Source organism: Oryctolagus cuniculus, chromosome 1 (genome assembly GCF_964237555.1).
Source record: "Oryctolagus cuniculus chromosome 1, mOryCun1.1, whole genome shotgun sequence".
Taxonomy (NCBI): Eukaryota; Metazoa; Chordata; class Mammalia; order Lagomorpha; family Leporidae; genus Oryctolagus; species Oryctolagus cuniculus.
The window spans coordinates 36,780,850-36,852,938 of NC_091432.1; the positions used below are offsets into that span (position 1 = coordinate 36,780,850).

At 39.6% G+C, this 72,089-nt stretch overlaps 1 long non-coding RNA gene across 1 annotated transcript; it reads left to right on the forward strand.

Annotated features, from left to right (window-relative positions):
- The first annotated feature begins 9,222 nt into the window (after window positions 1-9,222).
- Window positions 9,223-45,258, forward strand: LOC127492405 (uncharacterized). The gene is made up of 5 exons (XR_007921846.2): window positions 9,223-9,353; window positions 14,550-14,654; window positions 25,485-25,533; window positions 40,570-40,648; window positions 40,820-45,258. It is a non-coding gene; the product is annotated as an uncharacterized lncRNA (long non-coding RNA).
- The last annotated feature ends 26,831 nt before the right edge of the window (window positions 45,259-72,089 follow it).

Genomic DNA, 72,089 nt, shown 5'->3' on the forward strand with positions numbered 1-72,089 from the left:
TTCAGAAATCTGAACGTGGCTGAAAATTGAATAGAATCACACACATGCACATACAAATAAATGCAGGCTAAGTGGTGAAAAATTGAATAAGGTCTAGTAAAATTAATATGTCAATGTCAATTTTCTGATTTGATATATTCTGCTACAGTTATGGAAATTGTTGTCATTGGGGGAAGCTGAATAAAGACTATATTTGTAACTTGCTGTGGTCTATAATTATATTGAATAATAAGTGTTCTAAAGATAATGCAGAAACAGTACAATAAAACTGCAGGCCAATACATTAGACCATTTAATTAAGTAGACAAATTCCTTGAAAAACACTAACTACCAAAATTCATTTAAAAGAAAAATAGATAAATTAAATCATCTTATATCTATTTAAGAAATTGATTTTGTATTTAAATCTGCATCATGGCCAATTGGAGGTTATATGAAGATTGCAACACTAATGTAGCTGTCAAATATCAATGCATATAATTATAATTCACCATATTAAAAAATTAAATGAGGAAAGTGTAGGTTATTTTCCAAAGGTGCAAAAAAAGTCTTCAATAAAATTTAACATTTATTCTTATTTTGCAAACTTGTAGCAAAGTTGTCACAGAAAACAGCTTCCTTGACTTGATAAAGGGCATCTACCAAAAACCTATAGCTAGTCTTATGTGTAACATTAATAAGGTAAGTTATATCCCTCTAGGTTTGTAATGAAACAAGATCTCTCACTACTTTAAAAAAAAACACTGTTTATAAATTTGAGTGGCAGAAAGAAAGAGGAAGACAGAGGCAGAGAAGATCAGAGAGAGAGAGAAAAAAAGAAAGAACCCATCCTCTGACTTACCTCTCCAATGCCCCCAGTGGCTAGCAGAGAGGGCTAGGTCAAACTGGAAGCCAAAAATCCAATCCAAGTCTCCTACATGTGAGATCTGAATACAATAACTGGAGCCATCACAACTGCCTCCCACAATCTGCATTAGGAGACAGCTGAGTCAGGAGAGGTTCCAGTTATTGAACCCAGGCACTCTGATAAGGGGTACTCTCTCACCACTGTTATTCATCATTACACTAGAAGACCTAGTCAGAGTAATGAGGTAAAATAAGAAAATAAAAATATCCACACTACACAAAAAAAAAAAAACCTTTTATTTCAAGATCTTAGGTGAAATAAATTTTAGTGAAACCTATAGTAAACTCACTAAAATTGATTTAGCAAGAGTATAGGATACAAGACTTTTTTGAGAAATTAATAATATTTCTATGTACTAGCAATAAAGCATAAAAATAATATCAGGTACAATAACACCCTCAAAAAAAGAAACTCTAAAGGATAAATATGGCAAAAGATAAACTTAAAACTTGTAGACGGGGGCGAGGAGCGGTGGAGGATTTCAAAATGGTGGATTAGGGAGCCACATGCTTCGCTGGGCTAAAGATAAACAGTGAAGAGAAAAGTGTAAGATGTGCACTCTCAGGGGAGAATTAGAGGCAAAAAACACACTGGAATTACCATGGGAGGAAGTGAAACAGCGTGGACCTGTGTGAGGGGTGTGGATGTGTAGCAAGAATACAAGCACAGTTGTAGCAGCAGAGAGCCGGGGCAGGCAGCAGTTTGGAGATGGAGGTAAGACTGGACTGCAGCAACCCATGGTGATAGAGCTGGAGGGAGCATGTGGAGTGGAACTAGACTGGAGCCCTGGGGGCTGGCGGTTGCTGGCGGTTGCCTGTGGACCCAGTGGAAGTGGAGGAGGATGTTTGTTTCCCTGCAACTTCTCCTAAACAGTACCGGCTGCCCAGCTGAGAGAGGGTAGGCACCATCTGGGGTAGCTACAGAAAGTGGTAGCTCCAGAAGCCTTTGTGCACACATGGCAGCTAATTGAGAAGGGATACCTAATTGGCAGTGCCGGCAGTAGTGTGTGCAGGCAGCGACGTTTGGCCAGTGGCTCTTGTGTGCACATGTGATCCAGAGATTCTAGTGGAAGGAATGGCCCACAGTCCCTACTGACTTTGAGCCTGGCTGGGAGGGGGCAGGACAGCCACATGGGGCTGTGTGGCACCTGCAGTCTCCCAGGCTCAACATGCCAAGGCGGAGCTGGCTTAGGGAAAATCTGGCTCTCTGTTAACTGGACAGGCAGGCAGGGCAGAGTGAAACCTCTGGACCCGGTGACCGTGGGAGCCTTATGTGCTGAGACCATGGGTACTCGGTGGTGACATGAAAAGGTGCAGGGTGCTGCTAGGTATTGAGATCTACCATGACCAAATCAAGTGTTACCCAGGAAACTCGCCCCACCTTGGAGCATCGACCAGAGCTCCCTGACCACACCTCACAACATACCTGCTGGTATTCACTGAAAGCGTAGACATTCCACAAAGCCACAGAGACATAGCTCAAAGATAAAAGCCATCAGAGAAAAAATAAATAAAAATCAATTCCACAAATGCCTAAAATCAAACACACAAATTCAAGAAACAAGAATAAGGAAGACACTGTGAGCACCCCATAAGGAACACAACATTTCAATACTAGAATGGGAAGATGAAGAGATTGAGGAAATACCAGAAATGGAATTCAAAAAATTAATCATAGGATTATTCAAAAGCAATCAGAAGCAAATCCATGAACTAAAGAAACCCATACATGATATGAATAAAAAATTTTCTCATGAAATTGAGATTTTAAAGAGAAATCAAAATGAAATATTAGAAATAAGTAAGTCAATAGATCAAATACAAAATGTGGTAGAAAGCCTCAACAGCAGACTTGGCGAGGCAGAAGAAAGAATATCCTAACTAGAAGACAAATCTTTAGAAATCTTACAATCAGACCAAAAAAGGAGGTGAAAGAGAAGGAAAAGAAGTTCTTCCCAGTCATTATTCTGTTTTACATTTCAGACCAACTATCCTTTTTCATTTATAACTTTCTATTATGTCTTAACCACATGCTCATTTTCCCTGTGCAGAGTTTAAAATGGTCACAGAAGAGTTAAGAATCTCAAGATACAGAATATTTACTAATTTATAAATTTAAAAGCATTTACAGAAAAAATAAAAAAGATAAGTTTATATTAGGGCAAAGAATTTTTTAAATTCATGCATAGCTTTTTTATATTATGTATTTGCCATCAACTTTTTGAATACCCCTTGTATATGTTATTTTTAGGAGAGAGAAATTATTTTATTGAGCAGGGCGCATGAAGTTTGTGAGCAGAAGTAGGCTGATTTTGACTTTTTTCATATTTGCATTTGATTCAATATGAAAGATGTGAATATGAGCATGTGAGATATATATATATATATGTAACTGGAAATTTGTTCATAATATTAGTAAGCTGAGACTGCTCTGGTCTCTAGATTTTATGAATGTTTTACCTTTGAATGTTTTACCTTTAAGCAGCTTTTGAAATGGATGGTAAATTCTTAGATTTAAAATGTGTATATGCAGTTACTTGTTTCCTGTTTTTTAATTCTGTTTTTTCACTTGTTATTGGTTGACCGGATATTAGTCATTTAGCAACATATATTGAGCAGACTGAGGTGCTAACTAAGGAGAACTTGGCTTCAGAGAACTCCCAGCAACAAAGAGAAATAGCTATTTCTAAATACAGTCTATTCTTTTGAGTAAACAAGTGAAGATCACTCAAGAGCACTCAAGAGTGGAGGGTGGTGGAGAACAGTGTTACTGTAAAAGATTATTCTAATTCTTATTTTTTCCTATATCCTGTATTGTGCGCTTCAAAATATGACTAAGGTTGTTGTTTAGTTAGTTTTCACTTTGAGCCATTAGACACTTCATAAATTCCTATTGTCTTTTCTTTTTCAGCAGTAATTACTATCAAATAGGAACTAAAGTACCAGTTCCTTTCCTATGTGTAGTTTCTGTGGTATAGAAATAAAAGCAAGCACAAGAGGGAGAGGGAAGCTGGCACCGTGGCTCACTAGGCTAATCCTCTGCCTTGCGGCGCCAGCACACGGGGTTCTAGTCCCGGTTGGGGCGCCGGATTCTGTCCCGGTTGCCCCTCTTCCAGGCCAGCTCTCTGCTGTGGCCAGGGAGTGCAGTGGAGGATGGCCCAAGTCCTTGGGCCCTGCACCAGCATGGGAGACCAGGAGAAGCACCTGGCTCCTGCCTTCGGATCAGCGCGGTGCGCAGGCCGCAGCGCGCCAGCCGCGGTGGCCATTGGAGGGTGAACCAATGGCAAAAGAAAGACCTCTCTCTCTCTCTCTCTCTCACTGTCCACTCTGCCTGTAAAAAAAAAAAAAAAAAAAAAAAAAAAAAAAGAGGGAAGGGAGAGCCAATACAAGAAACTTCCTGGATATCAACTCCATGCTTTTTTTCTGAACAGCGCAGTGACCTTGGAAGATGTATATTGTGGACAACTGAGCCAGCAAATGGAAAGAAACTTTTTCTCTAAGTAATCTCCTGGTAGACACATCTTTTCATAGGGAACTTGATATAATGTAGACTTTCATTTGTATTAATCCAGGGAGATTTGGAGAGCACATCTGTTACATCCGTTGGCACTGCAGGTGCTAGTGCACAGTTGTGAGTTCTCGCAGGGAGCAAATACCACTAAAGCAGATTCCCCCTCTATGCACTTTGTGGTGTGTCATTCTGACACTTGCTTAATGTAGACCCTTTCTAAACAAGACTAGTCTGGAAAAGAGAATGTTTTGTTGTCAGAAATAACTGAAATTTTTAAAATAGCTTTTTTATGATTTCTTAAAATAATAAAACTCTCTCTCTGAATACCTGTAGACTGTAAGAAAACTGCCACCTTCAAAAAGTCAGACGATCATGAAATCACACTGCCCCTGATGGGTTCCTGAAGCTACATCCTACAGGTCCAAGCTTCCCAGGAAAGGGCTCAACAGTGATTCTGCAGCCAGAAGAGATTAAAAAAAATACTTCATGGAAGTATTTTTATACATTTATTAAGGTCAGAGTCTTATCATTATCAAATCAATACCATAAAAAGATAAAAAAAATTGTATTTTCTATCCTCCAAGAATATTTGTGAACTGCTGTCAATGAACAACATTTTGGAAACTGAGTACAACTACTTTATTCCACGTAGCAGGGGAGTTAGAGAATGTAATTTCATACATTGAATGGCCAAGTAATCCCTAGAATCCTGACCTCTGCTTTTTACTTCACTGATATTAACATTTCAGACTGTTCTCTGGTGTCCTTTGTAAACTATTGTCATTTTTGACATCATAATGTTAATAATCCCATTTCCTACTTGATATCTGGATTATGAGTTAGTAATGATTTTGAACCAGTAAGTGGCATGATCGGGATTCTAGTGTCCTCAAAACTAACATACTCCTTGGGGCTGGTGCTATGGTCCAGCGGATTTAGCTGCTGTTTGCTGCACAGGCATCCTATATCAGGGTGCCAGTTTGACTCCTGACTGCTCTGCTTCTGATCCAGCTCACTGCTAAAGCACCTAGGAAAGCAGGGGATGATGGCTCAAGTACTTGGGCCCCTGTCATCTATGTGGGAGACCCAGGTGGAGTTCCATGTTCCAGGATTCAATTAGCCCAGACTCAGCCCTTGAGGTCACTTGGGGAAAGAACTAACAGATGGAAGATCCCTCTCTCTCTCTCAATTTTGGCCTTTTAAATAAATAAATAAATAAATCTTCTCCAATGTTTCTTCTTCCTTTAAAGATCTGTTAAACAATGGAATGAGAGCTGGCGCTGTGGCTCAATAGGCTAATCCTCCGCTTTGCAGAGCCAGCACACCGGGTTCTAGTCCCGGTCGGGGCGCCGGATTCTGTCCCGGTTGCCCCTCTTCCAGGCCAGCTCTCTGCTGTGGCCCGGGAGTGCAGTGGAGGATGGCCCAAGTACTTGGGCCCTGCACCCCATGGGAGACCAGGATAAGTACCTGGCTCCTGCCATCGGATCAGCGCAGTGCGCTGGCTGCAGCACACCGGCCGCGGCGGCCATTGGAGGGTGAACCAACAGCAAAAAAAAAGGAAGACCTTTCTCTGTCTCTCTCTCACTGTCCACTCTGCCTGTCAAAAAAAAAAAAAAAAAAAAAAAAAAAAAAAAAAACCACGCACACACACAATGGAATGAGTCAACAAAACTCATAGTCATTTCTTTGAAAGGATTCTCAAAAGTTGACAAAATGTTAACTAAACTAAGGAAAAACTGTAGAAAAAATACACTAACTAAAATACTAAATGAAAGGGCATTGCTACTAGCCATATAGAAATTAAAGGAATTATAGATTATAGTAGAGTGATAAAAACTGATGTATGTCATCAAATTAGACAGAACAGATTAAAATGAAAAGTTGTTAGAAACATAAAAATTACAAGAACTAACTCTAGAAAAAAAAAAAAGAGCATCTGAACATACTTTATAAGAAAAGAAGAATCTGAGTCTATGAGCAAATCCTCCCAACACAGGCAAGTTTAGAACCAAATGGCTTTACTGGTGAATTCCACCAAAATTTAAAGTAACACAACTCATTCACAAGATGTAAAAGGAAGAACCACTTTTTAACACATTCTTTGAGGTCAGCATTATCCTGCCACCTACACAGAAAGAAATTATAGATGGATGTCCTTATTAACATAGGCAGCAAATTTTCAACAAATCCTGGCCAATAAAATGTATAAATACCTGAAAAAGATTAAATAATATTCCAGTAATATGAGGGTTTTTCAACATGGGGTAGCCAATCTGTACAGTAAGCCATATTAAAAATAAAGAGAAAATTTATAATCAATTCAATACATGCAGAAAAAGTATGTTATTCAAATTCAACACTGTTTTATGATTAAAAAACACTCAGAAAATAACTAGAGATAAAATATCTTAACATAATAAGGAAAATTTGTCCAAAACCCACATATAACATCATATTTGGTGTTGAAAGACTGAAATGAATTCTTCTGAGATCTCAAGGAAATTAAAATCAAGACCCATAGAAGAAAAGTGTCTTATTCAAGTTCATGAAGTATAGCAATGTAACTGAGCTAGAATACCATCCTCACACTATTGACTTTAGACAAGTGCTTTTTCCTCCAAAACTTCACCATTATCCAGTAACTGAGATACGCTAGCTGCATTGAGTAGTGATGGACTCTGGCATGACTTTATTTCCCAGCTTGCTCATAGATGTTTGCTGAGACTGTGACAATCATGGTGCCATGTTCAGTGCTGTCTCCCTAAAATTACAGACCTTCTTGTGTATGTCACTTTGCCCTAGGAGCTTCGCTAAAACCAAAAGAAATAATAGAAGCAAAGGCTAAATACTCTAATTTCATCTTACTGTTCTTGAAAATGAAACAAAGAAATGTCTGTTGTGAGACCAAACATTTCAAAATAAAAGATTTGTGAGGGAGATGGCTGTCTCCTTCAAGGCAGGTTGTAAACATGGATCTGTATTTACTCTTAAAAACTATTATTTCAGAAAGAATTAGAAATTAAGATCAACCACTGTGGGTGATCCTGTGAGACTGCCTGCCCTTCCTAGGCAGGAGGTTGAGAGCGCATGGCGCACCATGCCTCCCGGGAGGGACCCCGCAGCCTGGCTATTGGCAGGCAGCAGGAGCCCCAGGCACATCTTCCCCAGCCCCCCAACTCCCAACACCCTCCCCACCCACCAATCAGTTAAACTGCTCCTGGGTGTGGCACAGGCCCATCAGGAAAGCCATGGTAGCCTATGTGACCTTCAAGCTGATTGGAGAAGCATAGCAGCACCAATATTCGTTCTATCCTATAGAATTAGTGCTGCCCTGAATTAGTTACACCCCTCCTGCCTGTACTTTAAAAAGCGTGTCTTGTCATTAACAAAGCGGACATGTTCACTGAAACCTGTCTCCAGTGATTCTTGTCCAAGAGCACCGTTGCCCCACCCATGCTGACAGCACACAAGCCTCAAGGGATGAGCCCGCAATCCGCCCAGGATATTCTCATCAACTTGGACCCTGCCTAGAGGAACGAGTTAATTTCAGTGTTCTGTGTCATGTAGGGTTTATGTGATTAAATTAGATGATGTGAGTTAGGCATTGGAACATCACATGGCATTCAATTAGCTGTCAATAAATATTAGGTAAAATGGTAATAATGATGAGATAATGATGGTGTGGCCATTAAAGTAGTTATAAAAAGAGTCATGTGGACTGGCGCTGTGGCATAGCTGGTAAAGCCACTACCTGCAGTGCCGGCACCCCATATGAGTGCCAGTTTGAGTCCGAACTGCTCTACCTCCCATTTAGCTCTCTGCTATGGCCTGGGAAAGCAGTGGAAGATGGCCCAAATCGTTGGGCTCCTGCACCACTGTGGGAAACCTGGAAGAATCTCCTGGCTCCTGGCTTCAGATGGCCCATCTCCAGCCATTGTGGACATTTAGAGAGTGAACCATCAGATGGAAGACCTCTCTCTCTGGCTGCCTCTGCCTCTGCTTCTTTGTGATTCTGCCTTTCAAGTAAATAAATAAATTTTTAAAAAGAAAGACAGAAAGACAGAAGGAGGGAAGGAAGGAAGGAAGGAAGGAAGGAAGGAAGGAAGGGTATAGAAGAAGTAGAAGAAATAATTGTGGAGTTACTCGTTGACCGTTGTATCTGTTACATTAACAAATTAATTAATATTTTGAGCCATCTAAAGATTTTATTTAATTTATGAATAGAACTTAATAGAAATTTAATAGGAAATCTAGCAACTTGCTTCCTCTAGACATAGATATAGATGATAGATATAAATACAGATATAAATATAGATATACGCTATAGATGCATACAATATTATAATAGTAGACATATTTATATATATATATTCCATCAGGGCAATATATGTATATATGTATTAAATATAATACATATGATATTGCTTCAAGTTAACTTATACATGACCTTTAGGGACACTGAGTATATGATATGCATAAATATATATTTATATAAAATATATAATTATGTATTTAACATGTAATATATATTTTTCAAGTTCCTAATTAGTATGATCCTTATTAAAAAAATTGTGCTGTGAGAACAAAACTATCACATCAAAACATCTGATTATGGTAGTAAATTCAAGATATTTAAGAAACTATAATACCTATAAAGACAATAAAGCTTGTCTTAGTAGACAGAAATGCTTGCAAACTCTGGTACTGAGCACAGTGTTGAAGTTTCCAAGGGCAATTGTAGATTCCTCTATTTTTCTCTATGGTTTTATAATATTTTATTTCATGTATTTTGTTCTTAGGTTCACGTGCCTTTACAACTGTCATGTCTTCTTGGTGAAGTAATACTCCTTCACCACTATGTGGCATTCCTCTTTGTTCCCAATGAGTTTCTTCCTCTGAAGTCTACTTCAATATTTACAGAATTATTTCTTCTCGGGTAAGTAGAATTATCACTTGAGTATTGTATGGTGACTTTCTTTGAAGCTGAGCAGCAAACTCAATAGAATTAGATTATTTTGCATGGAAAGACTAATTGAGTACTGAGAGTAGAAACAGAAAATCAAGGGCCTGAGAAGGACCAGGAGACAGCAGAACACCAGAGCACAGCCAATGCGGTCAGAAACGGAGACCAGTGTTTTCCTTCCCTAAACTGTGACCTCTTTACTGGCACAATCAAACCAGGACATTCCCTACTCTTGGGAGGATTGGTCTTGGTCTGACCCGGACCCAAAATCACAAAGACAGTCTAAGTATACCAGGGTTGGGGCTTCCATAACTTTTCCCTTCTGTCACAGTGTCTCTGGTGCACAAGCAGCACCAGTGTCTTAGTCCATTCAGGTTTTGGTAACCAAATTCAATTGACTGGATAATTATCACATACAACAAAAATATCACAAAAGAGAACATGTAATATTTTAAGCTGGGATATAGAATGACAATGTACTTTCATTAAATAAACAAATGACAAGAATTTTTTAAAAATGTATTGTTCACAGTTATGCAAGCTGGGTATATTCTGGCACCAGTATATTTAGAGTGGTGAGGTTTCAGACTCATCTTCAGATGTGGTACCTTATCACTGTGTTCTCACACAGCAGTAGGCACAAACAAGATCCTTCAGACATATTTCATAAGGGCAGTAAACTTCATCATGAGAGCAGAGCCAGAGTCTCCACTTCTTAATACAATTGCAATGGAGACTGTGTTTCAACAACTGGACTTGGAGGGTGCATAAAGATCATGAATTTCACAGATTTTAGGGCGACCACCTGGGAGACGGAGAAAGGTGCTGGATTAAAACAGGAGTGTGTGCATTGTGCAGGGAGTACATGATGCTGCATGTGGGATAACTGGGCCAAAGGAGCTTCATGCAGTGAAGATGGCGATGGTCAACTTGCCTCCATAATCTCAATAGATATCAACGAAAAGACATCCAGCCTGCACATGGACCTCAAAAGGAGTTTTAAAAGTCTGCTAAATTGAATGGATTGAGCTGCAACTTGGGACACCCGCATTCCACACAGGAGTGCTGGTTGGAGTCCTGTTTCCTATTTCCAATCTAGCTCCCTGTTTATGTGCCTGGAAAGCAACAGATGGTAGTTTAAATACCTGAATTCCTTCTGCCGATATGGGAGACCTGGATGGGGTTCCTGGTTCATGGCTTCAGGTTGACCCAGCCCTGGATAATTGTAGCCATTTTGAAAGTGAGCAGCAGATAGGAGATTTATCTCTGTTTTTTGTCTGTTTGTTGTTCTGTCTAAAAAAGAAGAAGAAGAAGAAGAAAAGGTTCTGCCAGGAGTTTTCTGGAAGACAAGAGGAAGGGTTGGATGACTATACCTTTGAGATCTGTCACTCAGTCATTATGATAAAGAAACTGTAGGGATTGAACATATATGTTTCATTGGAGGGTGTCTCTGCTCTCTGCACTTCTCAGTCTTTTCTTTCAGATTTGTTGGGGAGAAACAATGTTTCTGTAGAAATAAATGTAGTGCAAGTGAAATATGCGACCTATTCAGAGTTTGCTATAGCAAGGGAGTCAGCCACCAACATTTGCCTTTAATAAAAATTCCAAGGTAGGCAAGGGAGTAAGAAAAGCTTTGTGGTGAAAAACAAAACAAAACACTACAAAGTCTATAATAAAGTCAAAGGCTTCAGGTCTGACTGTAAGTTGTTGGCATGAGGGCTTCCTATATGACTGGCTTGTGGAGCATATTTGGCTTTCTCGGGTAGGTCCTGAGTTGGGAAGGGGTATACGGAGACAAGGATCCAAAATTTGTGAAACTGAATCATTGACCAAGTTCTGACATTACTTGAGCCAAATGCATGCAGAGATTGTAATTTAGCTGCTTGGGCCTATGGCTACAGAGGCTATGGACCAGACAACATATAGTCTCAGCCCTTTATTTGTCCAGAAATCCATCTTCTCTTTACTCATTCAAAGGAGACAAAGGAAAGGGAAGGAGGAGTAAGTGGGAATGGTTAGTATGGAATTTGCACAAAGTTTTTCACCTAAAGTAGGTTTGTCCTTGTGGCCACCTCTCCTCACTGGCTCTGAAACAGTGGAGATTGGATCTACAGGATTTCCCTAGCAGGAGGCTCGGGAATTGGAACAGTCTCGGGCTGGGTGGGAGGATTCCCTCTTCGATTCTTCTTTGCAGACTCACTTTGACATTACTCCCTTCTGTCTTCATTGAAACCAGATATGGCCTGACCCTGACCTTAGACTAGGTGACTGAACCCATGGCAGCCCTGATTAGTGGGGTTGGTTAGGGCTTTGTCTTAAGCTGTAGAATGAGAGTGGAGACTTTGACCTGCCTCTGCTCTGCACCCTCTGTCCTCACTCCTTTCACAGAGCTGTTCATTTACTTCCTCAAGCTTCAGTGCAAGAGGTATTTGTGTCCCTCAATAGTTGATGTCATGATGTATGCTCCAACCTCTGGGGGAGGAAAAGGGAAGTTGTAACCCAGACTAGGAGAGGGGGCAGTTTCAGGGAGATTCGGTATTTCCAGTCACCGTGATCCCATATTTCCATGTGTTGTAATTTTTAAGATTATTGTGAGTATTATATGTATAAGAGAAAAATAAGTTAAGGGGGAAAATTTGAAGTTCTTGGGGATACTATTCCTTTGACGATTTTTTAGGGTCTTAGTAAGCAATGGCCCCCAATTTTTGAGCCCACCAGGGCACATGTGTCTTTGATCTGATCAGAAATAGTATTACGTTGGGGTATTTTGGTAGCTTGAGGTATACTCACTTCACCTCTGGCTTCAGATAGTTGAAGGCAAATTAAAACCTCTCTTTTGTGGAGGGTAATATTCCTGCATACTGAAATTGCTACATCAACATTCAGAGACTGCAAGTCTGCAAGCCCATAATATTTCAAGAGCACAAGACTATAAGAAGGAGCTGGTGTTGTGGTGTAGCAGATTAAGCCACCAAATACAGCACGGGCATTCCATATGAGCCCCAGTTCACATCCCAGCTTCTCAACTTCTGATCCAGCTACCTGCTAATGTGTCTGGGAAAGCAGCAGAATATGGCCTAAGTCCTTTGTCCCTGCAACCACGTGGGAGACCCAGATGAAGATTCTGGCTCCTGGGTTCAGATTTTCTCAGCTCTGGCTGTTGTGGCCATTTGGGAAGTGAACCAGCAGAGGGAAGAGATGTCTCTGTCTCTGTCTCTGTTTCTCTCTCTCTAACTCTCCCTTTCAAATAAATAAATCTTTTTTTTTTTTTTTTTTTTTGACAGGCAGAGTGGATAGTGAGAGAGTGAGACAGAGAGAAAGGTCTTCCTTTGCCGTTGGTTCACCCTCCAATTGCCGCCAAGGCTGGCGCGCTGCGGCCAGCGCACCGCACTGATCCGATGGCAGGAGCCAGGTACTTATCCTGGTCTCCCATGGGGTGCAGGGCCCAAGCACTTGGGCCATCCTCCACTGCACTCCCTGGCCACAGCAGAGAGCTGGCCTGGAAGAGGGGCAACCGGGACAGAATCCGGCGCCCCGACCGGGACTAGAACCCGGTGTGCCAGCGCCGCTAGGTAGAGGATTAGCCTAGTGAGCCGTGGCGCCGGCCAATAAATAAATCTTAAGAAGAAAGAGAATGAGAAGAAGGAGGAGAAGTAGAAAGAGAAGAAGGAGGGAGAAGATGAAGAAGAAGAAGGAGGAGGAGAGGGGCAGAAGAGGAAGAGGAGAAGGAGAAGAAGGAGGAGGTAGAGAAGAAGAAGAGAAAGAAAGAAATTGTTAGACTGGGACTATAGGCTCTTCTACTTTTAAACTTTATCCTAGCCTCCACTTACTCAGCAAACTTCTGTAAAGGATCCTCATTAAAAAGGATTGTCTCTGAATCTGAGTCTCATTTATGTTCACATTTGAAGTTCTAGCTCTGACAAGCTCATTGCTTGGCTTGACCTGCTCCAGCCTCAGCAATTGACCCAAGTTACAGATATACCTCCTGTTACTACATAGGAGGGATCATGCCTTCACCATTTGGATTTCTTATAGTCTTTTATGTCCATAATTATCAAAAGTTTTAGAAAAAAATGTATTCTTATGGAGGGGATGGAAGTATTGTTCTCTTTATCCTAACTGAAAATGGAAACTTCATCTTATTGTTTCACAGATTTAGGAGAAATTTCATCACATCTGTGATTTTAGCAATGAGTAAGTAGTCAGGGGTATGATTGGGCAATGATCTCTTAGTTTTGGACCAATAGCAAATCTTCCTCAAACAGAAATCGGGCAGGGCTTTCCAGTGTTAAATCATGGACTGGAGTTCTCTGTGCAAGCTCACTGTTAAAAAAAAAAAAAAAAAAAAAAAAAAAAAAAAACCTTTCCTAAAATACCTCTCTTGATTTAGTACTTATGAAGAAAACCTGAATCTTGTACAATAGTAAGGAAAGGTGATGGGCTTAGGGTGGACTCTGTCTTCCAAAGAGATAACAAAGGTCAGTCTTACAATAAATTCTTTCCTTTTTTAAGATTTTATTTATTTATTTGAGAGGCAAAGTTATAGACGGAGAGAAGGAGACAGAAAGAAAGGTCTTCTACTCATTGCTTCACTCCCCAAATGGCTGAAAAGATCAGAGCTGGGAATATCCAAAGCCTAGAACCAGGAGCTTCTTCCTGTTTTCCCACATGGGTGTAGGGGCCCAAACACCAGGGCCGTCTTCCACTGCTTTCCCAAACCAGAAGCAGAGAGCTGGATCAGAAGAGGAGCAGCCAAGACAGAAACCAACTACCAAATGGGATGTCTATGCTTCTAACGGAGGCTTATCCTACTATACCACAATGCTAGCACCTATGATAAATGTTATAGTTCATGAATCATAGTTTTTATCATTTAAAAACATTTCTTGGTGTTCTTGTTTGTATAACAATTTGAGTATCCCCCAAAGGCCCATTTTATGTTAGTAACCAATGGATTGATATTAATGGATTAAAGGTGAAAATCTGATGCAATTATGGCACCTTGGAGGCGGACCCAATGGAGCATTTTTAGCTTATTGGGTGCTTGTGGGAAAGTAGCTCTCAACAGAGTTTGGTTATTAAAGCCGAGTTGGACTTAGTATCTCTCTCTCTCTCTCTCTCTCTCTGCCTCCTGGCTCATCATGTGACCATTCTTCTGCCATCCTCCAGCCTCATCAGATCCCAAAATCAAAAGAGTCACCTAAATGGACTGCAAACTTCCAAAACACATGAGCCAAAATAAGCTTTCTTCCTCTTAAGAAAGTCTCTTCTCAGGTATTTTAGTTGTGGTACCAAAAAGCTGAACAATACAGTTGGTTATAACTCATGCATCTCTATTTGTTTAAATGCTATGTATTTGGAATTAGTCTTTTTTCTATTATTGAGAGAATAAACCCAAATAATCTATGATGGCCAAGAAGACCTTGTATGTGCTCCCTGTGTCACCTTCTTCAGAGTTTTTTACAGTTCTCTCATGCATGCTTCATACTGTTACATGACAGGTCATGGAACACATGCTGGAGATTTTGTACTGTCCTTCCTCCCTTGCTATAGGTACACACATGGGCAATTTCATAGTCTTCGCCTACATTTCATGTTATCTATGAACCTTATCCTGACTAAACTATTTACCAGTATGGGCCCATTTATTTGGTACCATCTTACCCTTTACAAGAGCCCTTATCACCTCTGATACACTGTAAAACATTTATTTATATTATTTATATACTGCCTCCCCAAACCCCGCTGAATAACAGTTCTGCAAGAGTGGAAATATTTGTCTATTTAATCACTGGTGTATCTTAGGGGCTCAGAGGAATGCCTATCCAATAGCAGGCATCCAATAAACATTTGTTTAAAGGAAATGAGTTTCCAGATCTAAGGGCTTTTCTATGATACCATAGCTGCTTATAATAATAGCACGATAGTACTACTAATAATTGAAGACATGCAAAATAACTTCAATTTTGCATGACATTTTCACATAAATATCTAAGTAGGTCAGAATTGTGTCACTTTACTGTTTTATTTTTAAATTGTAAGCTATCTTAACTGGAACACCAAGTGTTAATGGAGCAGAGCCTGTTATAAACAGCAACAAGCTATAAACTGTGAAGCTACAGAATTAGTAGCAACACTTTGAATCTCTTGGAATTTTAGATACATTAGGAACCTGTAATTACTGACTCCATCTGCCTACTCTGTCTTGAGCTTAATTATGTATTTCAGAAGGAACGTTTTTCATGTTTTCATTTTTTGTATATATAAATATTTAGCTACATCTCTTATCATTTTCTGCCTTCCTTTCTCTCTGCTTTTGCCATTTACAATCCAGAGCTATTTTTACTTCCAGATTGCAATATCTTTCCTCAAAGTCAACATGACAAAGATTGGAGCCAAGAGATTTAATTCTGCCAATGTCCCTATGACATCTTTGAAGAGGGATCATCACGCCCCAAACACACATTTGCAAGTGGTGAGGGAAGGGCAAGGGCAACTCTTGTATCTTAGAAATCAAAACGTTCAAAATACTAACACAGTCTCTAAAGTCAGTAACACACAGGCTCTTCCTGAGGGTATGGGGTAATGAAAGAAATTGGAAAACAATGTGTTAATGTCTAGTTGTTCTTTATTGGAGGATAAAATAATATAAACTATTACTGTGACTCCCTAACAGAGTACAGCAGACTTCGTTTCCTGGAATTACTTAAATGCTAAAAAATAGAAAATTTGGGGGATGAGACATGAGCATTTCTCACAACAATGTTTTAGAAATTGATGATCTGATGAAAATCATTTTCATGATGTAAGTATATTGCTTACATTGATAGAACACTGGTTGGTGTTAGCTGCATCATTAGTAGTTTCAATACTATACCTTACTACACCATGAGACACTAGAAAGAACTGCAAATATAGGTTTAATTTAATTGAGGTAATTACTAAAAGTGAAATTAGCTTCCATTTCATTATTCTTTCTGAAAGAGAAAAAGTTATCTTTCCTATCCCTTTCAATTCGCCTTTGCACACTCTTCCCTTGTTCCTAAAGATGTCCTGAACAAAATAACCATGCCTATGTTTAAAATTTTTTCATCAAAAGACAGACTCAGCATTGAAGGCAGAGGAGGGTATCTTCTGCTTGGGTATAAAAGGACTAGCATCACCCAGAAACAGTGAGTGGCTTCCAGAAACCTGAGAAGACTATAAACAGTTGGTCAATTATTTTTGTGTTGAGAGTTAGGGATGTTCCAAAGATAATGAAAATAGGTACTTGCTTACAGTCCTGTCCCCTGATAGGAAGTCACAGACACGTCATGTTCAGGTAAATAGTAGGGTCTATACCTTACCCTTTATTACCGCAGGACTGGGAGGCCCCACCCTGTCCACTAAGTCAAGGTTAGTAGGCAGTGGCATAAAACATGGCTAACATAAGGAACAGACTTGGGGGCCGGCACTGTGGCATAGTAGGTTAACCATCCGCCTGTGGCGCCAGCATCCATATGGGCACCAATTCAAGTCTTGGCTGGTCCACTTCCAATCCAGCTTCCTGCTGATGTTCTGGGAAAACAGTAGAAGATGGTCCAAGTCCTTGGGCCCCTGCACCCACATGGGAGACCAGGAAGAAGCTCCTGGTTCCTGACTTTGGATCAGCCCAGCTCTGGCCATTGCAGCCATTTGTGGAGTAAACCAGCAGTTGGAAGACATCTCTCTGCCTCTCCCTCTCTCTGTAACTCTGCCTCTCAAGGAAAAAATTAAATTTAAAAAAAAAAAATTAAAAAAAAAGAAACTGGAGTCAGTTCTACCTTTTGGACAAGAAAGTTCATATTTAACCAGACTAAAACAACACTGAATTCTACTTGGTTATTATTATTTTTTTTTTTGACAGGCAGAGTGGACAGTGAGAGAGAGACAGAGAGAAAGGTCTTCCTTTTTTTTGCCGTTGGTTCATCCTCCAATGGCCGCTGCAGCCCGCACGCTGCAGCCGGCGCACAGTGCTGATCCCATGGCAGGAGTCAGGTGCTTCTCCTGGTCTCCCATGGGGTGCAGGACCCGAGCATTTGGGCCATCCTCCACTGCACTCCCTGGCCACAGCAGAGAGCTGGCCTGGAAGAGGGGCAACTGGGAAAGAATCCGGCGCCCCAACCAGGACTAGAACCTCGTGTGCCGGCGCCACAAGGCAGAGGATTAGCCTAGTGAGCTGCGGCACCGGCCTCTACTTAGTTATTAATATGTGAAATATGATACTACCTGCAGTGAACCTTAAAATGACTTGTAATATCACATCCAAGAAGAGTTTAACCTGGAATTCCCTGCAACAGGGATGGAATTCCCAGTGGTTTCAGTGCTGAGGATGGGATTTCACAGAGATTAGGTTAAGTCTGGCTGCCGACCTGAAATCTACAATGGCTTAGATTGTGGGCAACTGACAGAGGAAACTACAGCAGGGAGGCAGAACTACTGACAGGTGTCCTGATGGCAGCAATCTAAGGCCATTTGGAAGCAGTAGGAACAGTGTGTCAGCAGTATTTTTCATCTGTTGATTATAAATAACTTCAATAACATGTATTATGTAGCATTTTATATGTAAGTATAATTATTATTGGTATATTCTGGATTTTTTAAAGATTTATTTATTTATTTGAAAGTCAGAGTTACACAGAGAGAGAAGGAGAGGAAGAGAGAGAGAGGTCTTCCATTTGCTGGTTCACTTTCCAATTGGCCACAAAGGCTGGAGCTGCGCTGATCCGAAACCAGGAGCCAGGAGCTTCTTCATTATCTCCCACGTGGGCACATGGGCCCAAGGACTTGAACCACCTTCTACTGCTTTCCCAGGCCATAGCAGAGGGCCAGATCGAAAGTGGAGCAACACGGACTCAAAATAGCACCCATATGAGATGCTGGCACTGCAGGTGGTGGCCTTACCTGCTATGTCACAGTGCTGGCCCAGGTATATTCTGTTTTTAATCCATTTTCTAAAATATGGGTTTAGAGCCTGATGAAGCTATTTAAGTTAAAGATGTTGGACCATGAAATTTTATAGAAATTTTGGCCCATATTACAACTTGGCTTGCTTCTACACCAACTGGAAATTAAGGTGGGGTAAGAATCAGCAGGTTGCTTTCTCTACCATTTTACAGATGAGGAAATTAGTTCAGATTAATTAATTGGCTGCAATCATAAAACTAATCTGTCTCTAAGCAAAGATTCAAACTCACATCTGATTCCAAAGCTGGTGAACTGCTCTTGACTTTACTAGATCCTAAACTCTTTTATCATGATGAGAACTCAGGCAGCTTGTTACAAAATGCCAATTCCTTATATGAAGTCTTAGAGACTTGCCCAAAGTAGTTATTATATTCAAAAGCTTAAATTCTTGAGCCGGTTATATTTTGAGAACCACACCTTACTTTCATTGCCTGAAAAGGATAAAAAAGCCATCATGTTTGGCAGAGCATAGTAGAATTATGAAAACAAACAATAGTGAACAAATCCCCAGCAGTTTGGCTACAACCGAAGCACATTTTCTAGGACTTAGAAAAGCAAGGCAGAGAAGCCAGTCTTGGCCAGTAGTGCAAGGCAAGGACTCACGGAACAGAGACGATGTACTATAGCTGTTGAATGATGCTAGGAATGAGGAGCAGTGCAGATGATGTGTCTATTTATTTATTGGAACTGAGGGCAGGGGACGTCTGTGAGTACTTGGACTGATTCTCAGTCTCCTGCAGAAGTGGCACTGCATTCATCCTTATGTACATTTCACAGATGGAGTCCACAAATATTTGTTGAGTACCTAGCAGGTGTCAGGTCCTCTGTCAGAGGATACTAGAGCATCCAAAACAGATATGACCCCTGCCTTCTGGAGGGTAAATGGAGATGATTACCACTAAACAATAATCAATGAATTGTCATTCATGATAAGTCAATGAAGGAAATGAACTGAGCGCTGTTCTGTAGGGTAACTGGGTAGGGACAGAACTAATGATCATTAGCAAAGGGAGAGAGAGAAGGCTTCTCTGATAAGAACCAGATACTCTCGCAAATGTACATGTCTGGTGCAAAAGCACAAAAGATTCTCATTTTTCTAACATGGGAACTCAACACCTACAAGGGAAAATATTTAGATATTCTTTTGAATATGAAAAAATGTTTTATATTATAAAAATATAAGACACTCATATGACACTATTAAGTGGTTGCTGTAACTCTGACTCCTGAAAATATACTTCTTTTTTGACTTTGAAACTGTTCAGGTCGCAAACATATCTCTAAGGAATGTTTTGTGGTTGGCTCAAACTCCAAGTTCATGACTGAGATACAAATGTGAACACCATCTTCCTTCTGATTCCCTGTCCAATCTACAAATTTCTGGGAAAGTCTGACACAAGTGATGTCAGACAGTGAAGTTAAATAGGTTTCACTTCAACTGCCACTTCTCAACTGATATTGGTAGCTCCCTGGGGTAGTGTGTTGAAGCTCTAACTGGACCCAGCAGGAAAGCAGGTAGACACAAAGACCAAACATTAGTAATCCATTGTTTAGCATTTGCTTTCAAATAAGGAGAGGGCCAAAGAAAAGGGCATGAAGTTAATTAGGAAAAGAGGTGAGTGTCCACAATAGCTCTGTGAGTCAAATATGTGACCTTGGTTCATTATACTTAGAGACTTAGTTTTCTCATTTGAAATGGGTGAGGGAGGATTACAGGCTCATTACATAGATAAAATGAGATAATTAAGGCCCTTGTTTTTGCAAATTTTCCAGAGCTAATCAAAAGTCAGAGTAACTCAGGTATCATGTGAGGCAACCGACCCGCTTAAGGTAAGGGCAAAAACTGGCTCTAAAGCCAGTTCTACATCCTATGGAAAATCTAACACTCCAAGATTTCTTCATGTTCTGAAAAATTATGTTCCTTCTCTGTCTGGCTTTGATTTCTGGCTTCTGCATCTCGCATCTGTTCCTGTGTTTCTGCCTTGTCATTGATTCAAATGTTGAAGACAGCATCTATTTCTTGAGCTTTTGAGCCATCAATTCATTTCCCATGAGGCAGTTGTGTTCAGGAGACTTTTGAAATTTGAAGGTAAAAGCTAGGAGCTGACATGATTGGGACACACAGAAAACAACTTGATTACCAGATTCAAGAGTTTTTATAAATATCTCTAGTCATGTCTACCAATTTCATCTCGAAATTCTCATCTATCCACACAACTCCTTCCTGGAGTAGGGACCTCAAGGTAGCACCAGCCTTTTTAGCCAGCTGGAGTAGAAATGCAACAAGGCCATCCACAAAGACTCAAAAGAACTGACCTCACTTCCCAGGAAGGATCACAACCAGTGTGGCATATTGAAGGAGCAATGGACAGGTGGAGGCTCCCCTTGGATGAGTCACTTCAAAACTGTCTTTTCCTGGGATTCAGCACCAATATGTTAGGTTGCAGGTTGTTATGGTTCAAAGGGGGATAGAGAAAATCAATTAAGGCAGAAAAGACTATTTTAGTAGTGATAGAATAAGTGAGTACAGAATGGATATTCAGCCTGCCCAGTTAGGGAGCAGGGAGTTTGAAGTCAGGCTTCATTCTGCTTGGGCAGTGGGCAGAATCCCTTTTAAATCACTTCCTGGGGAAGGTCATGTGAATGTTCAGAGCACCACATGAACCCTGATAAGGTGGATGGAGGATGTGCAGAAAAACTCCTTGTTAAAGTTTACAATGTATTGTCTAAACAGCTTGGAATATCCCAGGTGAGGGGCTTTGCTGACCAATAAAAAAATTCTACTAGTCTTTAGATTATCTATCTGCACCCTGTTCACTGGGTTTTGGGTTAACTATTCATGCTTCAGAGGCCTAAGAGATTCTAATAGTGCTCAGGTAGGATACTCTCATCATTGGCTTAACCCTCTGCACCACAATGTTGACTCCTATTATGAGATTTTCACTTTCTCTTAGTGAACAGTTTTTATGGGTCCTGAGCTAAACAGGAAAAAAAGTCTCTTTTCAGTTTGAGTATGTTAATTACTTGGGAGAGTGTATTAGTTGCAATCATTGCGCTGTGGCTGTGCTGTTTCTATTGGACAGCAGGAATTTCACCAGGGGAAGTGCTACACAAAGGATAAGCGTTCTCTCACAATTAAATGCAGAGGTCCAATGTGGTTTAAGAATTATATGACTATAGAATGTGACAGAGAGTCATGGAACCCCATAATATTGGCTTCCGAACTAAATTTATACGTAGCAACATGGTGTACAGATTGGAAATGAACATGATGGACACAAATAAGATTCCAATGCATTTTTTTATGATTAAAATTTTTCTTCAAGAAGGGGAGAGAGAGAGAGGGACAGACAGACAGATGTTCCATACTCTGGTTCACTCCCCACGTGTCTGTAACAGCCAGGGCATGGCCAGGCTGAAGCCGTGAACCATCATCTGCTGCCTTCTCAGGCACATTAGCAGAAAGCTGGATTTGAAGTGGACTAGCCAAGACTTGAACTAGCACTCTGATATATGATGCCAGCATCATAAGAAGCAACTTAATCCACTTAGCCACAATGCTGCCCTTCTAACAGATTCCAAATATTTGACCCATCAATCTTTCTTAACCACCTATGAAATTAACAGTGGAAGCTACTGTAAATGTGTTATTATGAGTGAAATGATGTGGAATAATTATATACCTGTTAAAACACCTGTATATTTTAGGAAGGCCTACCCTTAGGAACATGAGTACAAAAAGAGGCCAACATATCTATCATATACCCAAATATTTTAAAGATATAAGTCAACTAGAAATGATTGGATATGTTTCACCTCCTTTTTGACCAATTACCTTTATAACAATATCAAAGGTCTGGTTTAAATTTGTTATTCTCAGATCCCTCTGAAACACAACTTCACTCCACCTTTTTCCCCCAACTCCAGCAGCACTGCACTGTGTGAGGAACCTGTCTTCCTATCTGTGGATACCCTAGCCCACATGTCAAATCCTCCATGCATACTCCATCACAAATAGCTCCCATACCAGTTCTAAAGTTCACTCTTGGGAGAAATGGCCTTGAGAAGATATAAGGGTACCAGGTTATTTAGCAATGACATTCTAGTCTCAGGAAGCTTGGAAATAGACCTGAGGACTTACCTATGAGAAAGGGTAAAGGTGGAGAAAAGTTATAGAACTGTCCTATAAAGGCAGAATCCAGGGAGGAGGTACTTTTTGTTCTCATGCAAGGGTGTTTCTATTCTTAAATATGGAAGATCAGCCAACATAAGCAAGGTAAAGAAAAGAAATGAAGAACTGATCCATACTACAATAGGAATGGACTTTGGAAACAGTATGCTACTTTAAAGAAGCCAGACACAAAAGAACACTTTATGTGATTCCTTGCATATGAAATACTCAGAACATGGAAGTCTGTGGAGATAGAAAATGAATCAGTGATTGCTGAGTTTGGGATGGATGGGTTATGGTTAGTGGAGGGATGCACAGAGGAAGAACTCAAATTAATCTGGGATGTTGGTGAGTATTTCTTGGACCTGAGGTTTCTGAGCTGGACCTTACAGGGTTGGTAGTCAACAGGACAACACAGCAAATGCATGAAGGTTGAAAGCAAAATTGTTTGGGGAACTTCATATGTTTCTGTAATTAACCAAGGGTTGCATCCTACAATGCAACTGGGAGACCACAGCAGCTGAGCATGGAGAGGCAGGCTGAGAAAGATTACAGTGATCATGTATGCAATGAAAGCAAGTTGGGATTTTATTCATGTGTGATTAGAAGAGTTTTGGGACATGGAGACACATGATCATAATGTCACTCGTAATTATAGAGAGCAGAAAAACAGCAAAGAAATTGGAAGCAAGGAAAACCAGTAGGAGGCTGCTATATGTCATCAAATAGCTGAACACAGGACAAATATGAAGGAAATAAAATTAACAGGATTGGATTTCATGACAGAATCTTAGCTTCATGATGGGGGTAGGCTATGGTATCATACAAAGAAAACAGAGAAAATGACAGACAGGCAAGAAATGTGAAGATAAATGGGAGCCTTAGGTTTTCTAGAACTTACTCCTTTCCAGTGTTCCAGTGTGGGAAAGCAAGCAAGAATGTAGAAGACAAAGTTTTTTTAGGGATAGAGTCATTTTGATGTAAGCGTTCCTTGAATTTTCTCTTTACATGAGCTTTAATGGTGGCTGGATGGTGAGCATATACTTGTATTTCCTTGCAGATGGAGGCTTAGTTTCAGTATTTGTGTATAACATAATTGGGGCATGGGATAATAAAAGATGCTTGAATCTAGTCACTCTTTGTCTATAGCAATGTCTAATTTAATCAGACTGTTTTCCAATACAAGGGATAATTTGTACAAAGTATACTTACACAGCATTGATATTGAAATCGGACATGATCCCCTAAAATTTACACTAAAATGTGGCCCCTTAAAGTTCCCCAGATTGCTATCTGGGATGCCACATGTGCTACCAGAATTTGGGGTGCCATACGATTTCACCATATGCTTACTAATAAATCCCCAGTATTAGTAAGCCCAAGAGGGTTCTTGCCTAATATTTAGAGAAGAATTCTAAATAGTGGCGTGGATAAATGAGGCAGCATGGTACATTCTAAGCTTTTATTTAGTGCAAGAGCTATCTAGGAAAGTGAAGGCTTTAGTTCAGGTAGGAGAGAGGGGAAGTCTGGAAACTAGGGTAGCGTCCATAACACTCAGAGAGCAGGCCAGAGCCATGTACAGCAAGCACCTGGAGCTGCTATCCACCGCTTATCACCGGCAGCACCGCAGAGGCAGACACAAATGAAAACATTGTGTTAGCATAGATCATCCAAAGCTAGTAAGGGTATTGGTACAAGTTGCATTTCACAAAGATTCATTAATTCAGTTGTGTTACTTTAAAAAAAAAAAAGAAACAACAACAATAAACTGAAGAACAAAATAAAAGTCCATTTGCATGTTTGTCAAAATGCAAATGATCCTATCTGGGAATTTAGATTACCTTTGGTTGTGTGGCAGTACAAACTGAAATAAGAGCTTAAGAGTCAGAAAGAGGCTGGTGCTTGATCTCCTTCTTCTTCATCTGTGCAATGGGCCCAAAAGCAGAAACCTCCCACGTGTTTGTTTGTTTTTTTTTTTTAATTTAATTTAATTTTTTATTTTGTGTGTGTGTGTGTGTGTGCAGGTGAAATGAGAAAAATGAGATGACACATGGAAAGCACCTAGGAGGGAGCTATTGTCCAAGGCACTGACTCAAATTTCTTATTTAGAACTCCAAACATCTAAATTAACACAAAAATGACTTCCCATTATGGCCCCCTTTTTTTGCTCCACCCCTTTTCATTCTGCTTCCTGTCTCTAAGGAAGGCAATAGACCATCTATTGAAATCCAATTAGGCATGCACAACTCCTTTCTCTCTTATCTTAATCCTGCCAGTAATAGAACAATAATTGTTCAGAGAAAGTACAAGGGAAATTGAGAGTGGGGAGAGCAGACAGTGCTGCAATTGATCTCAATTACTGTCATGAAATTGAGTCTTTGTCCAACATCTAAATTTAATGCTTTTTTTTTCCCTGAGGATGTCTCCCAGTTGCTGCATCCTATTGTATCTGTGGTTGGCCTGTCACCATCTGCATTGCTCTCTTCATCAGAATGACAGAACTGTTTTCATTTACCTAGTATTTCCTCTCCGTGCTGTTTGCCTCCTAGATCCCTGCTCTAGTCTTCTGACATTCATATCTGAATTGTTTCATTTTCTCTGGCTCAACACCCAGGAAAGTACTATGTTGTGTTTTGGCATCCAAATAATTGATTTCCATTTATGAGCAAGAAGACAATTTTTCAAAACCTAAACAAGATGAGCGCAGGCTTTGCCCAAAGGATGAAAACATATTCTGAAGTGAATTACATCCCTCTTTATTTGGGTGCAATTAGGAAAGTTAATGATGGGTAATTTTCTGCATGCATATGCTTTCACTTTGCTGATTTATAAGTAGGCATAAACATAATTAGGTGTGCATATGCATCCTCACAGTTTAATAGGCCCTGGATTCCTGGTAATTAGGAGGCTCAGCTTGTATTTGATGTGCCTTTTTTTTTTTTTTTCAGGCTAAGGTATGGGAAGCTTTCTGGATTCACTAGCCCCAGGAAATGCAAGGTATATAGTTATATGAATTGAGACTATTATGGTAACTTAGGGTACATTCGCCATTTGTTTCTCTTCTGAAAGAGATTTCATACATTTAGAAAATGTGCTTCCCTAAAGTAAAAGGTCTTTTTTCTAAGTTGTAAAGTTCTCTGTATTTAAAATTAATTATTTATATATTTGAGCAATATAAATGCATAAAAGAGCACTCAGCTAAAATGAAGTTTTATACATGAGGTAGTTCAGACTCAGCAAATTGAAGTGGTTGTCCCAAGATTATATAGTGTTTGAGAAACCTATAAATGAGTTGGCAGAAGATGACAGAAGAATTTTTTTGGTTGTTAATGTAGCATCCACATTTTCTTTACATTCAGCTTTAGTGTCAGCAGGACAAATTCAATAATTTGTGGAGTCCAAAGCAAAAGAAAAATATATCATCTGTTGTTAAAAATTAAGAATTTAAAGATGGTGATCATACCTTAAACCAGTCACAGAACCCTTTGAACTATGGGGTCCTGTTTGGCTGCATAAGTCACATATCTATGAAGGTGGCCCTGAGTGCCCCATTGATTTGAATGAATAGGTTTCCAAAATGTAGTGACAAGGATACCAACATTAGGAGTGTGGTGAAAAGACTACAAAGAATATTTTGTGAGCACTGGCCAGAAAACAAGAAGAAAATCAATATCACAACTGAGAAAGTAATTGCTTAAGATCAGTTACTCCAATGCTAGGAATAAGTCATATCTGAATAATTAATATACAATGGTATTTTGTGTTTGAAAAAGGATAAAATTATTTTAACTCTCTATTGGAATTTGGATTATTTCGGAAAAACAAACAAACAAGTAAGATGATGGAGACATATAATATCTGTTCAAGGACTCAGTTATAAAAAGATATGCCTGGGGCTGGAGCTTTCACCTGCAGCACCGGCAACCTATATGGACACCGGTTCATATCCCAGCTGCTCATCTTCCCACCTACCTCTTTGCTATGGCCTGGGAAAGCAGCAGAAGATGGCCCAAGTGCTTGGGTCTCTGCACCCACATGGGAGACCTGGAAGAAGCTCCTAGCTCCTGGCTTTGGTTTGGTCCAGCTACAGCCTTTGCAGTCATTTGGGGAGTGAACCAACATATGGAATACCTTTCTCTCTGTCTCTCTCTCTCTATAAGTAACTCTATCTCTCAAATAAATAAATAAATCTAAAAAAAGATAATGCACATTTATTGTGGGAGTTTCTATGACAGTCCAGGCACTGTTAGGCTAGCAAAGTAGAAAATTATATCCTTTCTCTTGAGGATCTGTCAAGTAGAAAACATAATGTTACAAAATTACTTTCATAAAAATTAGAAACTGCTAAGAGTTAGACAGTAATTTTAGAGCTTAGAGAAATGAAGACTGTAATGTTAAACAATTATTTTAAATTTATTGCTCTTCTACTACTACAGGTCAAACTATACTATCATGTCCTCTCAAAACAGTCCGGTGAAATATTATTATCCTCAGTTTTGTAGATATGTGATTAAAAACTGAGAGATATTTAGTTTAGAATATTTGAGTATAACCATAAATATCCTGAAAGGCAGCTTTGAAGTAAAGTTGGCATAATATCTGATTCCCCAGTGGTTCTCAAATGTGGTTCTCAGACCAAGAGCATCTGCAACAGCTGGGAAATCCTAAAAATGCAACTTGTTGGCCACCATTCCAGATCTACTGAATCTGAATCTCCAGAGGGTAGCATTTGTAGTGTGTTTGCAAAGCTCCCTAGGTGATACTGATGCACTCCAGAGTGTGCCCCACAGCATCACTCCATGCTCTCTCATCTGCTTTCTGCTGCTTTTCACATTTCCTGAGCGTCTTCTTTGAGTTGGTCTGCTGGGTGCTTTATGTATTTTAGCTATGCAATCCTTAAATAATCCAGTGAAGCAGATATTATGCCTAAGCCATTCAGTTAATGAAACTGAGAATTGACTACATAATTACAATAACTCATACCTGATGTAGCCACCTTCTTCACAAGAAATTCAATTTCCTGACAAGGGAATTTAAAAGCTGCCTTATTTATCAGCACATACTTTGTGCCTGAAGAGGGCTCCGAAACTACCCTGTGATGCATCAGTGCCTAGTAAATGATGAATGGATGCAATTGCCCAAGGGAAGACAGGAAAGAAAAGACAAAATTTTATCTGGATCTATTTGATTTGGAAACCCTACTTCTTCCTACAAGTACTTCAACCCAAACCCAGATGTCCATCAACTAATGAATGAATAAAGAAATTATGGTATATACTCACAATGGAATGCTACTCAACCATAAAAAAGAAAACCTGTCTTTTGCAGCAAAATATATGCAAATGGAGACCAGCATGCTTAATGAAATAAACCCAACCCCAAAAGACAAATATCAGGTTGTCTGATTGTTTTTAGCTAATATAAAGAGGATAAAAAAAAAAAAAACCTTTAGAATATATTGAGCTAAGCTGATATATTATTATTTGATTACCCACATCTGTACCACTGTGGAACAGCAGTTCATCTACCTTTTACTTGTAGAGCTCTTTCTTTAGAAGAGCCTTGAACCTGTGATTATGAAGTAAACAGAAATTATATTATTATAAAAATTTGAAGAAAAAAGGCAAGAAAAGAAAGAGAAGGGAAGAAAGGAAGAAAGTATCATTGTATTCTTGGAATTATATTATGAAATATGTTCTTTATATGCTAATAAATTAAAAAATGTAAAAATCAAAACTAAAATATAATTGAATTTTTTAATTAACACACAATTATTCTTAGGTGTTTAAAATTAACTGAAAAATGATTCCTGTTAAATATAAGAGTGAGAATAAGAGAGGGAGGAGATGTACAGTTCAGCACATGCTCAACTGGACTTACCCCTAATGGTAGAGTTAGAAACGTGCCAGGGGATTCCAATTCAATCCCATCAAGGTGGCATGTACCAATGCCATCTCACTAGTCCAAGTGATCGGTTTCAGCTCACAATTGATCACAATGATAGGATTAAGAGTCAAAGGGATCATATAAACAAGACTTGTGTCTGCTAATACTAACTGATAGAACTAAAAAGGAGAGAACAATCCAAAATGGAAAGTGGGATACACAGCAGACTCATAGAATGGCAGATGTCCTAAACAGCACTCTGGCCTCAGAATCAGCCCTTAAGGCAATTAGTTCTGGCTAAAAAGCCCATGAGAGTGTTTCAGGCATGGAAAGCCAAGACACTGTGCACTGTGAAAAAACAAACAAACAAACAAACAAAAAAAAAAAAAAAAACACTAAATGAAAGATCTCCATGAGTGAGATCCCAGCAGAAAGGACAGGCCATCAAAGAAGGAGGTACCTTTCTCTAAAGGGAGGAGAGAACTTCTACCTTGACTATGACCTTTTCTAAATAAGGTCAAGAGGCTTCCTTCCATAGCCTTGGCAACTCATGACAAGAGCCTAGGGTGATTACTGACGCCATAAACAAGAGTGTCAATTGTTAAATCAACAACAGGAGTCACTGTGCTCTTACTCCCCATGTAGGATCTCTGTCCTTAATGTGTTGTACTATGTGAATTAATGGCATAACTAGTACTCAAACAGTACTTTATACTTTGTGTTTCTGTGTGGGTGCAAACTGTTGAAATCTTTACTTAGTATATACTAAGTTGATCTTCTGTATATAAAGATAATTGAAAATGTATCTTGATGTGAATGGGATGGGAGAGGGAGCAGGAGATGGGAGGGTTGCAGGTGGGAGGGAGGTTATGGGGGGAAAAAGCCGCTATATTCCAAAAGTTGTACTTTGGGAATTTATATTTATTAAATAAAAGTTTAAAAAATTTTAAAAAAATAAAAAAATAAAATTAATGAAAAGCAAATTAATTTTTGTAAATGAATTTGAGGTAGAAGTTGAAGTTCACATTTTCCATAGTTTCCTTCTAGTTGATTATTGAAGGATTTTATTTCCTCATTGATATTTTGGTATCTTTAAACTGGTTTATTTCTGCTCTGTATGTTATGTCATATTCATCTATTTAATTGTACTTACACTAAAATTATATAAAAACTATATCTGAAATCAGATAATGTGAATAGTTTACTGTAATTCTTCAAAATTGTTTTGACTATTCTGGAGCATTTGGATTCTATATAAATTTTAGTTAATTGCTTCTTAAGAGCCTAGAGATGTACTTTCACAAAGTGCAAAGACATACTTGTAAAGATATTCTTTATTGTTTAGTTTGATGTAGTAACTGATTATAGATAATCTAAATGTTGACCAATAGGGAACTGATGCAAAAGAATGTGTTATTTCCACACAATCATATGTTGGAAGCTGTTAAAGAATAAAGTAAATCTATGCATGCTAAAAAAAAAAAAAAAGAGAGAGAGAGAGAGAGAGAAATAAATTGTTTCCATTCCTTTTTGTTCATAGATTCCAAACAATAAAGCTCTAGCCATTTTTATCTGTTTTTCTAAAAAAAAAAAAAAAAGAAAGAAAGAAAAAAGAACTTGAGAAGTCTCTGAAAATGGTAGCATTTCAGCTCTATCACCCACAGACAGATGAAGTTTTCTAGAGCTAGTGAAGTAATCAGATCCCAAACTGAGTTGTATGTGTGACTGGCAGTCAGACATTTCTGGACATGTCTTTCATCAATGAGTTTAGATGAATTTGTTTCCTCAAATTTAGTTTTGGGGTAGTTTTCATAAACAGTCATGTTGTGCTACTTGCTAGAGATAAAGTTTTGATCAAAATCTGAGTTGTTCAAGTCATTTTTGCACAGCCAGGATGGTCTTTAGAACTGTAGATGAGTGCTATAGAGTCTCAAGGAAGGGAAGGGTTGGATAAGATAGCGTTATGTTAGATTCTTAGCCTGATCCCTGGGCTTATGCTTTAGCCCCAAAGAGAGATTCTGCCTGCAGAATCTGTAGGTATTGTTTCCCTTGGGAATGTGAGACTCTGAACTAATGAAATTCTTCTTCAGTACTTCTAGGACAAATGCTGACACACAGTGCCAGAATGGGCATTGTTCCCTCTTTGGCAAGAAACACAGGTTGCCTCTGTTTAGTGATGACTTGATGGTTTTACAGTTTGTGACACAACTTCGGGTGTATTAGCAATTGCCTCCCTGACGTGACCTTTCCCCAGTCTGCATGGTGCTGCTAGGCACAGAAAGTTTCTACAGAGCTCCTCACTGACACTACTATTGTGAGTGAAATTTGCACAGGTATCCGCTTGGTTCACTCCCTCATTTCCAGCAAATCTCTGCAGGCAAAGATTCTTCCCCGAATTTTTATTTTATTTTACTTTATTTTTTAAAGACATTTTATTTATTTAAAAGGCAGAGTTACAGAGAGAGTGGGGGTGGCAGGGAGAGGGAGAGAGGTCTTCTATCCACTGGTTCATTCTCCTAAATGGCCACAGTAACTACAGTTGGACTGATTCGAAGCCAACATCAGGAACTTCTTCCAGGTCTCCCTCATGGGTGCAGGGGCCCAAGACCTGAACCATCCTCTGCTGCTTTCCCAGGCGAATTAGCAGGGAGGTAGATTGGAAGTGGAGCAGCCGGGACTCCAACCAGTGCACATATGGGATGCAGGTGCTGCAGGCGATGGCTTAACCTGCTATACCACAATGCTTCTGTATTTTAAAAAGATTGTACTCACCTTCATTATTCTGCATTTCTACGCTCTTCCTTATTTGTCCTCATATTTATCACAATCTAGCATATTCTGTATCCATTTGTTCCTGTTTATTGCCATTTAAGGTTCATGAGAGTAATAACTTCTTTTTTTATTAATTTGTTTGAAAGGCAGAATTACAGAGAGAGGGGAAGAGAGAGAAAGAGAGAGAGAGAGAGAGAGAGAGAGAGAGAGAGAGAGAATTTTCCATCCGCTAGTTCATTCCTCAGATGGCTACTACATTCAGAGCCAGGCAGATCTGAAGCCAGGAGCCAGGAGCTTCTTCTGAGTCTCCCACATGGGTGCAGGGGCCCAAGTGCTTGGACCATCTTCATCTGCTTTCCCAAGAACGTTAACTGGGAGCTGGATGGGAAGTGGAGCAGTCAGGACTCGACCTGGCACCCATTATGGGATGCCAATGCTGCTGAGGCAGATTAACTCCCCATGCCCCTACTCTCTGTTTAATACAGTGATTTCAGTGGACAATATCATATGGGAGGTGTTTAGCAAAATTTTTTGCATGAATTAATGATACCAGGGCAGGAGATACTGCTAAAAATATTAGAATAATGTCAGTGGTATCCATTAACACTTAAACAGTCTAAAAACGTGGCATAACGTTAAAGGATTAAGCGACAGGATGGGTGTTGTGGTTCAGCTCTTAAGGCACAGCTGTGATGCCCACACCCCACATCTGAGCGACTAGATTCAAGTACCCACTCCTGTTTCTAATTCAGTACATGGGAGCAGCAGGTGATAGTCCCAGGTGGGTTCCTACCACCCACATGGGAGATCTGGATGGAGTTCTGGGCTACTGGCTTCTGCCTGGCTCAAGATGAGACATTGTGGGCATCTGGGACTTGAACCATCAGATGAACACTCTCTGTCACTCTTTCAAAAAAATGCAAATAAATATGAATAAAACTTTAAGAAGTTAAAGAATTATGAATGACTTTTTGATGACTTTGAGAAATGATTGGGAAATATTTTAAAAAATGCTGGAAGTCAGCCTTTATATAGACGACAATTGGACTGGCATGATTTCAGTTTTTACTATCAGTGCAACTTCACTTGTACTGATATCTTGGTGAGGCCAGGATAAACGTGTTATGTATGTGAACATAATAGTACCATGTGACATAGGACTGTAACTGAGTTCTTCAGGTATCATTGGCTTTATGAAGACCTTGGATATCAAAATCATTATTATTTGCAATTCATCGGTTCTACTTTAAATCAATTGAATGCAAAGCTCTAGTTTAAATTCAGAAAGCACCAAAAAGGAAACCTGTTAAAGTGAAATGAACACTATGAGAAACGGTGACTTGATCAGCCCTTACCCTGACTGTTGATGAGCAGCTTAATATGTTATCCCTCTTAGTATTTTTTTTGTTTGTTCTACTTAATACTTTTGGTTGAATACTGTAATCAATACACAATTCTTCTTAAGTGCTGAAACTTAACTGAAAAGTGATCGCTGTTAAATATAAGAGTGGGAATAAGAGTGGGAAGATATGTGCAATTCGGGACATGCTCAAGCTGACTTGCCTCAAGCGGTGGAGTTAGAAACATACCAGGGGATTTGAATTCAATCCCATCGAGGTGGCATATACCAATGCCATCTCACTAGTCCCAGTGATCAATTTCTGTTCACAATTGATCATAATGATAGGACTAAGAACCAAAGGGATCACATAAACAAGAATAGTGTGTGCAAATACTAGCTGATAGAATCAAAAAGGGAGAGAATGATCCAACATGGGAAGTGAGATACACAGCAGACCCATAGAATGGCAAATGTAATCAAAAAGCTGTACTTTGGAAATTTATATTTGTTAAATAAAAGGTTTTTTTTAAAAATAAAATAAATAAATAAAAAAAATAGACCTGGGATTCAGTGGAAGATGGCCCAATTACTTGGTTTTCTACACCCAAATGGGAGACTTGCATGAAGCTGGCTTCAGCCTGGCCCAACTCTGAATATTGAGGGCATTTGGGGAGTGAATGTGGATGGGAGATCCCCCCCCCCGTTTCTCTCTGTCTCTCTGTCTCTCTCTCTGTCTCTCTCTCAATCTGGCTCTGTCATTTTTCCTTTCAGATAAATAACACTTTTAAAAAAAATGAACACTATTCTCTCTGCCTTAGGTAATCTGTACAAGCCTGATACCATACCTAGATTCTTTTTTAATGTTCAGTGGCACAACTAAGGTAAAACTGTATTTGAGTACCATAATATTATTAAGAGTTTGATACTAGAAAGAAAATTTAACAGAGAAAATCACTTAAAACCACCATAAGATATGGCTATTCTTAGGAGTTATAAAGAATTTTCCATATCATAAAGTTAGTTACCTCCCTGAAAATACTTCGTCTCTGTAAAGGGTTACCTCAATCACCATTTTGTGTCCACTATTTTTATTTATTTATTTATTTATTTTAATTTGACAGAGTTAGACAGTTAGAGAGACAGAGAGAAAGGTCTTTCTTCTGTTGGTTCACCCCCCCTCAAATGGCCACCATGGCCGGCACTGCACCGATCTGAAGCCAGGAGCCAGGCGCCTCCTCCTGGTCTCCCATGTGGGTGCAGGGGCCCAAGCACTTGAGCCATCCTCCACTGCCTTCCCAGGCCACAGCAGAGAGCTGGACTGGAAGAGGAGCAACCAGGACTAAAACCCAGCATCCATATGAGATGCTGGCGCCGCAGGCTAAGGATTAACCAAGTGAGCCACGGCGCAGGCCCCTGTGTCCACTATTGGTATCTCTTCTCAGCATGATTTACACTGTAAATTTTAAATTCCTCCTATGCAAGCTCTGTCTTTGGGATGACCTTATATAATGGTCACTAAGCGTACAACTTATAATAATACAATAGTTCAAGTCAGTATGGGTCTCAAGATACACATTAATCCCTATTGAAAATACTATGTTTGAGACCTCAGAAATTGTTTAATTTGCCATCTTTGATCCACTTGCTTTTCAGAAGCTTTTCCTCCTTCTACATCTTACCGTAGGCATCATTACAATTTCCTCCCCAACCTCATCCTGTCTGCAAATATGCGTATCTTCAAGAATTCCTCCCCTTAACATTGAATATTTCCTCATTTGTTTCTTTGTGTTTCAGTTCTTATTTATTTATTTTTTTAAAGATTTATTTTATTTATATGAAAGACAGAGTTACAGAGAGAAGTAGAGACAGAGAGAGAGGTCTTCCATCCGCTGGTTCACTCCCCAGATGGTCACAACAGCCGGAGCTGTGCTGATTCAAAGCCAGGAGCCAGGAGCTTCCTCTGGGTCTCTGATGTGGGTGCAGGGGCCCAAGGACTTGGGCCATCTTCTACTGCTTTCCCAGGCCACAGCAGAGAGCTGGATCGGAAGAGGAGCAGCCAGGACTAGAACCAGTGCCCATATGGGATGCTGGTGCTTCAGGCCAGGGCTTTAGCCTGCTGTGCCTCAGCACCAGCCCCAGTTCTTATTTATTTTTATATCTCTCAGTAAGTGAGGGATATTTATTCAAGACACAAATTAACAAAGTTTTATAAGCCATCACCAAGTAATGATCACTGTCAGAATAACAATTGCTCTTTTTTCTTGTGTATATTTTAAGGAGTATATGCTGTGATACTGTTTTGCATTCATTGTGCAGTATTATGTAAAATGTAATAATGCAAAATATGTAATGTTTAGTAACTTCCTGGACTTCTGTGGGTACATGTGATACAGATTATTCTATCCATTCATCTACAGTAGGTGGTTAGATTGGTTCCAATGATTCGTTGTTGTTTAAGAGCAGTCATGAACATTCTTGTAGACCTGCATTTGTGTGTGTCCTTGAATCTCTTTAAGGGGAATTTCTTGGGAATTCATGAGCTAAATTATATGGAAAGCTATAAAATTTATAGTAAATAACACAAAATCAACCTCTAGAAAGGTGTGCCTATGCATTCTAATTAGCAATATGTGTGAATGGCTCTCATCCAATACTAGCTTATTCCCCTCTTTCTTCATCTCCTGCTCCTCTACATCTGTGCTTCCTCCACTTCTTCCTCCTCTGCTATGATTTCTCAAAGTTAAAAAATTAAACATGATTTTTCATTATTCAACTTGTATTTCTTGCATAGTGAAGTTATCATTTTAAAAATAAGTATTAGTCATTTGTACTTTTTCGTTTGTTACTCATTTGACTATATACTTTATGTTTTTAAATTTTTATTTTATTCATTTAAAAATCAGAGTTAAGGGGGGGAGGGGAGAGAGAGAGACAGACAGACAGACAGACAGACAGACATCTGCTGGTTCACTCCCTTAGTGGCCACAGTGGCCAGGGCTGTTCCATATTGGAGCCAGGACTTTCTTCTGGGTCTCTCACATGAATTCAGGGGCTGAGCACTTGAGCCCATCCACTGCTGCTTTCACGGGTGCATTAGCAGGGAGCTGGAATAGAGGTAGAGCATCTGGGATTAGAACAGGCATCCAACACTTATTGAGTCTCTCTCACTGCTTTTCAATTTTAAGAAATTTTAAAGCAATTATATAAGATTTTATGATTACTTTTCCCCTTTTTTAAACATGGAAATAATGGTTCAGAGAGGTCAAATAACTTGCCCAAGAGCATGCAGCTGGTCAGTGGTGGAGAGAGGATTGTACCTGTGACTCCAGTGCCTTTGCTCTTGCCTCACTGTGATGATTCCTCTTCACAGGGAGCTCCCCTCAACTAGGCAGCTAACTACACACTTGACAATTTGATTTGTAATTCATCCAGGAACAACAAAATCTTGTGAGCACAAGTGTTTTACTCATTTCTGGCTCATTCTGATTCCAAGATAACATTCTGGCTTCTATTTCAATGAATAATACTGGTGGGTATACACTAACTTCAAAGATATAATTCATATCAGCTTTATCTCCTCTTCAGAGGCCACTGAAAATTGCTGGCCATGTCAGTTCACTTCTCAGACTAGAAATTATGTTGCCATTTTCTATAAAAATATTGAGACATGCACAGACACCAAACCAAAAGAGGTTGTTATATCCTATTTTCTAAAATTACAGCAAAGAGAGTCAGCTTTCAGCTTTCTCCCTTTGAATACCACACTGTCTTCTTTTTTTTTCTGTATTATTGGGTTTTTATTTTTTTTATTTTTTGAGTGTCATTTCAGCTTAGAGAAAATGGTTATCTTCCACAATATATTTTCTCTGATAGAATGCACTGCTCACTAGGTGTTGATGATTTGGTTGTTATCATCATTACAGAAATAAAAATGGAACAGTACAATGAAATGATGAGTAATATTCTGAGTGATGTGGAAGCAGTATTTTGAATGTAGCATTAGTATCAGGGCATGAGCCCTAGGAGATGTGATAATATCAGTTATTACTCTGGACCAAAAAAATTATCTTATCACCTATAGAGTTTAAATATTTTATTATACACATATGATATTATACTATACCCATAATGGCTTAACCTATTGTGCCATATTGCCCCCTACAACTTTCACAGTTTTTAAAAAATTTTAGGTACAAAGAGATAGCAAGATTTTGTTCATTTTTTGTCAGTGATGTCTTTGATAATCCATTCAAAGAAGATCACTTAGTCCAACCTGACTAGCTGATTAAAGATCTGTAATCAGTCTTCACGGCAGAACAAGCATCTAAAATCTCTATCATCTCTGGGCAGCGAAGATCTACCAGGAAGTGCCTCTCCTTACTTTCTAACCTTATTACTTGGAACCTCACTTTCTTAAACCAAATTTCCTGTATTTGTAGCTCACTAGGTTTTCTATCTCAAATGGTCCAGTAGTCAAATAAGTAGGAGAAAGACTGTATTAAACAGGCCCTTAGGACTTCTCAGAGCTTTTACTAAACACATAAACATTTGTATAATATGTTTGGGGCAAAACACTCCATATTTCCAAAATGAATGTAACATTGAATATTTTCCTAGTGCTCTACCACTTTCCTTTTTTTTTTTTCAAAAAAAAAAAAAAGTTGGGCTTATTTTATTTTATTTGACTAGAGAGAGAAAGAGAGAGAGAGAGAGAGATCTCATCTGCTGATTCACTCCCCAAATGTTTACTACCCCAGGGCTGGACCTGGCTTGAAGGCAGGATCTCAGAACTCCATCTGGATTTTCCATGTGAGTGGCAGGGATCCCACCACTTAACTATCTTCTGCTGCTTCCCAGGGTGCACATCAGCAGGATGCTGGAATGGAGCAAGAAGCCAAGGCTCAACTCAAGCACTCGATATGGCATGTGGATATCCTAAGGAACATTTTAACCCAAATGCCCTGCCCTCCAACTGTCATTTTGAGCAATACCTGTCAAATACCTCAGCATGCTAGGATAAATTCTACTTCAACCATTCTTGAAAGTACTGTGCACATCTCTTTATCTTTGTTTTACCATTGTGTCTGGAAGTTCTCTTGTATGCTGTCTTTTCCGTATACTTGGACAAATTTTCTGCTTGTTTGAGAAATTTTTAAAACGTTACAATCTAAATTTGAATTTACATTAAAATAGTCAAGCTACTTATTCAGCTAGGTTTAGGAAAAGTGGACTTTGGTAGTAATTTGAAGGTTTTCTGTGGAAAAGGAATAGAATTTTGAGAGAGAGAAGTCAGTTATGGATAAGACAAAGGCAGAAAAAATACAATGTCATTGTGACTAAGGAATGAAAGTTCTGATGAGTAGAATCTCATGAAAACATGTGAAGATTCTAAGTTTTACAGAGACACTAGCAATGATGAGGACAGCTTCATTAGAGTAGAGAAGTTCAATTCAAAATCTAGTGTCATAGACCTTTTGAGCTGCTACAACAAAATACCAAAGAAGTGGCTTATAAACAGCAGAAATTTGTTTCTCACAGTTCTGGAGACTGGAAATCCAGTATCAAAACACTAGCAGGAATAAATGACTGAAAATACAATAATTGAGGAAAAAACTGAAACAATCTTCCTGGAAATAATTGGTAGTAGATATTAACTTAAGTGGTCATGTCCTTTGATATAGCAATTCTATGTATAGAAATCAAGCTCAGAGAAAAAGGTATAGATGTGTACTCAAATTTGAACTCAAGGCTGTACATTACAACACACCTGAGAGTAAACACTGGAGCAGATTTAAAATATCTGTAAAATTAATTACATTATATCATTTACTTCATGAAATATTGTGCATCCAACACTTCAAATATTCTTGATGAGTAATCAAATTGTTATTTAAAAGCTACATATATATAAAATAGAATTTTTCCATAAAACATATATGTAGTTCTCATAGAGAACTATATTTATTTTTAAATCAAAGTATGTTAGGAGCATTGGCTTTAGTTCCAACTCTGTTAAATTTTACTTAATTTTTCTCATACTGAAGAAATGCCATTTGCATTCTACAGATTCTGACCTTATGCTCCAGAGTCTGCATACCAGGGTCCTACCTTAATATTTATATGATTTTGAAGTCATGTACTCTTCTTAAACCATGGTTTCCTCATCTATAAAAATAGATATTTATTTTTTCAGCATAATAAAGGAGTCAAATAGGGTAATGAACATACAGTATAGTGGTTGGCATAGAATAAGTCCTCAATATTCAATATTAGATGATCATTTTTAAACATGTATAGCCACCTCAATATATGGTTATGAGAATTAAACTAATGTATCTTAAAATATATATATTGGGGCTGGCGCTGTGGCACAATAGACTAACCCTCCACCTGCGGCGCCAGCACCCTGGGGTTCTAGTCCCGGTCGGGGCACTGGATTCTGTCCCAGTTACCCCTCTTCCAGGCCAGCTCCCTACTATGGCCCGGGAGTGCAGTGGAGGATGGCCCAAGTCCTTGGGCCCTGCACCTGCATGGGAGAAGCACCTGGCTCCTGGCTTCGGATCAGCACAATGCACCGGCCCAGCAGCCTTGGAGAGTGAACCAATGGAAAAAGGAAGACCTTTCTCTCTGTCTCTCTCTCTCACTGTCCACTCTGCCTGTCTATATATATATATATATATGTGGACCTGGCACACAGGAGGTCCTCCAGGAGTGTTAGCTCTGTTCCTCTTCTGCCCTGCCTCTCTTTGTTCACTTCTCTCAAGGAAGGAGGAGCAAGGTCTCCATGAAGCAGAAAGAAGTCAAAGGTAGAGTATGGCACCACCTTATGGACAACAGTATAAGCACTGAGAGAGACTGGCCTCCTTGTTTTCTTTTCTTTTTTTTTTTTTTTTTTTTTTTTTCCAATGAAGCCTTTTATTTAAGGAATACAAACTTCATGCATTTCATAAATACAGCTTTAGGAATATAGTGATTCTTCCCACCACACCAACCCTCCCACTCACACTCCCACTCCTCGTCCTCCTCCCTCTCCTATTCCTGGTCTTATTTTTAACTAAGACCCATTTTCAATTAACATTATACACAGAAGATTAACTCTATACTAAGAGTTCAACAATTTTGTACGGAAAAAAAAATCTGTTTCTCAACAGTCAAGACAATGGCTGTTCAAAGTCATTGCATCTTGAAGTTAATTTCACTTATTTTTTTTTTTAGAAATTTAACTAACTTGAAAGAGGTACCCAAGAATGATATATCTTTTGCGAGCACTTAGGAAGGACATAGATACAACTTATGAGACATAAGAATATCCTTCACTTAATAAATTAAAAGAATATAAGTCTTTGGGAGCAAGTTTTATCATTTATTAAAGAAGCACCTAAGGAAAAAAAAGCACTGGAGTTGAATACTTTCGCATAACTAAAACTTATGAGACTTAGAATATCCTCTACTTAATACACTAGAGCAAAATAAATCTTTGAGAGCAAGTTTTACTGTTAACTTTCATAATATACCTCTTTGATAACAGAGGTCCTGCATGGGAAGTTACTGCATAATGACTCCTGTTGTTAGTTTAACCATGAACACTCTTATGTGTGATGTCAGTGATCACCTGATACACTTGACATGATATGCCTAGGCTCCTTCAGTATTTAGACAAGGTCATAAGCAAAGGGGAAGTTTTCTCCTCCCTTCAAAGAAAAGTACATCCCTCTTTGATGATCACTTCTTTTCACTGGGGTCTCACCCACAGAGGTCCTTCATGTAGGACATTTTTTTCCATAGTGTCTTGGATTTCCATGCCTCAAAAACTCTCATGGGCTTTATAACCATACCAGAATGCCTTAAGGGCTGGTTCTGAGGTCAGAGTGCTACTTAAAGCAATTGTCATTCTATGAGTCTGCTGTATGGACTGCTTCCCATGTCACCCCTTTATAATTATATTATTGGAAATTGCATAAAGCTATTTGTCACAGACATGAGATTTCTGCTGTTCTTAGTCACTGCACGACTGATTTGCTTTTTCTTCCTAGTGCTGTTTTCTGGATGCTTTTCATTTGTGAGGGAGCTGAACAAGAATCTATTACATTCTATTGTAAAGGATGAGGAGTGGTAAGTCACACCAGCCTTAACCTCTTCTTATAGGGACTGTTGCTCAGTCCTGGGTGGGAAATAACCAAAACTCAGACTGTGAAGGGATAGCCAAATGCCTAAGTTTTTTTGGGGCATATGGGCTCCAGAGGTCAGAACTCTTGTATTTTTGGCTTTGCAACTCTTTTCTAGATCTCTCAAGAGAATGGGGTAAATGTTGGTTTACATCCACCAGGATGGAGGACAGAGAAAGATAATGATAATGTAGATGATAATGTAGACCACTGTGCAGAATGAGGATCTCCATTTAGCCTTTCTTTGGGAAATAAAGTCATGCTCAAGGTAAGCTGTTAATAGAAGTTATCTCTTCTAATGTACCTTATTCTCAGTGTTCCATGGAAGATACCTTGGGACAGTGAAACAACACGGACCTTAAATGCTGTCATAGCTACTCATTGCAGTGCAATATTGGAAAAGTCATTTCATCTCTGTAGGTCTTGATTCTCCCAATTCTGAACTGTGAATAATTATCATGACATAAATTTATAGGATGACATGATATAATAATATGAAGATGTGAGATAATGTGAAAATATCTAGTGTTTGACACTTACTGAGTAGTAAAAATGGTCTTATATTTCCTTTTTAGGTTGCATTTGTTTTCTTTCTAGGATTCTTGCTAGTAAGGGAGTGATGGTAGAAACAGTAGATTACACGAAGAATAATCCTATGCTTGTGGGGTTTATCATTTGAAGCAGAACGATCTTGTGACTGCCAGCCCTGGAAAGGGTGCGGGGTCCAGACTACATGTAAGAAAAATAGAACCAATTAGGACCAAAAGTATTCATTGGGATCTACTGTTAACATAGTTGACAAGGTAACTTAGCAATCAATAGATCTGAACTCCAAGCCCAGTTCTTCCATTTTACAGCATGCCTTTCTCCAAGCATATATCTTAGACATTTTTTGTATGTCCACAGAGGTGAAGCAGCTTGTTCAATTTTATTTATCTGATCAAAGTTAAATTCATGCTTCTATCTAATTTTGAATCTAGATCCACACTAGATACATATATTTTGATGCAATATATCTATTTAAATATTTATATTTAAATGTATCTATTTAAATGACCTTCAAATTGATTACTTGCCTGCCCATTCACTCTAAAATAATGGTATTTTACACACTGGTACTTGCCTCACATTGCATATCAAAATGAAGATGTTTTCTGAATAGTTTATTTGAAATAAGGAAATTCTAAAAGTCTAGAAATCATCTAGACTCTCTGAGATATAGTTATTCCCTAATGGAAACTTTTTATTTAGTCTCAACAAGTTTTAAAACCCAATCTGAAGAAGGGATTGAATTGAGAAAAACAATGTGGCAACACAAGGAAGAGCAGACTGGGGCCAATTGGGTCAATAAGATTTAGGAGTAAGTGAAAATTTGAAAATTCACCTCTGCCCTCTTGTATCTTCTCACTGCATCCTCCGGCCTCCCACCCCTACCTGCCCCAGCTGTCCATGCTTCCATTTAATCTTTGTCCTTTGAAAAGTCATGGAACAGAACTTGGAGACAAAGCAGCTTGGCTTTAAATCCCATTGCCTGTCACTTACTGAATATATAAGGAAAACTACTTTACTCTTTGATCTTCACAAAAATATAAGGCCATCTACCTCCACGTGGCAAAATATGGATTAAGTCATACCTGGTGCTGCTTACACGTAAGTTCCTGCAAAGTCATTTTATCCTCAGTTATATGGTCACTGCCTTATTCTAAGGGCTTCCAAGAGTTGCCCGGATGTTGTTCTCAGGTTCTGTGCTCTTGGCCTTTTGGAGAATTGTGAACAGTCTTCATTGTATTTGTTTGGTTTCTAGTAAATGAATCTCCTGGATTGGCTGGCATTTGTATAGATCATTGGAAAGCAGTTATATAGTGCCCTATGTCACTTATGAAGCACATTGTCTCTTCAATGCTCCATTGTGCAAAGATGCTGCATTGTTGATGTGTAGAGTTCATTTAGGCAGAGTAAATAAAAAAGTCTTTGGGTGTGAGAGAAGCAAATCCACAATGGACTCTTAATTGACTGTACAATTTAAAAATAATTTTGTGGGACAAAGAAAAATGTGTAATGTGGGAAAGGGACAATTGTAATATAGTAATGTAAAGATTCAGGTGCATTAACAGGCATCCACATATAGGCACTCTAAGAAGCTATTAAAGCACTTAGACAAATGAAGAGGCTATGATTTTTGCACCACAGCATATATTCACTTTAAAAACATAATACAAGCAAAAACCAAGAATGTCATTCGTAATATCACAACCCAAAGATAGCTTCTGCTTAAATTTTGAAGCATTTTCTTCAAATAAATGTTCTTTGTAAACATACAAGCATAACTTAAACTCATCTTTTAAACATACAGGAAAATTTTGCTGTAGTAATGATACAGGTGAAATGGCAGTGGAGAAGGATGACCTGAGTTCTTTGTCTCACATGAAAAAAGAATTTCCATGCAGACATGTCAATGAGCAAAGCAAGATTTATTTAAGTCAGAAAGCGCCTGCTGCAGGAGCCAGGCAGGAGGCTCCAAGAGAGCCAAACTTGAAAGACTGGTAGAAGTGGGGTTAAGCACAATTCTTTTGGGAAAAAAAAAAAAAAAACAAAAAAAAACAAAAAAAACACAAAAACAGAACAACAGCTAACAATCAATTGGAAGGCAATGACAAAACCCATCAAAAGGATAGATTTGTAGTTTTGTTTGCCCTGTCTTGATCACGATAAAACAAAAAAGCTATCAGAAGGGTGGGTTAGGTAACTTCTTTCTATTTTCATGATAAAACAAGAAACTCAGAAGGATGAAATGAGCACTTGTCTTGCTAAAGGAAGCTTTTGGGGAGAAACAAGCATTTTACACCATGGCAGAGATTTCCTCTTTCCTCATTTTGACAGAGATCAACATAATTGCCTATTAAACGATTTGACTCCTCACAGTAACTTGCAATAGACTGCAGGTTTGTGTTCTCCCTTTCTTAAAGTTCACATATTAAAACTGAATTCCTGTTGTGATGATATTTAGAGGTAGGAGATTTGGGAGGTGATTAATCATGACAGTGGCATTCTCATGTACAGGATTAGTGCCTTTATAAAAGAGACCCCGGAAAGCTCCATTCTCCCTTCTGCCATGTGATATGATAGTAAGGATAAGAGCATTTATGAAGAAACAAATGGATCCTCAGTAGATAACAAATCTGCTAGTTTCTTGATCTTGAGTTTTATATAGCCTCCAGAACTTATAAAAATAAATTTCTATTATTTCTATTATTTCTAAGCCATCTAGTCTGTCATATTCTTTTATAGCAACTTGAACTATCTAAGACACTCATTTAGCAGATTTTGCTATCAATATCTTTTGTAAATTTCCATAGAGCCCATTTTTTTCTTAGAGTAAGGTGAGTATCTAAAAAGATATTAGACAGGTTTGCTGGTACCCATCTCAGAGGGGAGTAAAGGATACATGACACTATGACAAAGTAAAGTCAGATCATACTTGAAAGATCTCTAAGATATATTTGTTTATTTATTTGAGAGCCAGAAAGAGAGAGAGAAAGACACTTTCTCTTTTGACTCACTTTTTAAAGGCCTGCAAAGACCAATGACAATAGCCAGGAATTTAACCTAGATCTTCCACATGGGTGGTAGGAACTCAACAATTTGAACCATTACTACTGTCTACCAAGATCCACACTATTAAGCACAAGGAAACTAGAGTCAGGAGCCAGAACCAAGCATGGAATTTAGGTACTCCAATGTAGGATGCAAGCATCTTAACAGGTGTATTAACTGCTATGCCAAATGCCTGCTCCAGTGCCCTTGTCTTTTGAAGTAGTAACTCCCAGATTATCCAATTAGAGAAGGCCAAGAACTCAAGCTCATCAGTTCTACCAAATGTAAGAAGTCTGCCTAGCTTTTCCCAGACAGAAGACATCCTGAGTTATAGGACCTCTTGCCAAAAGTCATAAAATGTCTTCCCATGTAGTACTGCTGTCATTCAGAATGATTCATCTTAACTGGCTGGAGAATGTGGAGAGAGTCCAGTGAGGAGAAAGGGATAGAAAAGTTCGACAAATTGTTTTGGTAAGGTCACGCTTCCTGAAGTTCATTAGTGGAAAAAAACAAAATCACTGCTTGCTTTCCCACCAGGGCAGAACGAATTCAACAAATAGTGGTGGAGCAGAGACTCAATTCAGGACTGCCTGAATACTAGAGTTACACTGAAGGGTGCATGCCCAGTGAAGCCTGTACTACAGGAGTGATCTGAGAGCACACCTCTCTGTTAGGATTAGGGTAGTAGCTAGCAATCAAGAGATATTATTTAGCTTGCAGAATTTTAAGATATTTTATTGTCCCTATAACATCATATTCTAGGAAGCCTTCCCACCAAAACTTAGTGCCAAGACAGAGGCATTTGTAGTGAATTTTGAACCATCCTCATATCAATGACTTCTTATATCTCCTTTCCCAAATCCTAAATGGGCTGCAATACGTACTATGCTTATTCAAATACATGAAGTAATAGATACATTTTATTATTTGAAAGGTCTTTTTGTGAGGAGATAAACTAATAGGCAGTTGGGTCAGATCCCTGTAGGAATAAGAAAAGGAGGAGTCCCTTTAAGATTCTCTCTTCTCCCCAGAAGCTACCTTTAGCAAGACAAAAGTGCTCATCCCAACCATCTGGAATTTCTGGTTTTATCATGAAAATACTAAGAAGTTACTTCACCCACCCTTCTGAAGGCTTTTTTGTTTTCTTGTGCAGGCTAGACAGGATTACAATTCCTGCCTTCTGATGGATTTTGTCCCTGCCCATTGATTGTTCCCCAAATTTGTGCTTAAAAGACTCCACTTCAACTGGTTTCTAGGATCATCCTCTCTTGGAGCCCCCTTCCTGGCTGCTGCTGCAGGAGGTTCCTAACCTAAGTAAATCTTTCTTTGCTCGCTTCCTTGTCTGCATGGAAATTCTTCTTCTGTGTGAGACAAGAATTGAGGTTGTCTTCTTTGTTGTCATTTTCCCAGTACCAGCTTGGCACCAGGATTGGGGTACAACTCCAAGGTGACTCAGATCCAGTTTGAATTCAACTCCAGGCAGCATTGGATCACCTCTCCAGATGGATAAGCATGCAGATTGCTCTTGCTTCTGTTTTTTTGGAGAGCCCCACTCTCCGTAGTAATTCTCATGCTTAAGAACACCAGGTCCCTGGCAGCCAGTTAAAAGTGGTTAGTGTGACTGCCAGTCTTAGGACTCAGAGGTCAAACATCCTGACTGGGCTGGAGCAATCCTTTGCAGCTGAGACTCTATACTTCTCATCTCAGCTCTGGGAATGTTGGTCCTGTTAGTCTCTGCTTCTTTTCACAGGGATTGGCCCATTGCACAAGACTGGGCGCGGGTCTTGGTATAATTGGGAAATTCAAGCCAGAGCAACACTCTGATGAATTCCAAAGGCTCCTTGACAGAGCACTAGAATCTGGCAGCCCGTTACGGTGTCAAGCTGAAAACTACATTCTGTTCTTACCTCGGAGATCAATTTATCACTTTGGAGTGAGGCCGTGGGCTCTGTGCTCCATGCCCCTGTGAATCCTTTCTTTACCCCAGACCCTGAAAAGATGTATTTATTTTTTCTGTTTGCCTCACTCGTCTAAATGCTTTCCTTACCCTGCCAAATCCCCCCAATTCTCACAAACTTTGGTAGCTTTGGGATCCGCAAGGAGGGAAGGCCTGCACTTCCAGGAATGAAGAGGCCTACTTCCCGGGAAGAAAGTCCTGTCAAGGTCTCTGCGGGTGCCTAAAGGTCAACCAATGAGGATCAGATCTGCCTCAACCTTTAACTCCCATGCCCTGAATCTATAAAAAGAGCCCTCCCAATCTCTGACGTGTGACTTCCCTGGCCCCCGCTCTGTTGCCAGTAAAGGGAGCTGTTTATTCTCTGCACGTGCTATTCTGACAAATACATTCCCTAGGTTAAAGGCATGGAAGGCTGAACGAGCGTGGGTAATACATGCTAGTCCCAATTGCACCTGCCTCTCTTCCTTGTGGGCTTCAGTGCACATCTGGAAGCCACAGGCAGTGAAAGAGTTTTGAGAGACATCTCAAACTCAGGAGAGGTAATAATTGAGGGATACTCCTGTTTTATTCTCTCATTTCAGATGGGCAAAAAACAGCTACAGTGGGCATTTTCTTGGGATGCATCCTTCGACATTGGGATTCCTTTTTACCACTAGAGTTTAAAGAAAAATTGCCTGATCTTTATCTGCACAAGAACAGGGCCTGATTACAAGCTAGAGATTGGAGAAAGCCTAAATGGATGGACGTTTCTTATATCCAGGGTTTCTTTGTGTTACACTATCCCTGATAGATAAGGGGCTACAGGAAAATCTCCTCACCTTAGAACATTTGAGGGAGACTTTAAAGAAATACACTTCATTAGATCCTGACTCTGTAGAAGGATAGGTGATTTTAAAAGACAGATTCCTAACCCAGTCTGCCTCAGACATTAGGAGAAAGAAAGCTCCAGAGAATTGCAGTGAGACCTGAGAGTGCCTTAGACAACTTCTTAAAGGTGCTATCGTGTTGTTTTATAACATATTAGTAGGGGACTCAACAGCAGAGTGAAAGGATAAGAGGAGGGATGCACTCCTGGTGACATCTCAGTTCCAGGGAGACCCCAGGGAATGCCCAAGTACTTCTGGCTGCAGACAGTGGACACTTCATTAAGGATTGTCAAAAAGGACCCCCAGGGCCATGTCTTATCTACAGAGGAGATTATTGGTGATTTGACTGTCCCTAAAGCCAAGAACTCCAGGGTCAGGCATTTCCCATAGATCTTCCACATGGGACTGAAGGGGCCTGGGGCTCTCCCTTATAAGCTCCAGTGGCAAATCAGATCAACACCCAGGAGACCTGGGTGGTTCTCATAGTGGAAGGAAAGCCTATAAATTTCCTTCTGGAAACTGGAGAGTAACTTTCTTTGTTCTTTGCTTTAGAGTTGGCCCCTCTCTTCCCATGTGGTGACATAAAGGATGTCTCTGGAGACCCCTCAGTTAGATATTTCACCCAACTTTTCAGCTATGTCTGGAATGATTTAATACTTACTTTTTTTGTTTTTTATTTATTTATTTGAGAAGTGAAGTTACAGACAGACAAGGAGAGACAGAGAGAAAGCTCTTCTATCCACTGATTCACTCCCCAAATGGCCACAACACCCAGTGCTGAGATGATCTGAAGCCAGGAGCCAGGTGCTTCTTCTGGGTCTCCCACATGGATACAGGGGCCCAAGCACTCAGGCTATATTCCACTGCATTCCCAGGCCATAAGCAGAGAGGTAGATAGGAAGAGAAGCAGCTGGGATGTAAAGTGGCACCCATACGGGATACTGATGCTGCAGGCAGAGGCCTTAGTCTACTATGCCACAGTGCTGGCCCCTACTCACTCTCTTTTGATCATTCCAGAGAGTCTACTACCTTTACTAGGTAGAGATCTCCTGTCCCAGATGAAGACCACAGTCCTTTTAAGAGCAAGGGGGCACCTTACTTCTCTCTGACAGAGACAGACATCAATTCCAAAGTTAGGAGTAGCAGGCCCTAGATTGATCCTCTGCCTGTGGTGCCGGCATCCCATATGGGCGCCGGTTCTAGTCCCAGCTGCTGCTCTTCCAGTCCAGCTCTCTGCTGTGGCCCGGGAAGGCAGCAGAGGATGGCCCAAGTGCTTTGGCTCCTGCACCCACATGGGAGACCAGGAGGAAGCACCTGGCTCCTGGCTTTGGATCAGCATAGCTCTGGCTGTTACGGCCATTTGGGGAGTGAACCAACGGAGGGAAGACCTTTCTCTCTGTCTCTCTCTCTCTCTTTCTCTCTCTCTTGCTGTCTGTAACTCTACCTCTCAAATAAATAAATAAAATCTTAAAAAAAAAAAAAAGCCAAAAAGCCAAATGGAGAATGGAGACTCATACAGGATCTCCATTTCATTACTACATCCTGTGTTCCAAATCTCAATACCTTGCTGTCTTGCTTACTGCTACACTCCACTTAACATTTAAATTCGTTCTTTCCAGCCAGTTTCTTAGCCACATTCATGCAGAAGAAGTATCTTAAAAGAGGCCTAGGCCAACTTACTCTCTCAAACTCTCTACCTAGGTGGCTTGCCTGATCTGCGCAGGGTCTGTTCAGACCTCTACTCCTTCACCTCAAATGTTGGGAAGTATGTGTAGGGAGATGTTGCATCCATTCAGCAGCCAAGGCTCAGCACCTGGTCTCAACTGGCCCTCCCTACTAAAGAATGCTGTGTGTCTCATTTTCTCTACCTCCTTAGGCACTATTTTGAAAAGACACTAGGAAGAACTTGTCACAACAGGTTTAATTTTATTTATTTTTTAAGATTTATTTATTTATTTGAAAGGCAGAGGGAGAGAGAGAGAGAGAGAGAGAGAGAAAGGTCTTGCATCGGCTGATTCACTCTCCAGATGGCTGAAACTGTAAGAGCTATATCAGTCTGAAGCCAGGAGCCAGGAGCTTCTTATGGGTCTCCCATGCAGGTGCAGAGGCCCAAGAACTTGGGCCATTTTCCACTGCTCTCCCAGGCCATAGCAGAGAGCTGGATCGGAAGTAGAGCAGCCTGGTCTTTGATCAGTGCCCATATGGGATGCTGGCACCACAGGTGGCAGCTTTACCTGCTACGCCACAGTGCTGGCCCCAACAGGTTTCATTTTAAACTGCTGTTTATTTTTTTTTTAATTTTAATTTTTACCATTGACTGAACTCTGCAGGATTATGTTTTCTAATCTCCCTCTTATATTTCTGCTAGACTGACAACAGTGGCCATTCTGGCTGCTCTGAGTTCATTTTTCTTGCTTGCTAAATTATAGAGGTTTTTCTGCCCACCTATTTAAGAGTCTTCTGTTCTTGGCCGGCGCCGTGGCTCAATAGGCTAATCCTCTGCCTTGCGACGCTGGCACATCGGGTTCTAGTCCCAGTCGGGGTGCCTGATTCTGTCCAGGTTGCCCCTCTTCCAGTCCAGCTCTCTGCTGTGGCCTGGGAGTACAGTGGAGGATGGCCCAAGTGCTTGGGCCCTGCACCTGCATGGGAGACCAGGAGAAGCACCTGGCTGTTGGCTTTGGATGAGCACGGTGCGCCGGCTGCAGTGGCCATTGGAGGGTGAACCAACGGAAAAGGAAGACCTTTCTCTCTCTCTCTCTCTCTCTCTCTCTCTCTCTTACTGTCCACTCTGCCTGTCAAAAAGAAAAAAGAAAAGAGTCTTCTGTTCTCCAGTCATCAATATATGTGTTGTTAAACTAGAGTTCTACAATTGAACAGCACTGCCCAAGATATTATAAAGGTCCATGAAACCCTGTTATACTTCCTAAGATGCTATAAACTGTTGAGTTTTTGGAATCATAACTATTTTAAATCTTTTGCTGTCCACAATTTGATTCTTAAAATATTTATAATATTTCTTAACAAAGTATTGTTGGCATTATACAAGAGACTCCCAGCATTTGTCACACTTTGGCAAAGTATAATTGTGTAAAAATCATTTACCTGTTTCCTACCTTGGATTTAAAATCTGCTTTAAATGTTTTCAAAATTCAAAACTGCTTTAAAGTAACTGTGAGTTAAAATTCTGTGTGTTCCTTTTAAAATATTTTTTTCCCCTTAATTTAGAGGCATTGAGGGTTGTCCTAGAATGAGAACTGAAGTAATCAGTAGGTAAGAAAGAACATTGTGGAGAAAGGTATAAGCATGAGAATATATCCTTGCACACAGAAGGTAAAGAGAAATTTTGGGTAGAAAGAATATTTTGACAGAAAGAGGAACAAAAGGAATAAGCATGCTGTAGAAAGTTTGTGGAAGTTGATGGCTGTGTGATATTAGTATGGATGAGATTAGAAAGAAATTATCTTAAAACTTACCTATTTTAAAAACAGCAGGATTACCCAATCCTCTGCCTCTTTGTAGCATGATGTATTCAGCTGTCCTGGGTGATGGGCTCATATGCTGATATCATATGCTGATTCTTTTCAATCAAGATTTTTCTGTGTTTTGTAACTGACCTAGGTAGCAAAGTTTTATGTATCTCAGGGATGTTTCATGTGTTTTCTGTTGCCTTTATTGAGTTTATCTGCTTTACAAATTTGAGTCTTAAAGGACTTAACTTTCAGATTAAATGTGGTCCACAGCTTTGGGTTAAAATGCTCAGATTTAATTCTTATTTTGACCAAATCGTTTAAACCTCTGACAATTCTTTTACATCTAAAGCTCTAAAAGTGAATCTTTGTCCTTGAGGCTTCTAATTGTATCCCTGGAATTCTCAGAAGATGAGGCTGTCAGTTGGGAGAGATAATAACTGTCTTACATGCTTTGTGTTATCCAGGACTAAACAACTAGATGCCATCAAATTTCAGTTGTTACTGTATATGATGTCCCCAAGGAAATCTGTATCATATCAGGGACCCTTAGATCTGACCCTCTGAAGAATTCTCTGCTGCTGTCCCTCATGATGCCCTCTTTCGGAATGAAGCAGCCATAGTGGTCATGGTTCCCTATCCCTAACAGCAATTAGGGTCCATTCATCTTGGGGAGGCAGTGTAAGGAAATAGATGAACTAATAGGCAGTTAGGTCAGGTCCCTGTGGGAATGAGGAAGTGGGAAGTAGCTTTAAAAGTATACAGGATGCTCTCTTTTGACCAGAACTTACCTTTGGGAAGACAAAAGTGCTGATCCCAGCCTTCTGAGTTTCTAGCTTTATCATGAGACTAGAAAGAAGGAGATACCTATTTCATCCCTCTGATAGATTTTTTGCTTGTTTGTTTCATCATGAGCAGGCTAGACAGGATTACAATTCTGGTCTTTTGATGGGTTTGTCCTTGCCTTTTGATTGTTTCCAAAATTGTGCTAAAAAGACTTCACTTCTGCCAGTTTCTTAGGTGTTTCTCTCTTAGGTACCCCTTTCTTGGCTGCTGTGGCAGAAGGTTTCTGACTTAAATAAATCTTGCTTTGCCCACTGCCTTGTCCACATGGAAATTCTTCTACATGGGACAAGAACTGAAGTCGTCTTGTTTATTGCTGCTTTTCCAGTAACAGCAGGACTTTCAATGGCAGTTCAGGTCCTCACATCAAATCAATTTGGCTTCCAGCCCTCCTCGTGTTCTGTGCATAAAGGCATAATGACCAGGCCTCTGTTGGTTTTGTTGGAGAAAGATATCATTTTGAAACTCAATTTAGAATTGAGGCTTACTTTTTTTTTTTAAATAGAGATGCCTCTGCTTAATTTTTTTTATTTTTATTTGAAAGGCAGGGAGAGAGAGAGGGAGAGAGAGAGAGAGAAAGAGAATATCTTCCAGCTGCACCCCCCAATACTTGGAACAACCAAGGATGGATCAAGCTAAAGCCAGATGCCTATAAATCTATTCATGTCTACCACATGGGTGGCAGGGACTTAAATACTTGACCTATCATTTGGTGCTTTCTAGGGTGCACTTTAGCAGGATTCTGGATTGGAAGTAAAGCAGGGACTTGAACCCAGGCACTGCTATATAGAGTGAAAGCATCTTAACCGCTTAGCCAAATGCTTGCCCAATGGCCTACTTTTAATCTTCAGGTTCCAATATGTTCTGGCCAGACTAAAGCCTGGTGTTGTCAAACCCATTCCTTTCCAAGTGGGGATTCTTTCCCTCACTCAGCTGGGACTACTATGATTTGCTCTCAGAAGCATCTCTGTTATATTCCAGAGTCCTCACAATGATGCCGCATAGGCTGACTCACCCTGCTCAATCTATCTTCAGGCAAAATTCCTTTATCACATTAATGACCTCCAAAGCTTTTTCTAATGAACTCCTTGGCAGCTAACTCACTCACCTTTTCTCACCTGGGCTGATGATCATTACTTTATTTCCCTGGAACGCAGAAATTGGAGGAAAATTCGTGGTGTAATTTGCTTCACTGTTTAAGGCCAGATGGCTTTGAGCACTGTTTCAGAAGCATTGCACAGAAACATAAATCCAGAAGTACAACCCCTCTGTATTAGTCTGCTTCTTCCAGAGATATAGAACCAATAGGACACACACACACACATACACACCTGTCCATGCATATACAGACACTGAAGCTTATCTTAAGGAGTTGTTTTACGTAGTTATGGAGGTTGAAATGTCTCAGGAAACACTGTCAGTGGCAGAATGAGGATAGCTGAGGGGTGGTATAAGTTCAAGTCCAAAGGCGGGACAAAGATAATGTCCCAGCTCAAACACAGTCAAACTGAAAGCACGGATTTTCCCTTACTCAGCTTTTTTTTTGATTGTTTACTGTTCAGGTCACCAGTGAATTGGATGGGTTCCATCCACACCAGAGAAGGTCATCTGCTTTACCCATTCTCATAATCCAAATGTTAATCTTATTCAGAAACATCCTCCTAGACACATATAGAATGGTGTTTAACAAAGTATCTGGGTACCCAATGACTCAGTCAAGTTGAAACATAAAATTAACCATCATATACTCCCCCCCTTTTATTCTAGAGATTGAAATATGAATGTTTTTCCCAGAAAGGACTTTTGATGCTCAGCCCTAGAGAAAATGTAGCTTCAGGGGAAGAGATCCCTTTGTTGCTGTTGTTATTGGTTAATTTTCTACTGTTTTGGTTCCCATTTCATCTGGACACATTTCTTGAGCTCTCATGCATCTGCCATATTATCAGATTCCTTCCTGACCCTTGCTGCAGCCTCTGTGTCCTCCCTTTTCATAACTCAGGTTTGCCAGAGATGGGTTGGTTTTTTGGGTATGAACATTTCACAGGATGTTGTAACAGTTATAACTTTCTTCTCTTGTGGGCTAACTGTGTGCCATATTTTATTTACATTAGCTTGATAAACCCTCACAACAACCTCTGCAAAACGGATGCTGCCTGTTTTGCAGATACTGTAACTGCAATGCAAAAGGATTAGCAAACTTGCTCAAGGCCACACAGCTATTAAATGGCAACACCACAATACAAACCCACATATGTCTGATGACAAAGTCTGCGCACAACATAATTATGCACTGTGTTCCCTGTCCCCTCTTCTCCAGATTGTTTTATGAAAGGCTGAGTTGATGGCTCAAATGGAAATTTTCATCTGATTCAGTCTGGTAGTTCCACATAGATCCAAATGCAGTGATCTTTTCCAAGCAATGGCATAAACAGAAGTATTCAAAATCTTATGTGACTTCTCTGTGAGCAATTAAGGGCCTGAATTCTGCAGCACACCATTCACCATTCACTATTCATCATCAGAAACTTTCAGAAACACTGAAGGTCACAATTGAAAACACAGTTATTTTAAGAGGTGACTCTGCTCTCAAAAGCCACAGTAGGACCATTGCCGAACGATTGTAACTCAGATCTATATTCAGAGATGAATTCATCATTCATCTCAAATGACGCAGGTTTGTTAGTTGGGGTGTGAGTAGGAGGTGGGGAAATAAAAGGAGGGCAAATATTCATTCATAGCCACCTCTTGCTTCTTATAGTTGCTTATTTCTACCAGAATTTGCAAACTTCCAAATCCTTTGCTTCAGCCCAACATCCACACTTCAATTAATTTATTATAAGAATAGTTTTCAATAGGGGAAAATCTTAAGTGCTATTGAAAAAATTATGAGACACCTTCATAATGAAATGTTTTTGCAAAATTACAAGATTATCTTTGGGTCATGTTAGTTCCTAAATTGATTGTGGGGAATATTTTAAAACCATATACACCTTTCACCTAAGATAGCATTTTATCATCCACTATTTTCTCTACTCTTATAACTAATCATCATTAAAGATTGAAGATTTGGGACAACAAGGCATAGGAGGTTGGGAGCTGCAATAGGTGAAGACAATGCATGATATATGGTGATAGTGGAGTCATGGGTCTTAATCTTCTACTTCTCTGTAGTGATATGAGGTAAATTATGCCTTCAGGGTTTCTCATATGATTTGTTTAGTCCATTGGATTTCAGCAGGTGTATGATGAGCAAAACTTATCTTGCACTTATGTCATCACCAAGAGAAAAATATACCATCCTGGAATAAGAAAAGGCACATCAATCAAACCTGTAATGAGAATCCATAACCTGACCGCAAATGCAGACAAATTCAGCACTTGAATCCCAGGATTGTGCAGAAGCGTCATGAAACGTACAGCACACCTCGGTACCTTCATTCAAGAAATGACTGCTCTCTTTTGTGAGACATGGAGGTTGAGGATGATTTGTTACAACACATTTTTGGAAAATAGCTGACAGCCAAATGAATCACATCAAGAATGCCACAACACATAGCTACAGTATGTGCAATTTTAGCTTTCACCACTATTCACTAAGGGCCTCCATTGTCCCAATAGCTTTGCAAATTTTCTCATTTAAATTTTATAGCTATGAAAGGTAAGTATTGTTGCATTCAGTTTATTAGGGCCCAGAAAGATAAAACATTTTCTTGAGGCCTCCCAGTTAATATATTATAGAACCAAACCTGTACCTAATATTTTCTGTTATGACTTCTGCTTTATAAAGAACACATTCTCTTTGCAACCTAGTCCTTTACATTGAATTTGTGCACATTTTTAAAGGCAGAGTTACACAGAGAAAGACAGAAAGAGAGATCTTCTATCTGTTGGTTCACTCCCCAAATGGCTGCAATGGCTGGAGCTTGACAGAGCGAAGCAAGGAGTCAGGAGCCTCCTCTGGATCTACCATGTAGGTGCAAGGGCCTAAGCACCTAGACCATCTTCTGCTGCTTTCCCAGGTGCATTAGCAGTGAGGTTGATTGGAAGTGGAACACCCATGTGGGCTGCAGGTGGCAGATCTACCCGGTATGCCACAGTGCCAGCCCCTTGTGCTTATTTCTAAAATATAATGGAGACTGCACTTTGGTATGCATTGTGTTCATATAATTCTCCACTAATTTTTTTCAGTGCTCTTGTTTACTCTGGACATTTTACAGATTGGGAAACACTCACCAAGATGGCCTTAATGTTTCTGTAATACTGGATGACTGAACTATAGACATCTTTCTTCCTTACTTTAGGCTCCTAAAGCTCCTGTTCTTAGATAATTTACTTTAGAAAAATTGCAATTGTGCATTCTTTCTGTTCTGAAATGTGGATCTCCTCTCAAACCCTTGCTGGTTTTCCCACCCGTGAATATCTTTCTTAAGGATCTGACAGACATCTCTTTCAAAGATAACTATTGGGGCAGACATTTGGGATGACAGTTAACATACCACGTGGGATGCCTCTATCCAATATTGGAGTGGATTTAAGTCCCAGCTCCACTTCTGATTTAAGTTTCCTGTTGATGCGCACCCTGGAAAGACAGGAAATTATGGCTCCAGAATCCTGCCACCTACAAGAGAGACCTGGCTTGATTTTTTGCTTCTAACTTCAGCATAATTTAGCTCTGTATTGCAAGCATTTGTGCAGTGAACCAGTAGATGGAAGATCTCTCTTGGTCTATTTCTGTATCTCTCTCTCTCTCTCTCTTTCTCCCCCCCCCCCCACTTATATATATCCACCAGAAAAAAATGTTAGTGTCTCTACATCCCAGTATCTGTGGGAGAATAAGAGCCATATTTCCATAAACACCCATCAAAAAACACAGATGGCTTCATCATATTGACCAATCTTCCCCCTAACATTCTCTAGGACTTTCCCACTAGCTTTAGACTCCTATTGCTAGTTTTGGATAATGTCTTCCTTGAGTGTTTAACTTCAGCTGGTGCTTTTTTTTCCCCTTGACAAGCATCAGGGAAAGATTGATTTAAGAACACTCAATAAATTGTTGCCAGGGTTTAGACTCACATTCAGAGCCATTGGATATAGATCTAATTGTTCTATTTTTCCATTTCTATTTGTACTCATTTGCTATTGATATTGATGTCTCTTGCTTTTTCTCCTCCTTTTAAATTTGTTTAAGGTATATATTTATTTACTTGAGAGAGAGAGAGAGAGAGAGAGAGAGAATCTTTCACCTACTGATTCACTCCCCACATGCCCATAAGAACTGGGGTAGGGCCAGGCTGAGGCCAGGAACCAGGAATTGTATCTTGGTCTTTGACATGCAGGGACCCAACTCCTTGAGCCAAGACTTGCTGCTTCCCAGGATATTCATTAGTAGGAAACTGGATCAGAAATGGAGATGGCGCTAGATCTTAGGCACTTTGATGCCAGTATCCCAAGCAGAGGCTTAACCTGCTGCATAACAATGCCTGACTCCCTCTTCTATGTCACAGAGTAAACATTAGGGAGTTTCTCTTGTCAATTGTCTATTATCTTTGCTTCACTTGTGAGACTGGACTAAACAACTTAGGTGCTCAGTCTGAACCTTTTCATTTTAGAAGAGGTTTGCGCTCCGGGTTCTGGCGCAGTGGCTTAGCAGGTAAAGCCGCCACCTGCAGTGCTGGTATCACATGTTGGCGCTGGTCCTAGACCCGGCTGATCTATTTCCAATCCAGCTCTCTGCTATGGCCTGGGAGAGTGGTAGAAGATGGCCCAAGTGCTTGGACCCCTGCACCCACGTGGGAGACCTGGAAGAAGCTCCTGGCTCCTGGCTTTGGATAAGCCCAGCTCCAGTCATTGCAGCCATCTGGGGAGTAAACCAATGGATAGAAGACTTCTCTCTCTCTCTCTCTCTTCCTCTACTTCTCTGTAAGTCTGCTTTTCAAATAATAAATAAATAAATAAATCTTTAAAAAATTTTTCTTGAAAAAAAAAAAAATGATTTGGCCTCAGGCCTTGGAGACTGCTGGAAGTCTCAGAGGATTGTTTGTTTAATATTCTAGAAAATACTCCAAAGACTTTCATTAGAACAATATCTTGGACTCTAAGATATTTTTAATTAAAAGTGCATTGTCTGAAGTCTCAGCCTTTGGTCTGTTATTTATCATTAAGTTCATTGCTTTTCCTTCAGCTAAATCAGTAGAATAAAAATTTCTCCTTTCAACCACAGGATGGCAGTATAAGTTAATGTTAAACTTCACCACACAGAACCTTTCAAAAATCTGAGTGGGTTTTGTTCAATTCTGGATATTCAACTCTCCCTGTCCTGTGTGTCCACAGCCTCCCGTGACCGCACCCTAGTCATTTCTTACTTCCCTCAAACAAAAGGAGCCATTTCAGTTCAAAAAGGATGTCTATGAATGAAAATCCATGCAATACAACAGTTTCATTGTAAAAGACCCCAAGACAGAGGAGGCCAGAGTCCAGCTGCCCACAAAACCACATGCAAGTAACTCTTGGTTTAGAGCTGCTGAGTAGTTGTTTATAAATAGCAGCAGTTATACGTTGTCAGCACCTTGACCTAATCGCTGCTAATCAATAATGTCATTGAGATATAATAGCCTCATTGATAGTAGATTGGCTCAGGTCCAGATTTGAAGAGAATGGTCTTCATGAGTAGTCAGATGTTGATTATTTAATCAGAGCAGGGTGGCTTCAAACAGATTCAGTACCAAGAAATGCCTGCAGAATCATGCCTGAGACATCTCCTCTCTATTGCAGAAAAACAAAAGTGACAAACAAAATCTTTTTGAAATTTGGAAAAATGGGCACTCATATTTGAAAGATTTAAGTGAAAAGCAAGGAGTCAGGATTTTTTGGAACAAATCATTGCAATAGCATTACCACTTCATAAGGAAGGATTTCTAAAAAGCCACCTTTTCTTATCTATTTAAGCAGTAAGATGATCTTCCAAGGTACACTTAGGTCAAGCATTACATCCTTCTGGGGGAAAACCTCTATTCTATTCCTTAAGCTTCTTCAGTTCTCATGGTAATATGGCTTTTAAAACTGAGAATTAACCAAGAAGAAGGTAAAATTTAACTGGAACCTTATCTTAAATAAACCTCGATACTGTTCACTGTATACATATCTTCTTGGTTAATATTTTCTTTCCTTTAAATCCCCCCTCTGAATCTGCATTACATAAGTTAATGTCATCCCTTGCTCTTCCTCATCTTCCATAGTGCTTAGCACAAGCACATGATATTCCTTCCTCTCTAAATGTGCATTGATTGCTCTTTGCTTAATGAACAAATTGTGGAGACAAGTTACTGGGGAGAATCACCTAACTAAGTGCAGACCTAACATTTCCAAAACTAAAACCTGGTAAAAGCAAAACTAAGTGCTAAATCATTGCCCTGATGTCTTCAAAAAATGTTTTTTACTTTTTAATTTAAAAAATGTGTTTGAAATTCAAAGTGACAGACACACACATACACATAGAGAGAGAAAGAGAGAGAGAGAGAGAGAGAGAGAGAGAGAGAAAGACATCTTCCATTTGCTGGTTCACTCCCCAAGTAGCTACAACAGTTGGAGCTGGACCACTCAAAGCCAGGGGTCTGAAACTCACTCACTTGGGATTTTCTCTGTGGGTGATAGGGAACCAGGAACATGGGTTATCGTCTGTTGCCTCCAAGGATGCACATTAACGAGAAACCAGATTGGAAGCAGGTGCAGGATGCAATCCTAGGCACTCTAGTATGGGATGCCAGCTTCCTTTCTACCTCTTCAACAAAATATTTTTTTAAAAAAAATTATTGCAAAGACTCTCCTAGAATTGCTTTTGAAAGATCTAGAAATGGACAGAAAATCAGGCAATGTTAAACCTTACTGACAGTCTTTCTTTTGGGAAATGGAGGAAAACCATCATAGCATGGCATGATAGATGCAATTCTCCTAATATTACTTTCCAAATCACACATGTGAATGTTTCTAGGCTTGATGAAAATGATGTATTTTTGAATGCAACTGGAGAGGTTTAACAAAGAAAGGCTTTTCTGTTCCCCGTGGGGGGAAATCAGCTTTAGACTGTTAGCACACACATCTAAAAGTTCAATGAACTTCAGTTAGTTGCTATGCCAACCAGCAGAAGACCTGTCCAGATATGAATTGATCACACAAATAAAATCTCCCCAAAGATGATGCTTGTTTGGCTTAAGGGCATAGTCTTTGTAACAACCCTTGACAAATCATAGGTCTGTCAGTTAGAAGGATTTATTTGGACCACTATCCAAATTTCCTCTATGCACTATAAAAGACCTTAATTTTCTTTTCATAGGAAATCGAGCTGTTGCTTTGGATGGGGTTGGGGGGGAGGTGGAATTTTTTCTTTTTCTTTTCAAATGTAAAAGTAGCAAGCACAAAAAAAATTACACATAATTCCTGATTATGAGAAGGAAATAGTGGCCTGAACTCAAACATGCCGATTGTACCATCAACTTGTGATGTGAAGTTGGGCAATATGTCTTCCTTTCTTAATGTTACATCCTCCTACTCACTGCTATGGGTAGGGTCCCTAAGAAGTCTGTGTAAAAAGCCCCTGAGAAATGTCTTATGAAGAATTCCATTGGATTTGCTTTAAGGTTTTGTGAGCTACATGTTCACAGAACGAGCAAATTTAAGACTAAATAAATATCTAACTGTGTAATCTGATAGTTTACACCAACTTCTAAGGAATTGGAGAATACTAAAAATGTCTATCAATTTTTCCAGGTGTATCTCATTATTTTTATTCTTTTGAAAATTTTTATTTTTTATTGTTGCTATGCCCTTCTTTTTTTTTTTTAAGATTGATCTATTTATTTGAGAGGTAGAATTACAGACAGAGTGAGGGAGAGACAGAGAGGTCTTCCATCCATTGGTTCACTCCTCAAATGGATGCAGCAGCTGGGGTAAGCCAATGCCAGGAGGTGGGGGCCTCCTCCAAGTTCTCCATGTGGTTGCAGGGGCCCAAGCACTGGGGCCATCTTCCACTGCCTTTACAGACCGCTAGCATGGAGTTGAATTGGAAGTGGAATAGTCAGGACTCGAACTGGCATCCCTATGGGATGCCAGCACCATAAGTGGAGGTCTAACCTACTGTGCCACGACACTGGCCTCTGTTATGCCTTTCTTCAGTTACCTGGATGTATCTTATCCTAGGAATGATTAAGAATAGACAAAAATATTTTGTGACTTGTAATTATAGATATTATATGTGCATTCTGAATTTGTCCCCTAACACATAAGCTTAGCAAAATAAATCTGAAGTATAGTTACCTAGACTTCTCTATACTTGTTTTATAAAATTTAGTCTAAATCTGTTCATTTAATTCTTACTGTTTTAGATCTGTACTTTACATAATTTTTCATTTGAACTCTTTGAGAAAGCCTCAGAGAAAGGCTATGAGAGATCCTCTTTACTGGAGTTAACAGATCCAATCAGATCCAATGGGATATCGATGCTAGTGCCGGCTCAATTGGCTGGCTAATCCTTCGTCTGTGGCGCCCGGGTTCTAGTCTCTGTTGGGGCGCTGTATTCTGTCCCGGTTGCTCCTCTTCTAGTCCAGCTCTCTGCTGTGGCCTGGGAAGGCAGTGGAGGATGGCCCAAGTGCTTGGCCTCTGCACCCTCATGGGAGACCAGGAGGAAGCACCTGGCTCCTGGCTTCGGATCAGCTCAGCGGCGGCCATGGCAGCCATTTGGGGGGTGAACCAACAGAAGGAAGACCTTTCTCTCTGTCTCTCTCTCTGTCTGTCTAACTCTGCCTGTCAAAAAAAAAAAAAAAAAAAAAAGAAAAAGAAATGCTAGTGATTGCTAATGATTTTTTAATCGGAGTGTTCCTACAGTTCAAATGAGGAACAGATCCTTGACAATAGGCATAGAGTTTATAATGTAGATTTCTGCAAAAAGAATATTGATCATCTGAAATGTTGATAATGAAATTCATATTCAGTCTATGAAAATAAGGAAATGATTAGACAAATGTGAACATTTACTTCCCGTTATGTTTATTTTATTCAGAAATTCTTCTTTGTTTTATGGTAAATCAAGAACAAAGGAGTGCTTACCTTTAACTTGATTTGTCTACTTGTTTTGGAGAGCCAAGTGGGTCAGGTTCCCAACATGAAAATCATGTGGCTATTTCTTTGGTTCCTATCCCATAGAAAGTAATATAAATCTCTGAAACTGGGTGTGGATTAGTTTTAGAATTATACCACATTGCAGGCCTAGCACTTTCACCTTTCTGTTTTAAAGTAATAGTTTAATTTCAAGGATTCATTGGAGAAGAGAAAAGACAAATGCTTACATTAGGATATATTCACAGGCTTATGTATTTCCGAGGCATAGTGATAAAAGTTGTGACTTAGGACATTTGCAAGTTGATGCCAATTCTTTTTTTTTTTTTTTTAAAGATTTTATTTATTTGAGAGGTAGAGTTACAGACAGATAAAGGGAGAGATAGAAAGAAAGGCCTTCCATCTGCTGGGTCACTCCCCATATGGCCACAATAGCTGGAGCTGGGCTGATTTGAAAACATGAGCCAGTGGCTTCTTCCGCATCTCGCATATGGGTGCAGGATTCCAAACACTTGGCCCATCATCTACTGCTTTCCCAGGCCATAGCAAAGAGTTGGGTTGGAAGAGGAGCAGCTGGGACAGGAACCAACGGTTGACAATTCTTGACTTGCTTTCTCTCTCTCTCTGCTCTATAATAAACCAGCATTGAACTATCAAATGAGAGAATCTCAAGTCAAAGGGTATACTTCAAACGTATTCCCAAATAATTTTTGCAATTGTTTGGGATAACTTGCATGTTATGTATCAATAAGTGAAGGTATTTTTGGTCAGCATGATGATGATCTGGTGACAGTGGAAGCAGCCAAGGCCATGGGGACCTTGATGTCATGCTTTTCCAAGAGATGAAGGCCGTGCTTGCTCAGTATGGACATTTTGTGCATTCCTAATATCTTAAAGACTACTATTGTGAAACCCATCTTATAATCAGGTGCTAGCTGAAATGAAAAATGTGGAGGCAGGCATTCAATATATATGTAAGGATAGAGTGTCTGGGTTCGAGTCCTGGCTGTTCTCTGAGTTCCAGCTTCCTGATAATGAATACCCTGTGAGACAGCTGAAGTACTTGGGCCCCTTTAATTGAGTGTCAGAAATCTGATTTCAGTCTGTCCCAGCCTGGCTGTGGCAGGTGTTTGGGGAGTGAACCAGTAGATGGAAGATCATTTTTTTTTTCTCTCTCTACCTTTCAAATAAATTTAAAAGAATAAAATAAATAATGAAAAATGCACACTTTCTTATTCATGTAACTATAACTCCCCTCCACCCTGCCCCAGTAAAATATATTGGTGAAATGCAAAAGAAAGATTTTATAGAAATTATATTTAAGGCTGGAATCAAACAACTAGAGAGCAAAGTCTGGATGATGAACAGAAATGTCTGAAAGCCATTTGACCATTTAGGTGAAGAGCCAAAGGGACTGCAATCACATTAGCAATTACTATGGTTTTTCAACTCTTCTGCGAGGTCTTAGGCTTCCACCCAAGTAGTTTTAATATATTTCGTGGAAATCTGTGGGGAGTGCAGAAGAACAAATGAGCTTTCTTCCCCTATTTTCATTTTAATCAAAACAGTCTTGCTTTTCTTTGTTTTATTCTTTGGGATTCTGTGAAGGCTCTTTTTCAAAGAACCAGGTTTATCAAAACAGAAGACAAAGACAAAGATGAAGACTAAGACAACGATGAAGAGGAGGAGGGGGGGAGGAAGAAGAAGAAGGAGGAGAAGGAGACGAAGAAGGAGAAAAAGAGCAGGAGGAGGAGGAGGCGTTATCAATAATAGAAACCTGTTGCCTAGGGAAGCTCTGAAGATGTTTGGGTCTTGTCAGTGAAGCAATAAAAGGTGAACCTTTATGCCTTAATTCTCCATGACAACAGTTTACATAGTATAGTCCTTCAATCAACAATGTCTGTATCTCTTGAGGAGTTGTTATAAATGCAAATTCTTGGACTCCTCTCCAGACCAACATGAAGCAGAAATTCTGAGGGTGAGGCTCAGAAATCAGCATTTTAAGTGGAGCTAAGTTGATTTTGATGCATTCTTGAGGAATTTTGTTTGCTAAGTAAAAGAAATGAGTTAAAATGAACATGAAGAAACTATTATAAGGTAAACCTCTTCTAAATATTGCAAGTTTATTTACTCAAGCCCAAATTATCAGAGGGGATCTGTTTCAGTTACAGAAAAATGGCCCCAGTTCATCTACTCCTCAAGCCTCAAAAGTATCAGTCAAAATGAAGCACTACCCTCACAATTTAAAGCCATTACCACCCAAACCCAGCCCAAGAATATTTATTTGAAAAGAGTTGGTGCTAATTAGGAGTCAATAATAAAGTCACCAACAGATTCTGATTTTTACTGGATGGATGAAATCTTGGATTCTTATTATGCCTAATGAATTCATGGTTAAAATAACTCTTGCCTATAAATTCCACCCCATCGAGGTCACCAGATGATGCACACCTCAGAAGAGTGCTAGAGGAAGTTGTAGTCAGAGACAGTGAAGCAGGGAGATAGGATGTCAATTGGTTTCCTAGAACAAGGGTTTCGGCAGTAGGCTGCCTTCCTGAAATGATGACACATCTATGTAAGATTGTTCTGAGAGATAGTTAGATTCCACTGGCGTTGCATTGGACTTGTAGAAAAGTCTAAACATTTTATCTCAATGATGTTCCACCACTAGATGGCTCCAAAGTGTCTATCCAGCACATCAAAGACCAGAGATCAGAAAACTGGAGTGCTCTTTGGGAGCAGTCCCCCAGTCATCTTCCTCTGCTGCTGACTCCCACTCAACTAAAAGTGATGTCTCATTTTCTCTCTTCTGTGTTCCAAGAGGGGCCCAGCTATGATGTCAACAAGGGAAAAGATAAATGTTTTAGACCAGTAAAGCTCTTGTCTTCTCCACATTCCAAACTTTAAGCCCAGCTTCAAGTAGATGATATGTGTATACTGAATGTGAGAAGCGACATTCTGTCCTTAAATTTTATAGCACTTCATAACATAGGTGGTTGGGAGTTATTAGTGAACATAATAGCACAAAAAAAAGATCAAAGAACTCCAATCCTCAACTTTTATTTAATCAGGGAGCTTAAAGAGAAGCTGTTAAGCATTGTTTTCACCTGAGGTACCTTTTTATATTCTTTTCCAGGAGTGTTAGTTAGTATGAAAACTCAAGGTTCTTTTCCCCCTGAGTTTAAAAATCATTGTTTTTTCATTGTCATCATTTGCTTTTAATCACAGTATAGTGTAGGAAGTCAATTTCTTCCGGGTTTGGCTTTTTCTTCTAAAGTCATCAGATTTGACTACAGCCTTTAGAATAGGCTGTCATGCTTATCAAACTCTCATATTGTGGTAATGAATTATTTCCCAGGTGGACACTTGAACCAAATGAAAAACAACCACAGGCTGATAATGCCCCTCCAGATGCCTGAAAGAGAATGCCAACCAAGAGTCAGAGAGGCTGAATTCAGAAAGAGGGCACGAGCATTGAAAAGTCACCCACATCAGGGTGGGAGATTCATCATGGCAAATGAAAGCCATAAGTAATTTGAATTGTGAGGATGAAAATTCTATAAATATACAGAGGAAGTCACTCAACAAGAGAAGTAAAAAAGGCATATAAAGGAACTATATCATATATGAGAGAAAATTTTGACTCACAAGGACATAAAATTTTTCCATTTCCTTTGTGCTCTGCTTATAATTCCCTCAGATTCCACTTATGGTTTGTTGAATCGTTTGCCACTCCTTCATCGACTTTTTTTTTAGAGAATTATTTTATTTATTTTGAAAGACAAAGGAGTTAGAGAGAAGCAGAGCCAGAGAGAGATAGCAAGGTCTTCCATTCACTCCCCATATGTCTGCAATGGCCAAAGCTGAGCTGATCCAAAGCCATAGCAGAGAGCTGGATCAGAAGAGGAGCAGCTGGGACTTGAGCTGGCGCCCATGTGGGATGTCGGCGCTGCAGGCTGGGGCTGTAACCTGCTGCGTCACAGTGCCAGACCCTCCTTCATCGACTTTTTACATTTTCCTTGAGCTTATGATCAGTTTCCTGGATGGGCCCTTTGTCCCCAGTGAACTAAATTCTAGAAGGCGTTTGTTATGATTTGTACAAAATTTGGCTTCCCAAACTCATGCAGATGTTTAAACCCCTACGTCTTTTGTTAACAGTCAATGGATTAATGTTAATGATTGATGGATTAAAGTTGGAGGCTTGATCCAATTACCGTATCTGAAGGTAGAGCCTTTGGGAAGTGATTTGATTGGATTAGTTTGCTAGAGTGAATTGAATCATAAATGGCTTTCGTAAAGAGAGTGGCGAACATCCAGAATGAGTGTGCTTCCAGTTTCTCTCTGCCTCCTGGTCCACCATATGATCATCCTCTGCCATTCTCCAGGCCCAGTGGACACCTGAACCAGCGGGGTTCCCAATCTTAGATGATGAACCTTCAAAACTATAAATAAAAATAAACCTTCCTCCTTCCTAAGTAGCTGCTTTCAGGTATTTTAATTAAAGTAATGAAAAGCTAATGCAGCATCTTTTACTGTAAGTCAACTCATCCCACTAAATTTCTGATCATTGAATTTGTGAAGTAGAAGTCTCCATAACTCAAAATAACACTAAAATATGCTGTGGGAAATTGTTTTTCAGGTTTTTATTGCCTTTTGGAGTTATATGGGTAAAATTAACCTGGCTAAACAGAAGTCAGAGACAGCACTACATCAGTTCTCAGGCTTATAGCCAGGAGAGGTGTCTAGTACTTCTTCAATTTGCTGTCCACACTTATGTTACCGATGAGTACAAAGGGAGTGACTGAAAAGACGAAGGTGTCTCTAAAACTTTGGGCCAACAGGGCTTTGCTGTTTTGTCACTGCCATCTCTTGACAGGATGACAGTATTAGCCTCTGACTTAACTCTTTTAGTAGCCATCTGATTGTTTTTTCACTCCATTATTTAAGCCATTTTATTTATTTTATTTTATTTATTTATTTTATTTATGTGAAAAATTGAAAGGAAACGAAATAGAATAGAAATCTTAATGTGGCTTGCAGATCCTTGTTCTGGGTCCTGCCCAGGTGTCCTGTTCTCTTCTGCTTCTATGTTCCCATCATTCCGGTCTTTCAGATTGTAGAACAAATCATTTTAATTTCTGGACCTTAGGATATTATTTTCCTCCTTCCCACTGACTCTTTTTCTCTTCATCTTTTACCTCAAATGCTACTTCCTCAAGGAAAAATTCATAAACCCATACAAGAGAAAGGCAATGCCTTGTTTGTTTCCTGCACACCACTTTATTAACTTGTGAGTTGTCACCCATTCTCCCACCAGACTGGAAATTTTAAAAACTAGAAGCTGTGTGTATGACCAGTTGCAGGAAGGTCAGTGTATCTTAGTAGAAGGAATGAATAAATGAATGAATGGATAAATCTATGATTTTTTCAGGAAAAATCTTGTTGTATGGAAATTCTGTGGAGAATTTTGCTGTTGTTCTGCTAGACACTTCAATTTCCTTTATCTTTATGCATATCTATTCTTTTTGTGTGAATGTAAGTCTGTTACAATGTGCCTAGTTAGTATTGTATCGTTCTAGGAAAACCCTAAAAAGAAACCACATTCAATCTGCAGAATGTTTTATTGCAATAAACAACCTAGGGACACATCCTTTTTTATGTTTGAATTGAAGAACATTTCTACTGAAAAGATGACATTAGTAAAAATACATGCCAAGTGTAGAATTGAAGGATACAGGAAGATCTAAGAAATTCTAGGACATTCCAATATATCAGGCAGGGAACACTTGATTCTTCTCAAGTGAATTTAAATCCAAATTTTTTTCTATTTCCTGGATATCCTTAGTATTTTTCTAGAAACTACCAGAATAAAATCTAGCCACTAGAATAATTTCAAAGAACATGAAATTCAGAAACTACTGTTAATTTATAATAATTTTAAAATTTACTTTTCTGTGTGGTTTTTAAAAAAGTTCAATGTGTTTTTTTTTTAATGAAAAAGAATATGGACTGGGATAAGGAAACTCTTTTGCTATTGTTATTTTTTAAAGATTTGTTTGTTTTATTTACTTCCAAAGCAGAGACAGGGGAAGGAGAATGAGCAGAGAGAGAGAGAGAGAGAGAGCGCACAAGTGAGATCTTCCATCTGCTGGCCAGAATAGCTAGTGCTGGGCTGGGCTGAAGCCAGGTGTCAGGAACTCCAATCAGATCTCCCAGGTGGGTGGCAGGGACCCAAGCACTTGGGCCATGATCTGCTGTTTCCCAAGTGCACTAGCAAGGAGCTAGATTGAAAGTCTAGTAGCCAGGGGTTGGTGCAGTGGCATAAGAGGCTCAGCCTCTGGCTGTGGCACAAGCATCCCATCTGGGTGCTAGCTTGTGTCCTAGCTGCTTCTCTTCCAATCCAGCTCTCTCCAATGTGTCTTGGATAGCAGTGGAAAATGGTCCAAGTGCTTGGGCCCCTGCACCTAAGTGGAAGACCCAGAAGAAGCTCCTGGCTTCGGATCAGCCCAGTTCTGGTTGTTGTGGCCTTATGGGGAGTGAACCAGTGGATAGAAAACCTTTTACTTTGTCTCTGCCTCTCTCTGTCTGTAACTATGCCTCTCAAGTAAATAAATAGATCTTTAAAAAAAAGAAGAAAGAAAAGAAAGAGGAGGTAGCTGGAACTTCCAGCACTCTGACAGGGGATGTGTCCTGAAGGGCACTTGACCTGCTCCACCACAGCACTTGCCCCTTCTTTGCTATTACTGCATTATCTTTCCTAGGTTGAATTCATAGAAAATTTACTATACCAAGGAAGCATTCTGAATTCATTATTTTCCATATTGATTCTCTTTTATTCCATTTTAATAGTTAATTTTGTTTTTCAGTAATCAGAAAAAATATGCCTATGAATAGGTGCTCCAACACCACCCACAATATTTAAATTTTGTCAAAGAGTTCTCCACTTGCCTATTCCAAAATGGACTTGTTGACCTTCTGAAAACCCAAGGTCACTTCTGAGGTGGTAGGTATTGCTGTATGCCTCCACAACTTTTGGAATATTTTCTGCTTTGATCCAGCAGGGCAAGTTAGCTCTTCATTTTCCACTCTTCCTTTTAGGATATTTGAAATATAGGAAGATGGGAGGGAGGGAAGGAAGGAGGGAGTAAAGGAGTGTTATGTTCTTAGAATTGAACCTACAAAGCATATTGACTCTGTCAAAAACTAAAGGGGCTGGCACTGTGGCATAGCAGGTAAAGCCGCCATCTGCAGTTCCGGCATCCCATATGGGCACCCCATATTGCCACCGGTTTGAGTCTCGGTTGCTGCACGTACGATCCAGCTCTCTGGTATGGCCTGGGAAAATAGTAGAAGATGGCACAAGTGCAGGGTCCCTGCACCTGCGTTGCAACAGTCCTCTGTCCTCTGGCTTCGGAAAGGCGCAGCTCTGGCCATTATGCAATCTGGACAGTAAACCAGTGGATGGAAGACCTCTCTCTCTCTCTCTCTCTACCTCTGCCTCTTTGTAACTCTGCCTTTCAAATAAATAAATAAATATTTTAAAAAGTAATTAAAAATAATAAAATAATAAAGCAACTAAAAAAGAAATTTGTAACATTAGACTGAACTATATGATATCTATGAAATTGCCAATATTTGATTATTTGACCTACAGAAAAGGCCATTTCACATGGTTCAATTTAATATAAAAATAACAAGCATCACTGATTAAATGTTTTCAAAATATGTTATACATACTTTGCAGACATTTTATTTACACCTATTTTATAAAATAAAAATTAAATATGAGAGAAATTAAAATAAATTTTCAATAACCAAATCACTATCAGGTAATTATTGAAATACAAATCTTAGACCTGTCCCACTCCAAAGTCTAAGCTGTTAACTTTTACATTGTCTCTTAAGGGTGGAATTAGTTTTCTTTATTGTTTTCTCTTACACTTTAGGATATCATTCAATTCTCATTTCGGGAGAGAATTATTGCTAACGCAAATAAGAGTAAAAATTTCAGACAAAGATCTCTGTGGTTCGTATACACAATGCCAAATATGTTTTCATTGACTTACACTGAGAAAAATATCCAGATTTTCCAAATATCTGAACAGTGAGTTACATTTTCATTTTCTACCAGAATGGTTTGTCATTTCATAGATAAAATTTTTCGTATGTTCCTAAAGCATTTTTCCCTTAGTAACACAGTGACCTGCAGCCTCTAGCAATAGTATTCAACTCCTAATAACTGAAAACATTATTACTCTACTTTGCTTTGAAGGAGAATATACATTTCTGGGGAAAATAACAATCCATGCCAAATCACTGGCCCTCACAAATCATCCAACAAATAAATCTGTACTCGTTTTCTGCTAGAAGTTTTTTAAAAGTCTTTAAAAGTCATTTTTAATTACTGAGAAGAGGATCTATATGTGGCTTTAATAAAATTCTTTTTTAAAACTTGTGGAAACTGTAAGTTCAAAACCCAAATCAAATGTGCCTTGTGAACTTTATGATATTGTACAGCCATCTGGCCCCCAGGCTATCTCTGCATATAAGACATCACATTTTTAATTTAAGTAATAGATAAATCTGTTTCAAGTACCTCAGCATCCATTCCCAACATTGCCTGCAGATCTGTTGATCCTAAATAATATTTTCAAGCTGTGGTAAGGTTATTGGTGTTCTGAAGCAATCTGGAAATACCAAGTTCTTATACCAGGAAATGGGTCAAACTGTAATCTCTTCATGTTACTGTTTTGATTTCAGAAATAGCTCTGTCCTTCACACACTGGGAGCCTCTATATTTTACCCTTCTCATGGATTTGATTACAGTTACCACAATGCTGTCTAAAGGAAAACTTTATTAAATATCTACTTTTAATTAACTTCCCTGGCAGCAGAACCTCACCCCAACCTCAGCCCATTTCTGGTTTTTCAGAATAGTTTCAACTTTTCCATAAATAGTCATCCTTTAATACTCTGTCTTTTTATAATTATTGCAAAATAACATGGTATTTGTACAGCTAAGAAACTAGATAGTTTGCTCTTGAGTGTCAAAGATAAGTGTGTTGGGACTTAATCTGCCACTGTGCAACCCTGGGGAATTTTCTTTTCTTTTCTTTTCTTTTCTTTTCTTTTTTAATTTTTGACAGGCAGAGTGGACAGTGAGAGAGAGAGAGAGAGAGACAGAGAGAAAGGTCTTCTTTTGCCGTTGGTTCATCCTCCAATGGCTGCCACGGCCAGCGCATCACGCTGATCCAAAGCCAGGAGCCAGGTGCTTCTCCTGGTCTCCCATTGGGGTGCAGGGCCCAAGGACTTGGGCCATCCTCCACTGCACTCCTGGGCCACAGCAGAGGGCTGGCCTGGAAGAGGGGCAACCGGGACAGAACCCGGTGCCCAGACTGGGACTAGAACCCCGTGTGCCGGCGCCGCAAGGCAGAGGATTAGCCTATTGAGCCGCGGCGCCAGCTGGGAAAGTTTCTATTTCCTGATATCCTCATTGGTGAAATGGAGACCTCATGGGGTTGTAAGGATGGTCTCACTACATAAGCAACAGCAAGAGCCTTCAGTACACAATAGTTGCATGCTCAGGATGCTAATTCTTTTCTTTTCTGTACAGTGCATGCATATATTTAATAAATAGATGAAGCAATTCTCTTACTCTCTCAGTTTTATCATTCCTTTTAAAATAAGTTAATATTTCTTTGAATTATTTAAAAAAAAAGATTTATTTATTTGGAAGGCAGAGTTGGGGTGGGGGGAGAGTGAGCCTCCATCTGATGGCTCACTTCCAAGATGGATGCAATGGGTAGTTCTAGGCCAGGCTGAAGCCAGGGGGCAGGAGCTTCTTCTGGGTCTTCATATGGGTGCAAGAGCCCAGGCATTTGGGTCATCCTCTGCAGCTTTCCCAGGCTTATTAGCAGAGAGCTGGATCAGAAGTGGAGCAGCTGGAACATAGATATCACAGGAGGCAGCTTAATCTGCTGTGCTACAACATGGCACCTCTTTTAACTACTTTTTAAAATTCTAATAGACAAACAATTGTATATATTTATGGGGGGCAATGAGAAGTTTTGGCCAATACATACATTGTTGAAAGATTAATTCAAGCCGATAAACATATCCATCACATAGCTTGCTTATAAAAAATATTGGCAGCAAGAACTTAAAAAAATCTGCTCTTTCAGAAGTCTGCATTGTGGGTTAGAGGGTTAAGTCACTGCTTACTACGCAAGCATCCTAAATGGGTACTGTTTTGTGTCCCTCCTGCTCCACTTTCAATCCAGTTCCCTGCCATCTTCCACTGCTTTCCCAGGCCATTAGCTGGGTGCTGGATTGGAAGTGAAGCAGCTGGGACTAGAACCAGTGTCCATACAGGATGCTGGTGCTGCAAGTGGAAGCTTAACCTACTACACCACAGTGCCATCCACATCCCTTTGTTTTTGAAGGCCATATATTATTTCGTTGTGTATATATACAACGTTTACTTTATCCATTCATTGACCGATAGATTGGGTTGTTTCTATATCTTGCCTGTTGTGAATAATGTTGTAATAAACA